The 72,089-nt window shown below is 44.0% G+C and overlaps 2 protein-coding genes across 2 annotated transcripts; one reads left to right on the forward strand and one right to left on the reverse strand.

Moving 5' to 3' along the window:
• Nucleotides 1–6,740: 6,740 nt before the first annotated feature.
• LOC134102390 (regulator of G-protein signaling protein-like) lies at nt 6,741–18,732 on the reverse strand. Its single transcript, XM_062556475.1, has 23 exons — nt 18,655–18,732; nt 18,365–18,447; nt 18,172–18,246; nt 17,926–18,055; nt 17,189–17,290; nt 16,726–16,893; nt 15,318–16,300; nt 14,876–14,938; nt 14,438–14,663; nt 13,588–13,695; nt 13,004–13,100; nt 12,695–12,897; nt 12,426–12,543; nt 11,972–12,059; nt 11,270–11,399; nt 11,010–11,169; nt 10,263–10,401; nt 9,758–9,882; nt 9,133–9,299; nt 8,842–8,919; nt 8,353–8,425; nt 7,436–7,474; nt 6,741–6,868 (listed from the first exon to the last, which is right to left on the reverse strand). Exons 1-23 carry the CDS (start codon nt 18,695–18,697, stop codon nt 6,793–6,795), a joined length of 3,474 nt encoding a protein of 1,157 aa, XP_062412459.1. The 5' UTR covers nt 18,698–18,732; the 3' UTR covers nt 6,741–6,792.
• A 916-nt stretch (nt 18,733–19,648) lies between these two features.
• Nucleotides 19,649–23,118, forward strand: LOC134101817 (glutamine synthetase). Its single transcript, XM_062555632.1, has 7 exons — nt 19,649–19,801; nt 20,546–20,730; nt 20,862–21,023; nt 21,142–21,288; nt 21,400–21,527; nt 21,765–21,964; nt 22,082–23,118. Exons 2-7 carry the CDS (start codon nt 20,565–20,567, stop codon nt 22,395–22,397), a joined length of 1,119 nt encoding a protein of 372 aa, XP_062411616.1. The 5' UTR covers nt 19,649–19,801; nt 20,546–20,564; the 3' UTR covers nt 22,398–23,118.
• Nucleotides 23,119–72,089: the final 48,971 nt, after the last annotated feature.

The following is a 72,089-nucleotide window of genomic DNA, read 5'->3' on the forward strand; positions in this document are numbered from 1 at the left end:
AGAAACTCAATAGGCCTATCACTCATCAATCTGAAAAGCCCGAGCTGATCTAGAAACAGGTGGAATGTTTTGAATGTTACCCACTTTGTACAGCGTTGTTCCACTAAAGCACATCTGCCTGGATCATTTGGCCAGATCTGAAATTCTTGCTGGTGGTAAACCATTACCCAATATGGTATTTCCATGGGAACACAATCACATCTGATTAATAGAGACAACATGCATGCAAGCAGTGCAAGCAAGTTGGCAATACAATCACTCTCTTTTGATGTAGGCCTACTGTATGTGTATTTGACTCCAATTTGAAAATAAATTTCTAGCTAATGGACAAAGACTGAAATGGCCTTTAGGAAGCGGTGAAGAGAGAAGACCTTGTGATGGGTATAATAGCAGAGGTGAATGGCTTTGTTAAGAGATATAATAATAATAATAATAATAATAATAATAATAATGATAACAATAACAATAATACATCATTTGATCTGTATCAAATCTGTTTTTGATCTTGTCTTTAAAGACATGAAGGCAGATAATGAATAAGCTGCATAGGAAACCAACAGTGATTTCTGAGAAGTCTGGACGCTGCACACAGGGACTCTGCTTCGATTCGATCGCCCTCAGATGTGTGCGTCCTGCGTCCTCTGAGAAGCCAAGAGTAGTTTGTCATGGCCCATAAGGAGGACTCTGAGTGAACGCTGCCAGTGAAGCCTCTGCTTTAAATTTCATTTACAGCTGTTCAGTGAAGATGCCATGCCTCAGGAGAGCAGGGCTGCAGCATTACACTAAGGCATTTGTCTATCAGGGCAGCCGCGTTGGCAGGATTAAGGTTTAGAGCAGGATCTTGAACACCTGCTGAAATCTATTCTGGGATGCTTTTTACTTAGTCCAGGTAACATTATACATCGTAGTAAAGCATGAATCGCAAAGCTCTCATTAAGTAGCCCACAGAAGTGGGGGGGAAATTGGGCTTCTTGCCAATTTTATAGCAGAATGATTTAGGTTATGTGTTTACATATGTTATTTCATTTACATGTGCATATTAATGATTTTTTTGTGACTCAGGTACATAAAGTCAGGAAGAGCCGCTTCTTGGAGCCTTCATCTGCCGAGCAACAACAGCAACTTTGCTGACCTGCAGCAGACACGGCCTTGTACAACAGCCCATCTGAGATTTATTTCGTCTCTCCATTTGGCTCGGGAAGACCAAATTCCTGGCCCCTTCCTCTTCACAGCTGCTCTCAGAGCGCCCCCCCCTCCACCCCCCTCCCTTCGTACACCCGTCGTGGCTCTTTTCTTGTTGAATCAAGTCAAACATCTGGAGTGAGATAAGTTATCTTCCCCTCTCTCTCTCTCCCTCTCTCTCCCCGACTCTGTCTCTCTCTCTTCCCTTTGTTCTGTGGGAAGCGCTGGCGAAGCTTTGACGATGGGGCCGACGCAAAGCCAGAGCTCTCATTTGCCTTTAATGGGGTGTCTGGACCTTAGAGGCAGACTTTTTTGTTTGGGGGGGAGGCTGGGTTGATCTGGTGATGGGTGAACTTTTTCCCTCTCCCGGGCCACACCTCCAAAAATCTCCGGGCAGCGGTGACCCTTTCCCCTGAGAGCGGTCACCTCTGTAACTGTCAAAACCACGTCATGGAGTTTCTCGTGAAGCAGACAATTTCACAATATTTGACATGGGATTAATTGCGCACAGCTCGCCAAAGCACAAGATTCAAACCAATTTGTGCACAGAGCCTTTGCCAGTGTACAATGTAAATCAGATAACCGGATCAGGAGCCTGTTACGATACTGTAAGGAAATCAGTTTAATAAAGGGCCATATACCCCGGCTGCACGATGCAGGATGTCAACCTGAGGGCCTTTCCTCAAGTGTACAAACTGAAGATATATGACAGTCTCTAACCAACAGGGACTAACAACTGCGGGAACAAAGAGGGGGGGGGGGGGGGGGGGGGGGGAATGCCGTCTTGCACAGCCATACGGGAGTTGTTTGTCTCTGAAGACGCCCTTGCATGCATCACAGCCCCCCCCCCCCCCACCAACACCCCCTCACACCCACCCCCACGCTTCTCCCTTCCCCAAAACAGGGGATGCAGTTACATCCAATGTGACAAGACTTCAGCTATTCTTAACTTGGGCTCCTGTGGCTGTGTCTTCGCTGGCCATAGGGGGGGTGGGGGGTGGGGAGGAGGCAGATTTAGGGGGGTGGGGGTGGCAGAACAGCGTGGGGGCTGTAGGCAGTTGCCTGACGGAGGTTCATCTGACACAGCCTCCGTCTCCCCGCGCTCCGCCTTTGGCTCCGTGAGAACAGAGCCGGCCATCTGCCGGGGCTCTCCAGCGTGCCCATCAAGCGCCAACTGGGCCAAGACAACAACAACAACAGGAGATCCACTGGCACGGCGAGGAGCGCTCGCACCAGCTCCAGATAACCACTCCAGCTCCAGGAGCGCTGCTCGCTCCCTCTGTGTGTGTGTGTGTGTGTGTGAAGGAGAATGTGTGTGAGTGTGGAAGTGTGTGTGTGTGTATGTGAAGGAGAATGCATGTGTGTGAGAGAGTCAGTGCGTGTCTGAATAGGAATAAGTGTGTGTGTATGTGTGTGAAGGAGAACGCACGTGTGTGAGAGTGTGTGGAAGTGTGTGTGTGTGTGTTATTATGCTATGGACGTACTGTAAGTACTGAACATGTGTGTGTTTGTTTGAGCGTGCATCTCTGCATATGTGCGTGTAAGCGTAAGTGTGTGTGTGTGTGTGTGTGTGTGTGTGTGTGTGTGTGTGTGCATGCACATGTAGTGTGTGAGCATTTGCGCAGGGCATGGGGCGGCGGTGTTGCCAGATTGGCGGGTGATGAAAGGCAAATGTAGCATGTAAAAAGAGTGTGATTGTCTCTGGGCCCCTCTGGACGACGCTGATCCAGACTGACACCCGACAGACAGCTGGGATGGCTGAGGGCCACCTGACTTCTGCAGGCCCACAGCCTGAGAAGGGCCCCTGGCACCCCCACAACCCCTGTGTGTGTGTGTGTGTGTGTGTGTGAGAGAGAGAGAGAGATAGAGAAAGAGAAAGAGGGAGCAAGAAATAGAAAGAGAGAGGAAGAGAAGGAGGGAAAGAGAGGAAGAGAGAGGCAGAAACAGTGGGCTATAGAGAAAATGAGTGAGAGAAATAGAGTGAGAGGGAAAGACAGCAGGAGATAGAGAAAGGGCTAGAGAGAGTGTGTGAGAGAGAGAGGAAGAGAGAGAAAGAGAGAGAGAGGGGAAGAGGGAGCATTATAGGACCTCACCATGGGCCTCCACCACAAACACACTCAAGCAGACAAAGCCTTAATTAAAACATGTCTTTCAGCACTGGGCAAATGAGGAGGGGGGAGTGGGAGTGTGTGTGTGTGTGTGTGTGTGTGTGTGTGTGTGTGTGTGTGTGTGTGTGTGTGTGTGTGTGTGTGTGTGTGTGTGTGTGTGTGTGTGTGTGTGTGTGTGTGTGTGTGCGTGCGTGTGTATGCATCTGAGATCGACACCACCGCTTTGGAAATGATTGCGATTCTTGTATATGCAAATACAATGCTCTACAAAGGAAATTATGTTTGAATATTTCAGTGGGTTATTACCCTGAAGAAATTAAACTGTTTGCCATAGTTGCCCACATGGGTTATGCACTGCATGAACTTGTGGGATGAGAAGGCTCTCTCTCCAGGCTATATTCCAGCGGGTTGCCTCTGAGCTGGATAAATTGTGTTAAGGATTACCCACACAAACTATTGTGGGCAGCACCATGATACTCAGAAACTGGCCCGCAAAACACAAAGCCAAGAGCATCACTGGCTGGCCATCACTGACTCAGCTCAGCTGTCACTGTCTTGCTTAAGACAATAGGGGCAAAAGAAACACTCCCTTCACAACCCACACTACCCAGGACACACAAAAAGTCTACAAAACGAAATGAGAGGTCATTTATATTTTATGAGCACTAATGTTGAACCTCCCCACATATACTGTAGATTTAAATATGCGCAGACATATTTCACTATTCTATTGTTTCTGTGAACGTTAATCAGCGAGAAATATGGTGGAACTATCATTTATTGTTACACCGGTGTATCCACCTGTAAAGAGTTTTATTGTACAGTAGTTCTGCTGTTAATGCTGATCCAAGTAGTATGCAGCGCTCTCCTCCGGGGCTCCTTTGAAGGTGGCTGGCCATGTTTCAGAAGCCTCTTTAAAAATTAACCATCTGTGCCGCTTCCATTTCAACTTTTGAGATTGCAATAGACGTCAAGTCTGAATTGTTTCATTTGATTGCCTACAACAAAAATTGATGTAATCAAAGCTAATTTTAATTTGATTGGGTGGGGGGTGGGGGGGAACAAGTGATGCTATGTGGTCCGGACTTGTGAGTACTCTGTGTGTGCTCCATATGGTCAAGTTTGGTATTTCTGAGCATGGCAGATGATTACTTCTTGTTAGTGTGCATATGAAAAGCTCAACAGTGCGCTCTGTAACCAGATCGGCCCTTGGCTCTACATAAAGCACACAGAGACAATGGACATTGTTTATGGCGCTCTATAAATAAATGCAATTCAAGTGAAACAAATACGGCTGGTATATTATTACATGCATTGGAACCACCCGTGCAGGAGCTGCCCTGTCTGCACAATACATTTCCCCTAAGGAAAGGAAATGCACTCGGTTCCTCAGTCATTTTTGTTTTCACAGTAGATGCTGGAGCAGCAAGAGGCCTGTGATGTAAACACTGTTTGGGTCTTAAGTGGGGCCAGGCGCTGCATAATACTCCACAAGGCTTAAGCTCCCTGCAGTAGGAGAGAAGGGAGCAGAGAATCGGGTCTACAAACCCGTAGGGTTTGTAAATATTAATGAACTCCTCGCCACTTGGGGATTCTGTCACTCTTTCTCTCTCTCTTTCACTCTCTCTCTCTCTCTCTTCCTTTCTCGCTCCTCATTTTTCTGCCCGTTTGTTTAATTAAAAGAGCTCATTTTAGAGAAATTAATGGTTGTCTGTTGCCTGTGGGGAGGCTCTCAGTGCTAGGGCTGTGGACTTGACATTTAGCTGATGTGTGGAGGGGGGGAGGTTGGCATGGCCAGCGCAGACGCATGCTGGAACTCTAAACGTTCGGGCGTTTGCCCCCAGAGCCACAAACCACAAGGCTGCAGTTGTGATCCACTCTGTGTCCCATACTTTAATGCTTCTATGCCATGCTTAATTAGACAGCGAGCCCTCATTAGGGCTGAAGAAAACACTTGGCAAGTCACATCAAGAGAGCTTAACATTCTCCCCTGTGCCTTGTAAGTTTATTTTAAATTCAATGCCATATTTTGCTTCCAACTAGATTTTGCTTTGATGTTGCATCGCACTCTGAGGCCTTTATAATGAAGAAAGCCAAACATGTGGAAAGATTTCACAAAATGTTGGCTAATCCCCGCTCCAAATGATGTAAGCTCAAATCATTTTCAGTTCAAAAATACTGTTTAAAAATGTCTTAATAATTGTCCGAGATATTTGCTGTCAGATTGTCTCATTTCAAGAGCACAATCTAGACCACCGTCTGTGTAACGTGATATCAGCACTGGAGTGTCCAGAGGTCAGAGAGAAGTGTTTTTTTCCCCCCCGTGCAGTTTAAATGTGAACGCTTTCCCCTGAAACTGTGTGAAATAGCAGCGGCGGCGGCGGCAGCAGCAGTGGAGTGGCACGGAGGGAAGCAGCGGCAGCCTGAAAAGACTAACGTCACAACGTATGATGAAACAAGCGAAGGCCTACGGCAGCCTACGGCGTCACACTGTGCCGAGCGTCATTTTTAATAACTCTGACAAGGTATCAGATATACTCATCTTCTCTCGAACAATAACAAGGATAAACAGGATTTCCGTCGCTGGGAATTAGCGCCACGCTCCTCGTACACTTTTTTTCCTCCCCTTTTTTTCTTTCTATCCTTTTTCTTTCCTTCGTTTTTTTCTTTCTTTTTTTTGAAAAGCGGAACACTTTCTCTTTTCCATTCACTGTGAGCCACAATTCAAATCAAACTGGGCAGTTGCTTCAATGTGCACTAGTTTTCCCCTCCTCTTGTTCCTCTTCATCCTCCTCTTCTCTCTCTCTCTCTCTCTCTCTCTCCTCCCTCCGTCTCTCCCTACATGTACAGCATTGTGAGGCCGACAAATTTCTTAGAGAATAGACGCCTTCTCAATCCCTCCCCCCGTTTTAATTGCTTTCTCGATGGTAACAAAGGCGCCATTTCACTAAGAGCCAGACCACATACAATAATGATTTCTCCACTGGCCTGTCCTACTTATTTCCGTGTTTGAAAACTTTTTAATTCAAAAATTGCAGTGTAGATTAATTGTCTGATATGTAAAAGCATTGTTCTGCATACTAATTCTACAGCCATTTCCTATTGTGCCGAGCATGTCTTTTGATGTGGGCCTAATTAACGAGGAGATGTGAGCCTTTTTATGACATGTAAGTGCATAAATGAGCTAATTACCGCGACTATTGGAGGAGCAAACTGACCAGTAATGGGAGTCGCCACTCAGTGTCATTTCTACGAGGTTAAAAGACCACAACAATGGATTGCTGCTACAAAGCACAGGAAGCATCAATGGACCCTACATTCTGTGGTATTCCATGAAAGGAAAACATGGTCCTGCTACTTTGCACCTATACAAAAGTGACCCACTCCATAATCTGTCTAAAAAAAAAAGTTAATGTCCAAAAATCAATTAACATCTACACAATTGCTGCGGATGACTTTTATTCCTTGCGTTCGTTTGAAATGATAGCGGCTGTCTCTTTGCCTAGAGCTCCTCAGCAACAGTCGACAAGCCTACTCCTGATGCAGGGGCGCCCTCTGGATGTTGGAGGTGGCCATTGCTGGATAACGGAGAAAGCAGGGCAACAAAACATAAGAGCCACAGAGAATTCAGCTGAAGAACTCGCTGCTAAGATAATTTGTATTCTCTCTTTGCTAGCGTGCCACCCGCTGCCTGCTAACGAAAAGCTGAAGCCGTGTTAAAATAACTATGCTGTGTGAGAGTGTCACTTTTCACACACACGCTGGCTCTTATCACCAGCACATCTCCACAGAGACATGGTGCAAATGTGCCGATACAAGTGTGTGTGTGTGTGTGTGTGTGTGTGTGTGTGTGTGTGTGTGTGTGTGTGTGTGTGTGTGTGTGTGTGTGTGTGTGTGTGTGTGTGTGTGTTTGTGTGTGTGTGTGTGTGTGCGTGCGTGTGCGTGTGCATGTGTGAGCGTGTGTGTGTGAGAGAGAGAGAGAAAGAGAGAAAGTGTGTGTGCCTGTGTGTGTGTGTGTGTGTGAGTGTGTTGGTGCTCATTAGGCTGCTTTAGCATGTTTGCCACCTTCACTGAGGCGCCTGACAGTGCATAGGAAGGAGTGCGGCTGCATGCCGTCCCGTGTGAATAGAGCAGGAAAAGCTCACCTGGGCTGCTTCTGAGGAGGGGGCTCTAGCCCCAGGGAACTGGTGATGAGAGAGAGAGAAAGGAGAGGAGAGAAAGAGAAAGTGAGAGGGAGTGGGGGGGGGGGGGGGGGGTTGTTGGAGCAAGAGGAAGACAGAGAGAGACAGAGGTAGGAAGAGAGAAAGATAGAGAAGGAACAAGAGAAAGAGGAAGAGACCAGAAAGAGTGAGAGAGAGAGCATGTGAGAGACAGAGAGAGAGAAGGAGAGAAAGAGGAGAGAGATTATGCATGATTATGCATGTACTTTGGCAAACTCACACATACAGACCTTGAGCACACTAAAAAAAAAACTACTCTGACTGAAACACCTGAACTTGTTTCCTGAAATGCAAAACTAACCAGGGAGTGAACGAAGGAACAAGAGGGAGAGGGAAGGAGAGAGGGAGAGCGAGAAACCATGTGAATGTGAAAATACACGCTCACACATTCATATACACAAAGCTAAGAGTTCTACAATTCCAGGGGGAAAAAATGAAATAAAGCACCATCCTATTATACTATTCAATGAGATCCTTGCAACTTTTACACATATTTTGTGTAATGCTGAAATGGTTTAATACATTTATAAAGTATAAACAATGTGTTATTGATACCAGTGTACCAGAAGTACAGAATGCAGAATGCCAAGTATGCTAGATCAAGGACATACTGTAAGGGTAGAGGATGCTACAAACATACAATATCATCAGGCTATCATCAATAACCTAAAATGAATAACCAAAAACATTTTAACGTGTACATCCTTGTCCCATTGTTTAAAATGTGCTATATAAATAGTATTGACATTTGGAATTACATTGTTTTTTGACTGTGTGTGCATGTATGTGTGTACAGTACTGTGTGTGTGTGTGTGTGTGTGTGTGTGTTCTGATGCACTCACTCTGATGCTCCAAACGCCGGCAGCCCACTGTGTCCACTGGGGATCTTGGACAGTGAGTCACTGCCCGGGCAGTCTGCCCACAAGCACAGAAAAGTTACTACTTTCACTTTACAAATATACCAATATTGAGTCATAACAAATGATTATAATCACTTTACAAATATACTAATATTGAGACATAACAAATGATTATAATCACTTTACAAATACACTAATATTGAGTCATAACAAATGATTATAATCACTTTACAAATACACTAATATTGAGACATAACAAATGGCTGTAATCACTATACAAATATACCAATATTGAGTCATAACAAATGACTATAATCACAATACAAATACACTAATATTGAGTCATAACAAATGACTATAATCACAATACAAATACACTAATAGAGTCATAACAAATGATATAATCACATGATATCTTCTGTGCTTTTTACATGGCGGTGGTCAGTGTTGGTGAGGAAGTGAACTGGTTACCTTTCATGCAAACCTTGCCCTGTGGAACGATGAGTTTGAGGCCTCGTTGAACGGTGAAGCGCACAATGGTATGTTCATCTGAAAAACACCACCATAAACACACACACACACACACACACACACACACACACACACACACACACACACACACACACAAAATAAAAGAAAACATGTCATTTGGATATCTGCATTTAGTTGTTTCTGGACTTGTACTTCACTGTCGTTCCTTCAGTCTTACAATGAGTTTCTTGCCATGGCGAACTTCCTTTCTGTGTCTAGATGCACACTCACCCGTCAGGGATATGATTCTCTTGACTTTATGGTACCAGTCGTCCTTAATGTCCTTCACGTCCACGTGGTCCGGAGCCTCGGGTGGGGGCACCTTCTGTTCCCCCTTCTTTGGCGTCTTCTCTGCTTTCCCCCCAAACAGTTGCTCCATAACCCGATGTGCACAAAACCTATGGGGGGGAGGGGAGGAGATGGGTAATGAGCTCAAAAGAATATCAGTATATCTCACTGAAAATCAACTAAAGCTAAGACATTACATTACATTTGGCTGATGCTTTTTAATCAAAGCGACTTACAACATGGTAAAAGCATGTTTAAGCTTGTAAGAGCAATTCTAACAACAAATGTTACAACAATAAACAACAACCACAATAAGTGCATCAATGAGTGTAGGAAGTACATCAATGAGTGCAATTGTCCGTAGGATAATCAAGACTAGTTGTAAGTAGTGCTATGAGAGTAGATGTTCTCTGAAGAGCTGGGTTTTCAGACGTTTTTTGAAGACACTTCAATTTTATCGTATATATTTATATAGTGCTATGCTAATAACGATTCAAATCGCCTCAAATGTGCTTTACAGAGCCTGGAGCCAAGAGCCTCCACAAGTGTGAGCTAAGAGATGCCTTACTTCTTCCAGCAGATCATCAGGATGGGGAAGACGGTCACGATGGCCAGGTAGAAGAGGGTGCGGTCCACTCGGCCAGAGTAAAAGAGCTGGAGGATGCTGTCTCTCTGGGACTCAGCGATATTTATCTGGAGAGTGCCGTCACTCAATATCTCTTATATCATAAAAGTCTTTTAACAGTCCTCACTATCGCAATATATTATTTTCTTTTGACTTTTCATCATACAAAATGTTTATCATTTTATATCATCATATGGGGTATTGTATTGTCTGCCAGTAATTATCGTAAAATAAGTCCCGACAGGGTGAACAGAACCCTGGCCTAACACACAGTGTCTATTTATTTAACTTACCACAACGGGTGTAATTTTGTGTAATAATTGAAAATATCTTAAATCTCAGTCCATCACGGAATAGCCAACATCAAGAATAACTTTATACAATGGTGACCCCCTCTGGTCATACCAAGCAGAGCACCCTACACCCTGGTAGGTGCACGGACACCTACCCTAAGTTTAGGTGAGAACTCAGACTTGAGGAAGAGTTTGATGATCATGTCAGCCTTCTGGTGAAGCATGGCGTAGTCGTTTTCCCCGTACAAGCCGGCAACCGCCATAGCTGTGCCAGAGTCTGCTAGGCTCCGGAACCTACATCAACATTTCCATGTGATCATTCAGCTGCTGCTCTTAGCCAAAGCAATTTACCAATAAGGGAAAACCATTTATGCTGCTGAATTATTATATCATTATTGTAGACTGTTTCAATTTACTTCTCTTTCAGCTAATGTATGAGCAAATTTATTTTCATGTCATGCATCCTCTTAAATACAAGGTCCATCTGATATGTCCATAATATGGTTTTGTGCAAAAGAATAACAATATTTCACATTGACATGAGGAAAGATGTACCCTTCAAGAGAAGCATATTCAAATAAATAAATATTTTGTTATTTTTAACAAAAACACAAGCGCCACAATTATTGGCATATTGGCCTATATTTTCTTCTTTGTAAAGCTCTTATGTTTTCTTCTACAGTACAACATATCATAAAGTTGGAAAATACAAGGCAGGGGATTTTAGGACATTCCTCTTTACAGAATACATCCAGATCGTCCAGATTGTCATCTTTTGTGCATATATTTATTTATATCTAAAATGGAAATACATTTCCTGGAATGAAGGATATTTGAATGTGAATGTTAAACTGCACTTCTCTAGACCTGTTCTCAGGTGATGTTACATAACATAGTCTCACCTCTCACACTCCAAGTAGAAGGAGAGATCATTGATCAGGAAGTCCACAATCAAGGGCTTGTTCTTGATGAGGCGTGTCTTGAGGGAAGCCGAATCGTCCTCTTTGGACATGTGTGTCTTTGACATGTCCATGGACGACGGACTTGGGCTCACGCTGTGCGCTGTAAGAGACACTGATCAGCTGATTGTCCACTATTTGCTATAACACCATTATGCCGACTACGGTTTACTCTGGCGCAGTCCGAGCGGCTGAGTACTTACGGTCAGAGTAGACCCGGTAGTGCTGACGCAGGAACTTCTCAAACTCGCCACGGGTCTTGGTGTTCACCATGCCCGCCTTGAACTTGCATACACCCTTGATGAAGCCACTCAGAATGGTCCAGACATTTTTCTGTGGGAAGAGGGTTGGATAGACCAAAAGGCAGGGACAGACAGAGGGAAAGAGGGAGATAGAGATAGATAGAGAGAGAGAGAGAGAGAGAGAGAGAGAGAGAGAGAGAGAGAGAGAGAGAGAAAGAGAGAGACAGGGAAAGGGTAAACTACAATCATCACCACTGGCAGGGCCGGTTCTGTAGCAACATGAGCAACCGCACCGGGCCCCAGTCTGGAGGGGGGCCTAGAAAAAATGCTTTCTTTGCTCATTCTGCATTCATTGCTAATTCTGCCACGTGTGGGCATTGTTGCTTGCATTGTAAGCTTTATCTAAATTACTTTAATTAATTGATCTGAATGGATTGTTGTTTCTTCTGGTTGCGTATGCCTAGGCTATATGGATGTTGGTGATTGTGTGCGTAAAAATAAATATTTTTAATAAATAAACACGTGGCTCAAAACTACACAAGCAATACTGTAACCTGAGCCATTCATTTCTAAAACTGACAATGACTGTAGGAAAATATAAAACACTCATTGGGAGTTATTGCTGAATTCCGAAGTTGAACAAATGAGGCCAAAGTGCTTCACCAGTTTGTTTTTGATGATGGATCCTCTGGCAGTGGTGTCAGGGACCACAATGGGACTGGGAGGGAAGACGTCCTGGTACTGCTTAAACCTGGCGCCATGGAAACAAAACATCACAGACAAATGATTTACAGGCCGAAACAGTACAGACAAATATTATTCAAACATAGCAGCATGCTGGGTAAATAGTCTGTTTTATTGCTTTTTTTAGTCCAGCGAGACCGTTCCACTTTACAGTAACTATCCCGATCATATTTTTCTGCACTGTGTGTGTAACAAATAAAACAAGGATATAAGAACATGTTACTGACCTTAAAACGTACTATACGTATTACAATGACATACATTGACACACAAGTCCATTGAACTTATCAACTGCTTAAGTACTTAGACACTTGATGTCAGGCTTGGCTTTATACAGACTCCAAACTGCTGTACTTTTGAGCTCATAGATTACCAAGTGGCCTCCAGGGACTTGTTGACCACATCTTGGATGGCGTACAGGATCTCACAGGTCACCGGTCTCATGGTTCCCACCTTGTTAATTAAGTCTGCACTGCACTGCAGAAAATCAGCTGCAAGAGATGTATAGGAACATATTCACTCTAGGCATCACTACAATAAAATATAGACTATGGGTCTACTATGGATAGAATAAGCTGTCATCATTGAACATTGCTCCATAAAAAAAAGAAGAAGAAGAAGAAGAAGGCATAAAATCAGTACCGGCATCATCCCGTCGGAAATACTTTTCCACGATGGCATGGATTTTTCTTCTCTGGATTTTGGCACCCTTTGGGGTCTGTTCGATGGAACGCAGGCGCTCCACTTCCTGGATGAAGAGCAGAGGGCCGTGAGCGTTATTGCAACGCAGGTAACGCTTGAAGTAGTCCAGGTGAGTGGAGTTCCTGAACAGGTCTCCATAGGTTCTGTTAGAAGGAGCACAATGTAACTACTGTAGCGCTAACATCACCATATGGTGCAGACACACGTGACATTTGGAAGTGTACTAGTGGAGATGAATGAGGGTCAAACCTTGGCCTCATGGATGGTGTGTGGTAAAAACTGTTGGCCTTCTTCAGATCCTTTCTGTTTGTAGTGGCTGACGACAGATTTCTGGAGGTGGGTCTATCTAAGTTGTAAACATGAAATGATGAAAAAACTTTAATAACATGTTAATTAAATCACTGTTGTGGATTATTTTGCAATATAACATCAGTGGCAATCCTGTGTTTCAAGTAGTCAAGTAGTCAAGAAGCTTTGTGGTATAGCATCCGAATTCTGGTCAAGCTGAGATGTTGAGGAAACGTTAAAGCAATGCATTTGTTTAGTGCAGTTTTGCTGAATATATGGACATGTCTATAGCTAGACTAATGTTCTAAGTAAAATTTGCCTGGGTGACAGCCTTCTGTGAATTTTTGTTAAAGTGACAGTAAAACATTGGGGAACATAAGGCCTCAGGGATTCCCTTTATATTCTAACAACTCTCCCACAGCACAAGTAAGCCTAATGAACAGCTTATCATTATCTGTTTGTTATCAAACTGGTGTGTAGAACAGAATGTGAATGGATTTGTTCTTTGATTGCAAAGTACTAAGCCACTGAGAGCATGTTAGTACCTGATGGGGGTCTCTCCTTACAGTAGAGACGGTAGCTGGCACTTATCCTCTCTGCTGCCACTTTAGGAAACTTCAAGGCCAGCTGCTCAAATGGCATATCAAACATGTCTGCGCAAAAGATCAGTGTCTGTCATTTTCTTTTTTCATGTGGGCCACTAATGGACAGTGGAATCGTTTTCCCTTTGACATTACTAGTGCTGGCTGTCAATTTATAATTGACAATTTATGGAGGGACATAAACAAACGAGATTTAAACCAGTGGTCTAAAACCCATTCCATTGCGGCGCCTTGGTTGATTTATATTTGCGATGAGATTAGGCTTGCCGATAAAAAAAAATTAAAAAAAAGACTAAAACAGCATAACTTCGGAGACATGTCTTTAGTGGAACCAAAAGCCAAAAAAGACAATGATGCAGCCTTGAGGGCAGTAAGAAGTGAAGCAAAACTCAACGTAATTTAATAGGGAGCTGTTTCTGAATGATTGAAAGTTGGCTGTTATGCTGTAGTTTATGAATATTGTCTGCCAAGAAAAGTTATTTAGAAAGTAAATGTCAGTCTCAACTACAAAAGTTATACACAGGTGTGCCCTAAGGCAAGAGTTGTTCATATTCATTATCTCCAATATTCAATTGGAGAATGATACAGAGGAAATCTTTATGTACTGTCTGGCCCCCCAAAAATGCAAAGTGGCCTGCAAGTAATCTGAGTTTGAGACTCCTGGTTTAAACTGTGCTGATGTGCTATACATGGCATACATCTTCAGAGTGGGTGTCATGCGCTGTCATTTGAATAGAATGTACAGAAATGGCTCTGAGCTGAGGGGCGTCCAATCGCATTGCATTCTTATTACCGGTGTTTTTGTAGTGCAGGTGAATAGACCCTCCTCCAGCCACATCCTCCAGAGTCAGGAGCACCCAGGTCTCATCAGAGAGGAGCTCTGCATCCGCATACCCACAGCAGCCGTGGCACAGAGCCAGAGCCTCTGTCATGCGCCTGAGCTGCTGCTCTGCCGTGTTCGATCCACTAGAGGGCACTGTCGGCATTCTGGTGAGACACACTGACTGCATTCTGCCAAACTGGACCAAACCAGATGGACATGATCAGCATAAATTGGATTACACAAGTGCACACATTACACCTACATGCACGCATGAACACATGGAAACAGAACGCCTCCATACATCATTAACCAAGCAACCATGAGTGAACATACAGTAGATGCACATTGGTAATTAAAATAGTACACGGTTACTCTGAAAACATGAGACATCAAATCCATAACACTCACTAGATGAATATTGAGTGTTTTATCCTCTTCATCCAAAAATGAATCATAGGAGGTGCTGAGAAACTGTAAACGTTAACACATTAACCACATAACATTTGAGTCACATTCCATTTCATCTGAGGTTACCATCATGAAATACACTTACAGCTGCAACATAGCAACACTGCTTACATAAGCTGAGCATACTGTAAGTGCATTATCATTGAATTACTAAAATAATTATCAAAACATTTTCTGTCAGCTCTCATATTTTTGGGGGACTCTTCTGGCCTCTGTGATCAGCATCTAACTCTATTACCCAACTGTGAAACGTTCAATGATGAGGACGTTGCAGCCTTTCAAAAGCGTTGTGTGTGCACTGCATATTGATAGGACAGGATGGACTCCCGTGGAGACCAAGTCTAAGAACATCAACTACAGCCAAAGCGTGGCTTTCCAGTACCTTACAAATGTCACGCTTCGCTGCATAAATCCATGGAATGGCTTTCCCAGAGGGCAGGAGTTCACGTAGCTGGGCGCAGGTGGCATTCTCTACCCCCAGCGCCCTCTCCGCCTCTCCGCTCAAAAACGCGTCGGCTATTCTCCTGGCCACGGCCTGCTTCTGCGCGTAGAGCGAATCCTCGCCCTGGGTCCTCAGCAGGAGGCTGAGAAGCACGTCCAGTTCCCGCCACAGGGCCAGGTGCAGCAGCGGCTCAACCAGGGCGCGGGTCTCCAGGAACGCCCTGTAGGGCCCCCCAGCCATCTCGTCAGCAGACAGGGCCGGACCCATGTGGGCATAATGGCGGGCGGCGGGGGGTGATGTGGGCACGTCGACAGGCACATGGAGGGCAGGGGTGCCCATGCAGACGTGGGGGACGTCCACGTCAGGCAGCGGCCGGTCTTTGCCAGTCTGAGCCACCTGGATGGACGGCCGGAAGCCTCCTGCCGACACGTCCGCATCACCAGGCTGGGCACTGGGCAGAATCAGGTCATTGTCTTTGTTGTGGGCAATGCTGGTGCACCCATCCAGGCATGCTTTGCCGTCCATAGAAAGCCACTGACACACACTCGGAGTAGGCTTTTGTGCTCCGCCTTCAGTGTTAGTTCCATGAGGTTTCTTGGAGCCAGACTTGGACCTCCAGAGGAGCTTCTTGCTGTGTTTGGAATTGTACGAGGAAGGGCCCACGGCTGACCGCTCCAGCTGACTCCTCTCCACGCCGGGCAGTGCAGGGCACTCCCGAGGGTCGTCACAGGAAGCCAAGCATGCGTACTCCTCAACCAGCGGCCGACACTCAGCCACGCGGGCCAGGGAGGCCTTGCAGTGGCTCAGGAAGTGAGGCAGCCAGTAGTGCTGGAGTCGGCGCACGGCCTGAGTCCTCATCCTCCACAGCAGCTGCAGCTTGCCAGTCTCCGGGTGATCACCAGCCAGAACCTCCAGTGCCTCGGCTAAGGACAAAACACACAGGAGGACAAGCGATCATCAATTTAGTAGTTACTGTGAAATGTAACTATTACATTGTTGTTATTTGTTTGTCACTTTGGACAAAATACCTGAACCATAACCATATTAGGGTATACTACTACACTATTCTACACTATACTACCCCTGCTTTCTATTTATTTAGCTGCTAATATTCAAAGTAATTTACAGTTAAGTTGAGATGCAGTATACAGTATATCAGTGTGTTCCATGGGTACTGAACCCATAATCTAGGCGTTGCTACCAACTTTCTCTACCCATTGCTTTGTGTTCAGAACTAGAATATGTTGTCTTTCTTCTCTACTGATTGTGCAGTACTGCATAGTTACTGTCATTTCTCATATCAGGTTATGATATGAAGTGGTGACAAGACGTAGTGTCTTGTCCTGACCTGGGGAGATGCGGCAGACGGCTATGATGCCGGATCCTTCCCTGAGGTGATTCAGCTGGAGGACTGAGAGCAAGGCCCGGTAGTGGACACTCGGAGGAGTCTCCTGCTCCTGCTTCGACAGACTCAGCAACCTGTTGACTCGCACACTGAACAGGACCAGCTCCTCTCCTGTGCTCCCCGATAGGCACAGAGACAACACAAATCAGTGCCCTCACAATGCAGTCATATTCAGGGGGGGGGGGGAAGCTTGTAGGATTGCTCTTGTAGCATTTGTCATCAGTGACTTTGTTATATCATTTTGTTAAGCGTTTTAGATTCTCTTCTCTTTATTATGATGACTATAAGGGTTAGGTAATAAGCAAAGAGAGAAAGTGAGTGAAAGCAGTTGGAGCAGTGTGTGTGTGTGTGTGTGTGTGTGTGTGTGTGTGTGTGTGTCCTGACTCCTGACAGGGCTCCACCTCACCTCGCGTGCTTGCCATGAAGGAGGTGAAGCGGTGCAGGCCCCTCACACTGCCCACACACCTCCTCAGGAGCCACTGGTCCGCTCTGGTCCATGGCTGCCCCTCTGCTCACAACAATTCACACATTTATCTGTCACATCCACAGACCATGCACAGAACACACATACTGTACTAGCAGTGAATGACAAGCTGCTCAACTCCATGGCTAAGAAATTAAGAAATTATAATAATAAAAAAATAATAATAATGAAAACTCCAGCTCCAGATCACAAGACCCAGAGGAAACTCACACCGCTAATCAGCATTATAATTTACATTGACTAAACGTAGATTAGATTAGATAGGCCTAGATAGATTATAGATTTTACTCTCCTCATAATCCCATAATATACTGTATCAAATCTTCTGGGAGTATTTAGCGCACAAGTATTCAGAAAACATGACATTTTCTAATCTGTTGTCAGGAACTCGGATTATACAAAAGTTCATTTACTTATCAACTACTTGTCAGTCTTTTCCAGATCTACACACCTTGTAGCCTATAGATTTTAGAAGACGAAATCAGCTATTTTCATTAATTTAGCCCTTCTACATTTCTCTTCAGCTGATGTAAATAACTTCAATAGACTTTGATCTACTCTTAACAATTCAAGAGATGTAGGTAGAGAGAAGGTATCAATCAATGTAGCCTTTCCCCAAAACAGATATCGCTGCATGTAAAACTCATTTAACCATTCACCTTCGGTTTGAAATGACGGAAGCTGCAGGATCTCTGCGCATAGCAGGTAGTGATGAAAAAGTTCAGTTTGTTTAAACAAGGTTAATCGTTGTGATGTCAACCACTGCAGAAACCCTGCTCCATTCACCGGCTGCACATATAAATAATTTCTCTTGTTATGGTAGACACAGGCGACTGACAGAAGTTAAACAAGCCTTTTTGATTTACCAGTGAATGAATGAATATACAGTATGAATGAATGAATACTTGGGAGTGCAGAACTTCAGGACACAGAATCCACTTGTTGTCACGCAGAAGGTACAAAGGGGTCTGCCCAAAAACCTTCATTAACATAAAAAAAAACATGTTAAATAACAACAGTGACAGATAAGGAGTTTAATTGAACAGATGTCACTGGTAATGTCAAAACATATATATATATATATAAAAAAACACTAACAGGTAGATTGAGGAAGGTGTTGAAGAAATCCACAAATACTTCATCTTTCAAAAGTTCAGGTAAAGTTCTTTCATCTTCCTCTCCTGAACGATAATTCATACTCAATTAGTAAAAGTAGACCACAAAGAGGCGTGCAGGGTATTGTTTAAGACCATGGTACATTCTCATCTGTTTACAAGTTAAGCCTACTCCAGAATACTACCATCTGTAGCCTACTGAAAACATCCGTTTGATGGCAGTACACCTTTATAATACAACCAATTGACTCAACTCTCCTAGACATGACCTACTGAAACAGCTCATGGAACCCTCGGTCAAAGTATTCCCTCTCATGGCTCAATATTCAAATGAGGCCTAGTCAATTTACATGGTCATAACCGCATAGTTCACCACAAAACTGACTGTTTGCTATATCGAAGAGTTCTAAACAAACGCACAAAGTTATCTGTGACGCAGTAGTGTATTTCTTTGTGATTGCACATGTTTTGCGACACTGATCTATAAAGAACTTTATAGATCAGTGTTTTGCACAAGTATAAAGTTCGTTTGAACTATGAAGCAAATACCTTGACGAGGTGAGTCGGAAATCTTCCATTGGCTACATTACGTTCGTATTTTTCCACTGTGTAAGAGTAGGCTATTTTGTGAGTATTTTGCAGCTTGCAGCTTGCAGCTTACAGTAACAGCAACGGCAGCCTAAGTCAAGAGCCAAGAGAAAGATATTTATGCATGTTATCTTCCTATTTCTCTAACCTATGTAGTGTCATTTCCATAGGCTTGTTAAAATTCCTAAAGCCTATGATTATTTATATGAGAGCATGTGAAAATGTGGCGTGCCTACAAAGTTGTTCAGTACTGCATCAACTCCAAGAATGAGAGGCGCATATCCCTCTCTAAACAAGAACTTAATCCGCACGCAAGGGAAGAAACCTTGTCGTCTTTGTCTGCACTTCTTAATGCCACCGCGGGGTGGCGTACAGTGATCTTAGTCTGTAGGCAACAACCAAATGTATTGTAAATAAATGGGGAAATTACATCAGTAGTTTACGTTTATCCTGGTGACGCTTTATAATATATTCCCAGACGAACGACGATCTTAAAAGGAGAAATATAGTTAAAATGTAGTTAAATCTGTTGTTATACCCATTGTTAATCCTTACTTGTAGCTTTTTTGGAGACTAACTGCACTGGTGGAACGACCTCTTATTTTTTGGGTGTATCCAATGATTTCAGCCCATGCGCTTTCCATCTCCAGACCATGAAGAGATCACGTTTCTGAGTAGCCAATCAGAGGCGGAGAGATCCTACAATGCACTTTAAAAGTTCGACTGCATGAGGCAAGCGGAGAAAGAATGAGAGACAAACAAGCAGGGTCTACCCAATTTACCCACTGGAGACAGTACCAGTTTTATTGTCCTATTTTCCTCATTTTTGAAGGTAATGTATGGCAGAATTTATATGCTTTATTTTGTGTCATGATGTTGCAGCTGTTAACAGGTGATGTCATGGCTGTTTCAAGTCTAGCAGTCGGTTTGTTTGATGTTTTTATCAGGATGCATATTTTTTTGTTATCTATTTCTAAGTAGCTACGACTATTTTTAAAATATTTAGCATTTAACCTAATTGTTTGAGAAAGGGATATTGGTTCTGGTGACATGGTTTATTTTAGTTTACCAGCTGGCAATCGCTACATAGTAACCATGACCACGCGCTCAATTCGGAAGTGCTCTGTGGTCAGCATGTAGCCATAATAAAGGCTACTGAAGTGGTTGTTTTTTTAAGAGAAAAATCACGAGATGGACAATCTGTGGTTATGAAGTGATGTTAGTCCAGCATTGTTATTTGCTCTTAGTTGTCATGAGTGCATTCGCATCATTTCGATGTGCGCCTTGAAGAGATGGCAACGCTGGCTAACTATTGTTCTTGCCTCGGTATTGCATAACGTGATTCTTCGCCACCCTCCCCCACTGCCCCCTCTCAACACTTTTTTTAACACTCGAAAATGTGATCCCTACTCGTGTGTGATTTTTAAAAATGTATATGTTATTATTATATTATTAATCGTTTCGTTAGAATCGGTCAGTAATGAACTCGAATGCGCATCTTTATGGTGTTTTTTTTTCTTGCGCTCAAGACTAACGCGTTAACGTATTGGGGTATTTTTGTTTGTTTTCTTTTTAGGTACACTATAGCAAGCAAGATGGCCACTTCTTCGAGTGCCAAGTTGAGTAAAGCTGTTAAACAGCAATATTTGGAGCTTCCTCAGGGAGACAAGGTTCAAGCTATGTACATCTGGATTGATGGAACTGGAGAGGGCTTGCGTTGCAAAACCAGAACCCTGGATTCTGAACCTAAAAGCATTGAAGGTTGGTGTCCACCTGTGTAAATACATAGCTATAAGTCAGATGTTTGTTCTTGGCAAGATCATCCTACTGCAGCAGCATGGTGGATTATGAAGGCAGTGTCTAAGCAACGACAATTCTCTTGTTTTCTTTAGATCTCCCTGAATGGAATTTTGATGGCTCTAGCACTTATCAGTCTGAAGGCTCCAATAGCGACATGTACCTGATCCCATCAGCCATGTTTAGAGATCCTTTCAGGAAGGACCCCAACAAACTGGTCCTTTGTGAAGTTATGAAGTACAACCGCAAGCCTGCCGGTGAGAATTCTGGACTGGTCTATTTATTTTATTTATCTTAATGAGTTGACTGTAGTATGAAAAGCTGTTGACTACCACTGTAACAATTTGTTAATTTATTTATTTTTGTCCCCAACAGAAACAAACCTGCGGCTCTCTTGTAACAAGGTCATGGAGATGGTACGCAACCAGGTCCCGTGGTTCGGCATGGAACAAGAGTATACTATCTTGGGGACGGATGGGCATCCCTTTGGCTGGCCATCCAATGGTTTTCCTGGTCCCCAAGGTGAGCGGTGCAAATGAGCTGGCTCTGTGTAGCCCGGGCTGCAACCAGAGACGAGTGGTTCACTGTGCTCTCTGCTGGCCCTGTAGTTCTAAGTCTGAGTTTTTCCATCAGGCCCGTACTACTGTGGTGTCGGAGCTGACAAGGCATACGGTCGGGACATTGTGGAGGCCCACTACAGGGCCTGCCTCTATGCTGGCGTAGAGATCTGTGGCACCAATGCGGAAGTGATGCCTGCTCAGGTATGTCCTCATTTATGCTACAGCTTGACTACATTAACAAAGGAAACCACTTTTAACTGTGTAATGGAAATTATTTGATTTATACAATGAGTTATTTCTATATATATAATTGTTTTTAAATGTATTTTTTTGTTCAATTGGAGGGTATTAGCTATGTGATCTAAATGGCAGTTTGCTCAAGAATACAAATGGCTGTTTGCACATTGCATTAATGGTGGTTTCTCTCTTGGTCCACAGTGGGAGTTCCAGGTGGGGCCTTGCGAGGGCATTAACATGGGTGACCACTTATGGGCCGCTCGCTTCATCCTGCACAGGGTGTGTGAAGACTTCGGGGTGGTGGCCTCGTTCGACCCCAAGCCCATCCCTGGAAACTGGAATGGTGCTGGCTGTCACACCAACTTCAGCACCAAGGAGATGCGTGAAGATGGTGGATTAAGGTAAATTACTGTTCAGCATAGCTTCCCCCGGAATTGTGCAATACGGTTTGATGTGAATGCCATGTTGGTTCATTTTCTCCATTTTTAATTTGGGATTGCTTCTCTCTCTGCCTGCAGATTTATCGAGGAGTCTATCGAGAAGCTCGGCAGAAGGCACAACTACCACATCCGCGCCTACGACCCCAAGGGGGGCCTGGACAACGCCAGGCGCCTGACCGGCTACCACGAGACCTCCAACATCCACGAGTTCTCCGCCGGCGTGGCCAACCGCGGCGCCAGCATCCGCATCCCGCGCACAGTCGGCCAGGAGAAGAAGGGCTACTTTGAAGACCGCCGCCCTTCGGCCAACTGCGACCCCTACGCCGTCACCGAGGCACTGATCCGCACATGTTTACTCAGTGAAGAGGGAGATGAGCCGACCGAGTACAAGTGAACTGTTGGGTCCGACCTGCTAATCCACCCTCACCCTCCTGTTTCTCTTGGCAGCTCCGAGCAGCTGTAGTGGTCTGGAGGTGTTTTTAGTACTGTACTGTCTGTGGTCTTATTGAGAAAAAAACCTTGTATTCATGTTGACTGGTCAATCCAATACAAGGTATAACCTAGATGGATTTTTGTTTTTGTCAGAAGAGGTGTGCGAATTTCATTCAAATGTGCACATTGGGTCATATTCACCCATATTTTTTTAGCCTGTTCACTGCCATTACTGTCCTGTTTTAAAATTGTTGCTATGGACCTAACTTCTCTACACTTGGTTGGATTCCCCTTGTGTAGATCATGAAATGTAAAAGTGTCTGACATTTCTAAACTTCTGTGAATTAGCATGTAATGTCTTTCTAACATAGTTTTAACTAAACCAGATCTGTTGATCTGTTCCTTTTTAAAACGCGTGCTGATATCTTGTGGTTCATCTTGGATCAAAAAGTCTTGATTCTTGACGTGCGGTACTATTCTATGTGGGGTCCAACATGCATTGAGTGTTGTTTTTGTACGCATGGACAGGTCCCTGTGTCTGCCTTTCCTCTTGTTCTCTTAGATGAAGGGTTTTTATTTGTATTGTTAAAGGCCAGTTGTGGCTACAGTTTTAACTTCTCCAAATGGATGAACTTGTTTCTTATCGTGATATTAAAAATGAACACACACTAATTTTACCTTAATACCGTCTCTGGATTGTTCTTTGGGAATATGCCCTTAAATTACTTGGAACAACCCCCTACATCATCTAAATTCTCCTTGCCCGACTGACCATTGTGCACAAGGTCCGTGAACAGATTTCTTTGAGCTCCTCACATAGGCTATTCAGTAGAAAATATAAGTTGCAATCGGCTACTAGTAGCTGATTAAATGTCTCCAGCTTCGATTCAGCCAGCCAAAACTGACCACTGCTGTGGCTGGTTCATTGTTAGGTGAATGTCACGAGACTGAATTAGATTAGGGTAATTGTTGGCTGAGAACAGCGAGTTCAAACACTGGCAACATTTTCACGTGCTCAAACCTCAGAATCGGGAGAACACAGAATACTTTGTCTTTAAATGGCACACATTAGGCCGGTCACTTTAACAAACTAGTAGTACAAATATGTGATCGGAGAGGTGCACCAAAAGAAAAATCGGTTGGTGATTTGAGGATTGGTGTTTTTTTGTAGGCTGAGAATTGGGAATATTTATTTGTGACTGGGCCTACAGATATTTTCCTTAACAGACACAGATGCAGTATATAAAAGAGTTTATCTATGGCCTGTGGTTATGTGTTACGTTCTGCTATCTTAATGAGGCTACTCGGAGGCATAAAAAGGCAAGATTATCGCATTTTAGAATCTCGCATTATCGCGAGATTATGCAGAATTATCGCATTTAGAATCTCTATATATCTCATGGTCATGGTTCATAAACTGGCATTCAACTTGGTGACCTTTTCATCTTCATCAAGAACATACTTGTAGCATTTTGTATATCTAAATAATATGCAAAGTACTAATCATTCATGAAAACTCTTGGACTACCTTTGACAAATAGTTAGCAGCTGTAAATAGTGTCTGGAACATCTGCATACACTGCATTAAATGCTCACTCTAATGTAGGTCATCTTGCTGAAGTATCATTGATCTGTTACTAATCTAGTTCCCGGCTTTACATTATCAGACTAAGGACAGTCAGTGTACAACTAAGCAGACAGATGGGGTGTTAAGACTATCCTCTCAGAGAACATTGTGTTCTTTTATTCACAGGAGAAATACAGTACACTAGTGGGGAGCACTTGGTTGCCTGCTGAGAGTAAGTACACATGTATCATTAACCATGTCTGCATTTTATCCCCCCCAAAACAAAACCCAATGGATATGTCTGTAAATGCATCTTTGGTGGTTTGAGAGGCTAAACTATTATATATTATAGAAGACCTTATAGCATACACCGATGCATTTTACAGTACAGAGAAAAGCTCAGCATAAACATGGTCTGATTTCTTCAAACTGTTATTTTAAGGCTTGCGTAATGTTCTTGGAATGGACAGCCCTAAATATCGCATTTGCTGTCTGTTCGTTTAATACTAACGTCACATCATGCTAAAGACGTAAGCTTTCATTTGTCTTCAAATCCTCTTTGAAGAGTTAGTTGCAAATATTAAATACTTTTCTCTCTCTTTCTCTTTCTCTTTCTCTCTCTCTCTCTCTCTCTCTCTCTCTCTGTGTCTACACTCACACAAAGCTATAACAATTTGTTATGTTCCATGACCTGCTCAGTTAGTTCCTTGGGGAGGGGAGAAAAGTTGCCGGCTGGTTTTGTTTTTGTACCTTTCACCCATATTTCCCAAGTCTGAAGTGGGAAGGAACATCTCCGCCTTGCGTCGGTCAGTGCTATGCCACAGGCTGTGCTATACACAGGATATCCTTGCCGTGAACTAGCAGGATTTTTGCCAGTCATCAGAAAAACAAATGTAACCTCTGTACCCAGCTTTTGGGACAGGGTTGTCCTACCTGTCATCGGGTTCAAGTGCCAGTTTGTACTCGATCACGGAAAAGAGGCTGACCACTCAGTCAAATATTTGAGGACTCTGTTTACTTTAACCATTGAAAAAAACAGTGTCTTGCAGAATAGCCACATGAAAGTCCTGTTGGATTTGCAATGACAGATTATTCTAGGATTACGTAGATTATTTCAAGGCATAAATGAAAATGAGTTTACACAATTCTGTTGTTCAGATACTTGTTGCGCATTGATGTTTTACATCAAAGACATGGTGTATAGTTTTCACAAAAGATGCCCGGTTGTTTCACTAATGTGCTACTGTACAGTACGTACAGTATATGCATCTCTGCTCCTACATTCAATACATCATATTGTCATTCACAGATAGCACAAACTAAATGACATCCATGGAATCTGCTGAACAATATCAGGGTCAGAGGTAGTTGCCGAGCTCCTCTCTTGATGCTGTATATAGCATACCTTCACGTGCAGCGTAGGTGGAGGGGGGGGTCACCAGCGGAATGTGTGGACAGGGGAACGACCTGGCAAGACTGATACTCTGGGCAAACAGTGCTGGTGTTGCGTGAGCAGCTGCCCCCTTAGCCAACCTGTACCAGCAGCTAAAATTAGCCTTCCACCCTAACTCAGCACATATGGCCCCCTGCCTGAAACCAGAAAGGCCCTGGTGTTTTGAGTTTGGGTAAACAGGTCTTTGTTTACACTTGTTGAGGGTTGAGGTTGTGTAGCTGGGTTGGAAGAACAGTGATAACAGTGCGTGCAACTCACAGGCTGTCCAAATAAACAGCTTCCAAGAGAAGAGAGAGAGATACATCCATTCCAAAGCAAAGCCCTCAGAACAGACACATGGTGTCCCGCAAACAGGACCACATGGAATAACTGCCTTTGACACAACAAAAGCACCAGACAGCTGTAGGCCACTTAAGACTCGGTGGCCACGCACACTTGTAAAAAACAATAAAGGCCAGGGATTTGTAGTTGCAGAGAAAGGCAAGCCCCAGCAATGCACCACTAACCAAAAAAAAAACAAACAAAACAAAACCAATTGCTGCTTACAGTATAGCAGCCATGTTGATTGCGGGGAAACACAGGCCCTGGAAGATGACTGGAAAATTCCCTGTAAATGTTTGTGTAGAAGTGAGGGCAGCGGGTACGTACGGCACGTGAGGCACAAGGCTGAGAGAGAGAGAGAGAGGGGAGGAAAGCACCCTGATGAGATCAAATTGGACAGAGACAGAGAGGCTTGTCTGTGGGAGAACTCGTGAAAATGTCGAGTGCCCACACTTAGGAGTCGCATCATGCAGCAAAACAGCGCATCATTTGGAGAAGAGAAAAGAAGACTTTTAAAAAAGATGGGGGGGGGGGGTGGATCGAGGGAGCGAGGAAAAGAGAGCAAAAGAGAGAAAAAGAGAAGAAGAGGAGGGGGGAGATGCAGGCTTAAGGATGTGAATTCACACGCCAGTGGCACCACTGATCATTTCATTCATGAGAACTCCCTCAAACCGGATCCGGCTTGTTTCACCTTATATAACCTCCCCATCTCCCTCCTCCCTCCTCCCTCCTCCCTCTGTGGGTCCGCGCCCCACCTCCCCGCTCCCCATCCGCGTCTCTCCATCCCTTCTTCACGCAAGCACAAACGCCGCGTGCAGCCGGGGTCAATGCATGGGCTCTTCTCCTTGCGCTCGCTGCCCGTTACGTAACGGCCCCTGTTAGTGCTGTGATTTACACACGGCCAAGGCATATGCCCAATGGTGTGTGAACAGCCAGAGGCCCTACATCACCACCACCACCACCACCACTGTCGGCCCCTCCATCACCGCCACCACCACCGTCGGCCCCCTCACATCACCACCACCACCAACATCGTCCAGTACCTGTTCACGCACAGCAAAAAGCCTTTCCTCATGAAGGGCTTCCCCTTCCCTTGTAACCACCATACGGTGAAGTAGAGGTGAGTTTTATGGTCGTGCATTCCCCTCATTAAGATTCAAATCTCAGCCACTGACCCACTTCTGTTCCCTCATCCGCCCTCCCTCCCTCCTTCCCTCTCTCTCTCTCTCTCTCCCTCTATCTCTCTCTCTCTCTCCCTGCCTGCCCTCTGGACTCTGCTTTGGAATATCCGTGGACGGGTGCAGGAGGCAGACTGCCTGAGCCGGGGAGCAAAGAGCTGTGCCATATGTTGCTGGAAAGAAGCAGCAACACAGCTCAGCCTGGACAGACACCCACCCCGTCCTCCTACTACCCCCCCTCCTCCTCCACCCCTCCTCTCCGTCGTTGTAATGGGCACACGGTGGCTGTGCATTACGGAGCCGGTGATTAGCAGAGCGGCTGCCATGTGACAGACATTAGGAGCCATGTTCCCTCCTCGCCACCGTCGTCGTTCTCTCCTCGCGTCTGAGAAGCGGGAGCCAGAGCCAGAGATCTCCTCTTGGCACGTTAGTCACGGCGGAGGAGCCTGCTCTGGCCAAGTCATGTGCACATCACACGCATCGCCAGCGCTGCGAGGAACGTGCCCCCGCACCCAAGCGCATTCCCCTTTCTCTCTACAGCAAGTGCGACGGTCTGTGGCTGCTGCAGATTCTCAGCCTGCACGCACGTAAACAATAGCATGGAAGCATGCAGACACCAAACTCGCTCCCCGTAGAATCTGCCCCAATCTTTGTGAAGGTGGAGCACCAGGCGGAAGGGTGTGAAAAACGGGAGAGGGGAGAGACTTGAGGATCAAAGAGAGAGGGGAGGTGGGCGTGAGGAAATACTACTAAGCTGAAGAGGGGAGGGGGGGTGGGGGGAGATGGTGTGTTAGGCGGAGACAGGGGTGCCGCGTTTCCATGGCAGCCAGGGTAAGCCCAGACAATGTGTGTGTTGTGCCGAAGAAGGGGGAAGGGGTGTGTGTGGTTATGTAACCAATCGAGGTCATGCCTGCATTCCCCTACACATAAAGCCGAAGGGCCCTGATCATCAGCTCTCGGCTTTATTCTGAGAATAAAGTGAAAAGAGGGGAAAAAAATACGCAGAAGAGGACAGTGATTGCTGAAAACAGATTGAGCCAGATCAAGCATTTGAGCGCAATCAATTCGGAGGAGAAAATAAAGAGGAAACAGCTACAAAATGCCTGCTGGCGACCCATGTCTTAGGGTTCCCACGACTGCGCTAGAAATTCAATTACACTCTGCAGACACGCAAAGAGCAGAAAGAAAAAAAATAGAGAGAGAGGGAAAGAGAGAGAGAGCAAGAGACATTGAAATAAGATCTGTTTAATCTACATTGGATCCTTATGGCTTCTCTATACAAATGAAGGGCCTTCGCCTGCCTATGGTGTCCTGTTATCCAATCAAGTACAGAGAGCATGCTGATTGGTTAAGGGAACAGGGAGGCTTTGTGAGTGTTTAGATCCTCTCTTCCTTCTCGGCCCACATGCAGGAGCCATGGCGGGGATCCTGTGAAGGCCACGTGCGTGCGCAACCCAAGCGGGACTTGGTTTCCGTGAAAACATCCATGACTGGCCTGGGACAGCAGCTGAGAAAGCACAGGGGCTGCTGGGGGAAAGAGAAAGAGCGAGAGAGAGAGACCTAGAGAGAGAGAGAGAGAGAGAGCAGTCCAGGCGTGGGGATGGATAAGGAGAGCAGGTTATGACACAGCACAGCACAGCGCAGCGCAATACAACACAACAAAACACGCCTTTGCACCGGCATCCTAGAGGCCTGCACTTGGCTACAATGGATTGGGCCCCAAGCCACGTCCCTAAAAGGAACGGCCTGTTCCAGCCCTTGTAAACAGACAGATTGTGTGCGTGTTTGTGTGTGAGCGTGAGTCTTGGTGTCTCAGATTACGTCTGGAGCGTTAGGGCATGGCCTGCCAGTACTACAACAAAGAACACAGGCTTATAGTAAGAAAGGAACTCCACTTGCTGCACTTTTTGATGTCTTTGAAATTTATTGGGAATGATAGCGTCATGCATTGCTCCTCTTAGTGCCACAATATCTTTTATATGGCACTATAAAGCAACTGGATTACTAGGTGGAATTGTTTAAAGATATGGGGAGGAAGACAGGGATCAGGAGGTCAGCTGGTTTGGAGCACTGGGTTGCTGACGACAAGCAATAATAGAATACATGAAAAGAAACGGAAGAAATAGAAAGACCTTGGAACTAGTTTTGTCACTGAGCATACTGTACATACAGTATGCACACACAGGGAGAAGTTTGCATGCACACACACACACACACACACACACACACACACACACACAAACACACACAAACACACAAACACACAAACACACAAACACACAAACAAACCAACATATTTTTTAGGTGAAAGTTGAAAGTAAGCTGTTTTTGTCTGCATGACCAAACTTGTATAGTACACCAGCATAACTTGTTATTGTTAAGCTCTGAGCCCTCATCAGGTCTACCAGTTACAGATTGTTTTTGCTTTGGTAAAACGTATCTGGAGCGCTTGGCAACATAGACTGTTGTGAGTGGTAACTGATGATACCTTTATTTGTTGTCCCCTTTTCAGTGGCATGGCATGCCAGCACTACCACCATAACATCAGCATTTGGCAACAATTGGCAGTCTTCAACTTAACAGAGTACAAGGACTGTTACATACTGTAGCTGCTGTGTTTCAAGTGATGATTAAGCATCTTTGATACCCACACAAGACATACTAAGGCTACTGATGAAAATGCATGTTGCAACTTGGAGGAAAGTGTCTGTTGTTGAAGAAATACATTTGATGCAATGTAAATGTCACTGTATACCCTTTATAATGTAGTGCAGTACAATGTAGTGACTAACTTTGTGGGAAATATGTATACTAAAGAAAAGGGCGGGCATGGTGTAAAATGTGTACTCATAATGATAATATTTTTTATTGCACCTCAGTATGTCCTAAATGTGCTGATTAACTGGAGAATGTATTGTATGCAACTAAATTCTATCTAAGTGATCTATTCTATCTAATGAACATTTTCCTGAAGGACTCAAACTCATTTTGTTCCAAATTTGCACATTAGATAAAATATTTTATCTTGTCATGACAAGGATAGACCAATGGTAAGATTTTTTTTTTCTAAACGTGTTTCACCATGGTGACAAAGAACTGAAGTATGGTTTGAAATGTGTAAAATTTGCCGACAAAATTCACGAGAAACTATGTTTTATTTATCCCTCATTTTCATTCATCTTGACCAGGAGGGACAAATGAAACATTATGCATGTCCTACTTTTGCTTAAATCATTTCTGAACACCTAAGCTCAGGGCTTAAAATGCAACTGTATTTGACAGAGGACAGATGTACTGTAGGTTGCTAGTGACAAAGTATTAGCTTACAGTGTGGTACGATATCTTTGGAAATTATAGTTTCATCCGTCCCGGCTCTCCCTGTTTGGATCGTTATGAACACTCAATGAACAACATCTGAACACTAAATGAATGATCTGTAATTGAAGCCTATCGTTGGATAGCTTAGTAATATGAGTAGGCATTCAGTGTGTATGAAATAATGAATTCAATAACATTTCCGATATTTGCAGAGGGAAAGATTTGTGTGAAAGGAATTAAAGCCTGGTGCAGTTCAGCGATTTTGGAAAATAAAAGCAGGTATTATTGGAAAAACTTTTTCAGTTTATTTTAAGAGTGCATGAGATCAAATTTGAATTGAATTTGAATTGAATTTGAAATATACTTTCATTACTTTTCCCACTAAAGCCACATACTGTATCTTCCTTCTTCAAAAGCATGTTTGACAGTGGATTTGCCTAGGAGCTTTCCTCAGAAAGAAAACATAGTCTAAAAAAGGAATACTTCTCCTGATTCCTGATTTTGTTATTAGCAGGTTAAAAGTCTGACATACTTGACATGTCACAAACAGTAGTTGCTTAAATGATTGACACAGAACTCCTGAACCTGTTGATCCCAATTGTACCTTTCCAGACTGTTGGACTAACAACATCAACAACTTCTGATTGACACATTTGGGATCCATGCCAGTATTTCCTGAGACCTGGGAAAAGGTTGTTGCAGGGGGACAAAGCTGACCAAGTGAGTGTTAGTGTGTGTGTGTGTGTGTGTGTGTGTGTGTGTGTGTGTGTGTGTGTGTGTGTGTGTGTGTGTGTGTGTGTGTGTGTGTGTGTGTGTGCGCGCGCGCACGTGTGTGTCTATGTTTGCTGGTGGGTGGAGTTAATGACGTAAGGTCCCAGTGTGTGTGAAATGTTCAATAAACACATGTTATCAGCATCGTATCAACTTTACATTTGATGACCTCGTCCAGCGGCTGCCCTTGTGAGTTGGCCAGGCGTGTCCTTGAGAGGCCTCAGCTCTGCTAAGAAGCTTTCACGCTCTCTGCACGGGGTCGCCTCTTTAGGTGCACACACACACTGCGCAGGGAGAAGTGCTTACATCACGGGTCAAAGGTCAGGCTCGGAAGGGTTAAAAGAGCCGGTTCAGATGTTCACCAGAAAACACACCACCACCATCGTTTTGTTTGCATACCTACAGTCCTTATTTTTCAGTGATTTTACCCAAAATGTTTCACTGTCGATACGTAATTTCCCAACTATTAGCCATGGCTTATATATTGATTTAGCTACATTTCTTCAGCTATGTGGTTAATACACGGGAGCACATTATATGGAATTGATACGGTTTTGTTTCTTTTATCTTGTCCTGCGGCTTATACACAATGCGGCTAATAAACAGGAAATTACTGTAAGAGATGGAGGGAGGAAGACATCAAACTGTGGTGTAGGTTGGTATTGTACAGTAGGTATGCAGACAAACAAAATGCACACAGAACCATGTGGAAAAGTCATCACTGAACTCTGTGACCCTCACCTCAGCCTGACTGTAAAAACCTCAGGTGAGGGAGGCTCTCACCTGCCGCCCTGTATGTTTATCACAGTCCTTACCTGATGTAAGATTACAGCAGCAAGGTCAAGGAGACCTACTACCCCCGCAGAAGCTATATGATGTGATTGTGAAGTGTGTATGCTATCGTATAAGTGAAAATGGGGCAGCCGTGGCCTACTGATTAAGGCTTTGGGCTGGTAACCGAAGAGTTCCCAGTTCGTTCCCCACCAGTAGGAACCAGTAGGAAATTCACTGCTCTGGGTTAGTGTGTGCTTCACCTCACTGTGTGCTGTGTGTGTTTCACTAATTCATGGATGGGATAAATGCAGGGATCAAAAGAGTATATACTATATAAGAAAAATGGGTAACGCTTTATTTGAAGGGGTCTAGATATAGGGTGACATCATGTAACCGTCATAAGAATGACATGACACATGTCAAGCACATTAATGACACATCATAATGTGTCGTTCGGTTTTTGGAATGTCAAAAACCTGCCAATGTCAAAAACTCCTGTCAAAATAATTCCAAGAACCGAATGACACATTATGACAACAGTCATTAACATCGATAATGTTTCATTAATGTGCGTGACATGTGTCATGTCATTCTTACGACGGTTACATGTCACCCTTATGTAGACCCCTTCAAATATGTCCCCCACCAAAAATGTCCTCTTGTCATGTTTTGCTACACTGCAAACTGCTATTGTGAAGAGCCTACAGCTCCGGACTGACAGACACAGATGCAGATGGCCTGTGCTCCACAAGGGTTAATGAATAATATACAGCCCTGACTCTAACCACCTGACCTGAGAGACGTTTGCTGTCTGTAGATTGGCAGATGTCAAACTGTAAGAAGTGAGTCACGCTGAAAAGAGAGAGTTGTGGGGAAGACCTTTGCAGCGATCCCTTTTGAAGTCTCTCACACTGACAGAGTTATGATTGTAAACAGCTGGACAGATCCCACCTGAATCCCCTATAGAGAGCATCCAGGTTTTTTGGGGGGTGGTGGGGGGGGTCTATCAGTCTATCCTACCCTTTCTGTTTTGCAATGGGCTGAGTGAGAACCCTGCGTGGAAGGGTGGGGGGGGGGGGGACGGGGGGGTCTTTGCTCTTTTCCTGTTTTTAAGATCTCCAACATGGTGTCACGTTCCACAGTAAATCAGGGCAAAGGTTTCTAACTGCACATACTGTATGCTGAGCACAGTGTGTGTGTGTGTGTGTTTGTGTGTGTGTAAACTCTGTGTTCTGGAGGAACTGGGCCAAACTGGGGAAATAACACTGCAGTTCCATAAGCAGAGAATCCTGCAAAATCCTGTTTCATTTCTGCAGTCCTAATTTATTTGCTTCCAGTATAATCAATAGTCTGCATTTACCTATAAACAGTGGTTGCTGTGGTGCCATAGTCAAAAAACATTTTACAATGTTTACATTAGTAATGTATTTAACTGGGTTAATTTTATTCTATGCTTTTTTTAATCTAATGTGTGGTCTCTTCACTATTTAATTGTGCATATTTTGCTTTCTTTACTGTGATTTTTGCTTGAATTTAAGTAAAGCAAGTTGAATTGTCTCTGTGTATTAACTGTGTTCGGTCTTCATAAATAAACTTAAAACAAAAGAGAATGTCTGCATGAAATGTTGCTTTTTGTTGATCTAAAAATCTAATTGAAAGAAAAAGCAACATTTCAAGCAGACAGGGTTTTCTTCAGGCAAAAATAAAGGAAAAGGAAAGAAGACCCTGTCATGCTCAAACGTTACTTTATCTTTTTCTTTTAATTATATTTTGGGAGCTACTCGGGTGTGCCAACATTCTCTATTGTTTAACCGTACAGCATACTTTGTCCTGCACCTAGTCTAAAGATAGGTGGGACATACACACAAGCACCAGATATAAATAAACTTGCCATACGGTGCCTCATTGTGGTAGCATAGATAACATGCATTTGCATTTGCATTTCTTTTTGTGTTACATATTTTTCAAACTAATCTCTTCAGTGGTTTCTGAACCTTCTCCTAGAGGTAGCCTACTAAAATGCATACAAAAAATGTAGGTTATAGTGTACAATCCACTAATCAGTGTCTGCACGTGCTTAACTGTAAATGCACAACATACTGTTGCTACCCCTAGCCATGTGATGACCTCATTTCATAGCCATGAATGCCATTTCTATACAGTGAACAACCTTGCGTTCCAGCTGACTGGCTGATAGATGTGTTTGCTAAATGCGGTGCTTGTGAAAGTGCTCTCCCAATGCCACTGTATTGGAATATTGACCTCAAACCAGAAAACCTTTCATTGGGGGGAACCTTTCGTGCTTCAAACAGTCACTAGCCTGAATGAAATCACCACAGAAGACCATGTTTAGTATATTACATGTCATGCCTTTTGTGCACATGGTTTTGTAACCACTGTTATGTAACAATGTTATGGATGAATGAATGAATAAGAATGAATGAAATCATATGTGTGAGTGAGTAAATACTGCATGTTCTGTAATGTATGGTCAAGGGGCGCTGTGTAAATCAGTCTGTGAATTTTTTAAAATTTGTACTTTTTTTCATATTTGCTACTTCATCAATTGTTTGGCTTTACTGGTGTGTGACTTTTGTATGGCTGTAATCCCCACAAAACATGTTAACATGGTTAGTTCCCCATGTTTTGCCTTTACACAGATGGACAACACTCAAGTCCGGTAGTTTTCCATTTTGTGTCCAACATTGTCATGTCCGGTGGCTAACCCCCAACCCCCATTTAAACACCCCTAAACACCTTCACCCTCCCCCGCATCTCCAATCCCTGCACTTTGGAATTTTCCACAGCAGTCTTGAAGTCTTTAGAAGATGGCCAGGGCACCCTAAAACAACATGAGCCAATCGGTGCCCTCTGTGCACAAAGGCATTCCTTCATCCACTTCCCCAGAACTGGAGAGGAATAGCAATGCCAAACGCTATTTCCATGTCATCTGCCAATTGAGTTATTTAAATTGAACACATACAGTGATCGCAATCTAAAACAGACCAAGCTGGTTTTCCGCAGCGCAAATCCTTTTAAGACTGTATTCTAGGACCTGTGTGTGACGTCATGCAAAGATATACAGAACACTAACCAGATGCAAATGTATTCCCAGAGGCAAATCATATTAGGCTACTCCAAAGTCCAAGACAAATAATATATACTGTACATTGGGCCAGATAATGCTCATGGAAATATTTGTCGTCAGATTTAGATTATGATCAGTTGCAAAACGTGAGTTGTTGCTGTTGTTGTTGTTGTTGCTGTTGCTGTATTAAATTTGTGTGTGTATGTCTGTGTATGTGTGACTGTGTGTATGGATATGTTTATAAATGTGTGTGTGTGTGTGTGTGTGTGTGTGTGTGTGTGTGTGTGTGTGTGTGTGTGTGTGTGTGTGTGTGTGTGTGTGGACAGGAGGCCCGGGCTGTTAGTGGCCTCTCTGAGGTCATGTCATTGTTCTGCCTTCTCTGTAGCCTCTCAGTAGCCAAAAGTGGACAATGTCTCTTTGTGAGGCCTCTTTGTGCCAGCCCAAGACTGGGAACTAATTGTGAGACACTGACAGCTCTTGACCAGGCAAATATTTATTAACTTTATCACCCTTCTGAGGATACTTGTCTCGGCCATATGTTAAGCAGTCTTCAGACAAACAGTTAAGTTTATTGTCAGGAAATTAGGAGTGACTTTGCTGGAAATGGAAATGGTTGTTTTTTGTTTTGTCTTGTTTTGTTTTTTTCTTTTTTTTGGTTCAACGAAGTTCAGGCGAGCACTGATCTTGTTAGAGGTGACCTGTCTTCTGAAAATCCCTTTGTGTCCCTCCACCTGCATTTGAAACACACCCTCCCTTCTTCTTTAAGCTCCTTGTCTCTGGGACGGAGTGGCACCAGACAGGGATTTACTGGTAGGGCCCAGAGCCAAGGGAACACCTGGGCCGAAGCTCCACCGGGACTGGATCGGGTAATTTCCAGAGCCTGCAGGCTTGTTGGGAAGGCCTATTCAAACAGCAAAGCACGCTGAGTCAGCTCACCTGAAAAGTGACTCTCCTGACAACCTTCACCCAATCAACAGCTGCCTACATGGCACGCAGAGACACGTCAGTTCACACCAATGAGCAAAGAGGGTTTTGGCATGGACAGCTCAACAAAACACTGTCACTTGAGACTCCTGACGCTCTCTTTTCTGAAGAGAAGGTTCTGGAGGTTAAAATGTGTTTTGCAGGTCAGCAACCTGACCTGTGGAATGTAGAGGTACCCCTGGTCAGTTCACCAGTCAGCCTGTGGGTTGGCTAGTGGGAATAAAGACCACAAGAAATTGAAGTTTACATTTTCCCAATCATACTTCCTATAGAATTACTGTTAACTTTAACTTAGCCAAATGTTCCCCTCGAGCAAAACAATTGATATTTACTGTACCTTTTTCCCATCCATCCAGCCATTCTATGAGTCTGGCGGTACAACTTTTAGCTTCAGCCTAGCATAGATCATTGAAACGGATTAGACCAGTAGCATCTCGCCTGCTAGCATCATGTTTAAAAGTGACTAAGATTTCTGGTAATTTTCCCATTTAATACGTGTCTCTTCTCAAGTTAGAAAGTGCAATAAGACCAACTGAAAATGAAACCTGGCGTTTTTCTAGGCTGATTTGGTATGGAACTACACTCTCATCTGGCGTAAAAATCAAGGCAACTTGCAAACTACTGGCACTACTACTGCTTGTTGTCTATGGGGACTATGTTCAGATGCTGCGTGATATCACTGCGCCGATGGTACGTTTGCAAGTTGCCTTGACTATTACGCCAGATGAGAGTGTAGTAGTTCCATGTCAAATCAGCCTAGAAAAACGCCAGGTTTCATATTCAGTTGGTCTTATTGCACTTTCTAACTTGAGAAAAGACACGTTTTAAAAGGGAAAATTACCGGAAAGTCACTTTTAAACATGATGCTAGCAGGTGAGATGCTACTGGTCTAATCCGTTTCAATGATCCATGCTAGGCTGAAGCTAAAAGTTGTACCGCCAGACTCACAGAATGGCTGGATGGACGGGAAAAAAAATATCAATTATTTTGCTCGAGGGGAGGCGGAATATCCCTTTAAGTCTTGCACACAAGTTACAGTAATCTTCCGACAGTTGGCAACCTGTTTAAGTAATAGTGCGTCATTATTAGTAACAGTGCGTCATTGTAATAATAATTGATTGTGTTGTGTAATACAATACTTCACACATAGCCTAAGTGTTGTAACCCAAGTAAAGCCCAGAGCAGTGTGACATGTTCCCAGAATGAATCTAAGATCTAAGATCTAAGATAAGATCTAAGATTAAATATTATGTCTCAGGCGAATTTCTATGAAATTGTATTTTGTTTTATGTGAGGTTATTCTGTACAGTATATGATATGTCATATAGTTAGATAGTATATGTTAAGGCAACATGAATGTCAAGAAAACAAGGGGTAAACTACACCTACTCTCATACAATCCAAAAACCATCAACATCAGCATAAACTGTGGTAACAAGATGTGGCACATAATTTAGCATTTCAGAGACTGTAACTACTGTATATAAGGCACTGTTGTGAACCTTTAAATAGACACACACCCAAGTACACCCATGTTGACTTTAAGATTCATCTGCATGCGGACATGCCCACAAAGTAAAGCCCTAAAGAGAACAGGATGTCTGTATCACATCATGACTTTCTATTGTTTGCTTTTAGATATCTCTCTCTCTCTCTCTCTCTCTCTCTCTCTCTCTCTCTCTCTCTCTCTGTCTCTCTCTCTTACTGGAGCTAAGGCAGAACCAGGTGACGCCAGCAATTATGGGATACATGGCAGAGGTGGCTTACGCACACCAGGTGTGCCAGGAGATATATGGATCCTAGTGGAGAAAGCCTCTCTGTCATCAGCGTAGATAAGAGCCCCATGCACGCACCTCATGTTAGCCTGATGCATTAGAGCCTTTGGACACTAATATCAAGCCTGTAATTAGGTAGACTAGGCAAGTGTCCAAAGAATAGTGGGTCAAATGTGGTTGTAATTATAGCAGTAAAAGTGGCAATAGCTCTACTACATCTATTACAAACACTCTTTCACAATTCAAATCATGCATCATTCAAATCATGCAATACTTAGATAACACTAATGGAATTAGATACATAGATAGATAGAGAGATAGATAGATAGATAGATACTTTATTGATCCCCAAGGGGATATCAGGGCACCATAGCCAGGAGACATAGCTCCTTTCAGTTGTTTCCTTGTCTGGGCCGTGTATGTGGCAGTTAGACAGTGGTATGTTTTCAAGTAACGGTGCCTGACTTGAATTTGAGCTGTCAGGTGCCTCCTCAGGTTGGATCTCTCAGACCCAAACATTGGCAATCATACAGGGAGTTAGATGGAGAGCAGTCTTCTGCTCTCAGGTTCACAGGAATGGCAGACCAGCTGGTTTCTACAGTACTCCCACATAGCAGCTGATGTGAAATGATGTGTTTGTGTGTGTGTGTGTGTGTGTGTGTGTGTGTCATACAGAGGAAGGAAGCACACGCTATGATGTGTGTGTTTTTGTGCATATACTGTATGTGATGTGTGCCTGCATACGTATGAGTGTGTGTGTCAGAGAGAGAGAGAAAGAGAGAGGGAGGGAGAAAGAAGGGAGTATATGTGTGTGTGTGTGTGTGTGTGTGTGAGAGAGAGAGAGAGAGAGAGAGAGAGAGAGAGAGAGAGAGAGAATATGCTTGTGCACATGTAGGCATGTGGTCATGTTTCCATGGCGCACAAAAGCTCTCCTCCCTGTTTCATCATAGTGCTTCCTCCGCGTCCCTCCCCTGCTGTTACTACTTCCTTGTTCCTAGAATCCATATCCACCTCTGGCCTCATTTGCCCACAGTCAGTGAGGCAGCATATCTAATCATCAATCATGCATTGCTGATCTTGACATCATGATCATGATGATGTTATCGAAACATCAACATCAAAGCATTTTTTTTAAGGAGTGAGCACCATAAAAAATGCTTCCAAGAATTTGTTCTTGTGTGGTGGAATAAGTGTTATAAAAGTCAGGCAGGAATGTTGAGATCCATTCTAATCCTATTATTTCTGGAATACGCCTATTGATGAGGAGTGTGGAATGCATGGTGTTTTTATGGTTATGCTGGTGAGTCACTCTGGTGTGACCCATGCAGCGCTACTGTAATCATAATCTTAGTTCAGTGATTGGTTTAGATCCTCTGATGAGCAAAGACAGATATAAACTCTTACAGTAAAGACACTGTCATTGCCCTTGTGGTCACAATCGGAACACTTCAGTCACACGTCCGGTGTAGCCTCCCTTGGTAATGTTCCAAAAAAGGACTCAATGTGCAGCCACTCCCTGATAAAAGTGATATGATTGTGTAGACCACTATCATAATTGCACCATTGTGTTCTTTTTTTTAATTGCGCTGTATAAAATATTTGGCTGTTCATGTCTGGCAAGAAATTGTTATACAATATTCATAAAGTCAACATGGATTGCTTCAAAACTGCTGAGAGAGCAATGCCTTTCCTCTCCGTGCAGCTACCCAGTGGTTCACGGCATGATGGATCCGTACAGGATTTATGATGTCTGACGACAATAAAGGCTGGTCCCTGACCTGGCCTATATCCAGACTTGCCCAGCCCCCCTCCAATACAGTAACCTCACGCCACACATTTTGTTTAACCAGTTAGTGAAAAGGAGGCCAGTTAAGCACATTTGGAGAAACATGGTTAAGCAATCATGTTACATTTTCAGATAATGAGCTTAAGCACCAGCTGGTGAGATGAGGCAAGGCATGCGAAGGACTAATATATCAGAGGATTGAAAGTCTATATTGTTTGTCAACAAATAACAATGTCTGCCATGAATTGTGGCATCTGTTTCACTAGACGATTAAAATAGAAAATCCTCCATAAAAGACAAATATTTTTGTTTTATAAGAAAAATAAAAACAAAAAATGACACACCACTTATGTAACCGTGGATTAAAAACTGATAGAGGGTTCACTGAGTGGAAGACATTGACATTATCTTTCTTTTCTGATAAAGAACTTGAGCCTTGCTGTCTTTTGAAAAGTGATGAAGCACATCATGCATGCAATTTCACCATCCATTGTACAAATCTTGTTTAGAGACACATGATTACACGTATTAACACATATTGTGGGCAAATCTGTTGCAACTATTCAAAAACCTTGATGTGGCTATATTATATTGTGATCTTGTAAACTAATGCATTCAGAGCAGGCTGAAGAGAGAGAGGGGGGGGGGGGCATTTGAACAGGGATAGAAGGTGGCTTGGGGGTGAGAAAAGGACCAAAATCTAATTTATCTACTGAAAAAGTATCACAGCTTAGTTGAGGGTGCAGTTGTTTTGGTTTGAATATTATTTACATGATCACATAAGATCATGTATGGCCTCCCCCATATCAGACAGTAGTTAAGAAACACGTTCTGGTAGTAGTTAAGCTCTACGATAGTTCAACTTAAAAAGAGCACTGAGCAAATGCTACAGGAGATGAAAGCTGGAGTCAATGTGTAATTTCTCAGAAATACTGTAATTACTAATAGTTTGCTTTTGATTAAACACTCAATCAACAACTCTCACATACAGTACAGTAAACAGTGGCTCATTGTTTGGTCAATGGCAATTATCTGTAATTGAATTAATTGTACACCTGTTCATATATTAATAAATAAAATGGAATTGAATTAAAGTGCCCATATTCTATAGAAAATGGGCACTTTAATTCAATTCCATTTTATTTATGTATTGTGCCTCACAGACCCCAAATCCTGAGCAGTGGAAAGTAAGCAGTGGAAAATATTGGAAAGCCATCTTGTAAGCGGAAGAAACCCTGAGCAGAACCAGGCTCACAAAGGGGGGACCCATCTGCCTTAGGCTGGCTGAGGAGACATTTGTCCTCCATTCTTTCAGCCACCACCATCTAGCAGCCTGGATCTAAAAACAGATCATGTCATTTGTTCATAATGTCATCCACTAATTTGTCATGATCATATCAACATAGATTCTGATTGATGCTGTTGGAAAGAGGGTAGGACAAAGTTCAAACATCTGACGCCTTGCAGGGTGTCACCTCTTGAGATCTCTCCACCTTGCCATGCCTCTTTTGCGTCAGTCCAAGCTGTGGGATTTCTTTGGAGCTCAGTATTCCAACACAAACTTGCTTTGTGTACTTGCACCAAATAAAAATCTTTTATCTTCAAGCTCAATGAACCATAGTGCGTTATGTAAGTCATCCTCCCACCCTCTCCCTCTCCCCCTCTCTCTCTCCCTCTCTCTCTCTCCCTCCCTCTCTCCCTCTCTCTCTCTCTCTACACACACACACCACAGCATGGCCAGATAAGATGTCGAGGCGAGCCTTCTGTGCCGAGCCTTCATGAAAGCTGGGCCGCGCTTTTCCCATGCGTTGCTGCCACTTACCAGCCAGATTAAGAGGGACCCACACGGGACTCACAATGACCGCTGTTGTGACAGTACCAGAAAGGCAGAGCGCCGGGCCAACAGTGAGGCCCTCCGATGCCCACAGTGCAGCCACACAGCGCGGAGCTTACAGGGCGCTTCATGGTAATCAGACCCAACAGCCATTATGGTGGGCACTGAGGAGTGGTTCTCTTCCTCCCTTCCCCATTCCAGCCCCCCCCCCCCCCCCCCCCTTTTAATTGTCAGTTCATTTGTGCGGTGCGGAACACAGCTTCTGAAAACCTCAGCAAAAGGGAAACACAAAGAGCTTGGTTCAGGTCTAAGCATGCAAAACTGGCACTCACTCACACTCACACACATGCATACGCACACACACACACACACACACTCACTCTCTCTCTCTCTCTCTCTCTCACTCACACACACACACACACACACACACACACACACACATACATACACACACTGGCTGGTCATGCTTCTCAAGTACTTCCTCCTAATCTTGACCTTGGCCCAATAACTGAGCTTATTCAGTGGTTTAGTTCAACGGTGACTACAAAGTTGTTGGAGTCTGACACATTGCTATGCAACACAGGGTTCTAGCCTCAGCGTCCGTAAAGGTCAAGTTCTCACTGTCCGTCTCTAGCTCTGATAAAAAAAAAGGATCACATGCTTGTTTGCTGTAGCCATAGAGTATGGATAACAACAGGCCAGAGTAAACGATCACGATAAGAATCTACTTTCGTCAGTTGTTAATCTAACAGCAACCTCAGTGTTTCAGACTTGTTTCTCCTGACAAATTTTTTTTTATAACACTTGACCTCCTCCTGACACACTCCTCTGTCAACGTTGAAATTGAAGTTTGTGATTAAATTCCGAACATTATGATGCTCTGCATTGTTCATTTTGAGCTTTCCGTCCCTGCAGTCCTGTCTAAATTACAGAAAAACCCAAAATGTTTTATTTGAAACGGGTCTCAAATGACCCAGTTTTGGTTGCTAGAGGGACAGGGGTGGGGAGCAGGCAAGGGGGACATGTTGTACAGAACCCTGCCTGTGGCCAAACTCCCCCTATAGCCTACTCTATATTGCAGAGTTCTGTGGTGGAAATTTCCAGGAGGCTGTATGTTCTCAATTAAGTCTCAGTCTCCTTGACTGCAAAATTGAAAAACCAGCCCCAGAATGACTCTGCAGTTTTTCGCTCACCGCACTACACTGCCATGCCCGCTTCAGTTACGGTGCAGGGCCAGGTTACACGCGTTGAGGAGGGATACTTATGTAAAAGCTTCAGTCTGTGTGGTTTCGTGAGGCCCCGCCTGCAATGGAACTGGTCTGTATTGACCAAATTCGACTGTAGTTTGGTGCAGATTCATTGTCAGGTCTAGTCCGTGATTCAGTTTCAGTGACTACCTGTGGCGCAATGTGTACTGACAAACATTCAGTTCACTTTCAGGAGTGTCTCATGGAGTTAAGCAACAGGGTGAGTCACAGTGGTGGTGCATATTTTGAAATGGAAGCAGACGTTTTTGAAGTTGAAAATAGCTTTGGCAGGCCTAAAGTTAATCACTAAAGCGTACTCTCCTTCAAAAGCATGTGTGCCCTGTTTTTTCAAGACTCCATAGCAAACACTTGATTATGGTTAAGTAACAACATCCATCTCCAGCCTGAGAGACACACAGGGCAATACGTGCACTGAAGCGGTTCATTTGCATCAGCTTACAGCGGCCGATACACAAAATCCCACACCTGTTTGGTCATCCTATTTCAGTCTCGGAAAGTCTCATGCAGCTACACAAAGCTTGACCTGAGGATTTATTGTTAATGGATTGAGTTTCTTCTGCCGACCAATTAGCAACTTTCCAAACTGATTATGACAGTCACATTTGATCTTTTCTGAGAAAAAGCAGCACAGTTAGACTTGTTTTTAAAACCGCTCCCTAAAATATCCAGTCAGCACAGCTGCATGCCTCCCCTGCGAGTACAGTATACGATGGTGTCTTTATCTGTTCAAGATAGCGAACATCCTAGAAATGCTTCAGTCACACAATGTAGGTATGTACATTGGCAATGTTGTCACATATCTAGCAAAAAGCATAGTTTCCACTCCATGAAGCACAAAGGTGGTTAGATATACAGTATAACAGATATGCAACACAAACAGCAATCATTACAGTGTAGTGTATTTCAGTCCGCACAGGGACAAACTGTCACTTCAATTCATATCAATTACCACTTTTCATTTGTTCACTGTACAACAGCAGAATTCATAGTACTTTGTCATCTTTATTGGAAATGTCTGTTTTGTAAATTAAAGTCGTGCACAAGAACGCTCTCATGACAATTGGTAGGACATTTACAGTATTTGTGCAAAGTAGCCTACATCATGGAGCATAATAATAGCAGAATGTGATTTGTGTGGTGTTCCTTGCTGTTTGCTTTTTAATCCAGTTCACTGTTGATCTTAGTGCATCAAATAAGCATCTTTATTATGTTGGCCTCCTGCAGTGCAGGCCACACATACAGTGTTTGTTAGCAAAACAATGTGTTGTATAAGCTTTAAGCACACAAACAAAAGTGTTTAGATCAGTCCTCTTCTGCCTTTATGTCATTTTATTCATAACACCTGATTTTTATTACCAGATGCAATGCCACTTTCTCTCATTCCCATATCTTAGAATGGTGCACGTATTACATTGTGAATGTTGATAGATTTTAGCCGAGGAAAACATCTCCAATGGTACTAGGCCCAGTATTGGTCAGCGAGTCCCCAGATTTTTGAACCGTTTTGCGACAAGCAGGCCCCCTGTTGTGCCTGTCATCAATAGACAATCACATGCTCGTGAAAGGTCAGTGTCCTTCAGAGTTGAAAGTAACCAGCATCCAGCTGCAAAATGAACCGTGTGTCCACTTCCCAAGCCCCCACTTGCGCACAGCTGGGTCTGCAGAGCTAGAGTTAGTCTGGACAATGAGGATATCAGTACGAGAACTGTAACGAAAGAGAGGCACGTAAATGGCCACGTCTGGAGTCAGCAAAATAGCGACCTCCTCAACAGGAGCTCAAAGAATCTCCCCCGCATACAAAAACACACATGCACGCGCACACACACACATAATGTTGGTTCAGCTTGGATAGTCTGGCCTCTGTGGTCTGGGAGAATGGTCTGCTTACAGGACAGAGGTTGAGGGTCGGGTCATGCTCCATTTTTGCGCAGGTTAACATTGACCAACAGGGCCGTCACTGCATTGGCTTAAGCTGTACATTTGGTCTGACATGACAGTAATGGAGCCCTTGACTGTGTAAGAGAACGCAGACAGGATGAGGAGAAGTGAAACAAAGACACTCTGCAAATAGATGTGGCGTCATATGAGGTCCTGTTGATGAAGCTTGGCGCAGCATTTTCCAGTGTCTTTCCAGTCTGATCCAGTCTGTCTTTCTTACCGGGGTGGTCATTTCCCACAACAGCCACAATGCATTTGATTTGCTTTTTGCAGGGCAGAATTCAAAGGTTGATGATTTCAATTAGAACAAGCTTATATAACCTGTCTCTCTCCATCAGTCCAACATGGTCCAGTCCTGTGCCCGTTTAAGTGTGTGTGTGTGTGTGTGTGTGTGTGTGTGTGTGTGTGTGTGTGTGTGTGTGTGTGTGTGTGTGTGTGTGTGTGTGTCAGTGTGTCTGTGTTTGTGCATTGTTTCTTTTCTCATTCTCTTTTTCAACTTTCACCGGGTACTGTTGAAGGCACCGTCTTCATAGAACTGCACTACTTGCATGTAATTTCATCGTGTTACGTAACTTCCAAAAAGGGGGCCTGTTCTCACTGTAAACCCCCATAGACTTGGAGGCAGAGGGAGAACCCTGGCACAATTTCCTCACCCTCATCCACCTCTAGTCCCCCCGAGACTCCGAGTCTGAGACGATGCCCGCTCAGGTTCATTGTGTCAGTTCTCGTCCATTACCAAACAGCCTGTAGGCGAGGGGATGGGCCAGACATAGGAGGCCTCTCCAGTTACCAGATCAGATGTCAGGCTTTAGTCAATGTTCTGTACCTCCTCAAAAAGGGCCGCTATTCATTAAGAACTACCCTGGGAAAGGGGCATAGAAATTAAACAAGCTCGGGACAGGTCAAACTGGAAAATTAAATCCATTGCTGTTGCACTGATGGCAGTGATTCTTTTAGCACTTACTTGATGAGCGTCTCAATGGTCCCCCCTCCTGCACAAAAGCAGGTAACCTTAAGTTCAGGCCGTTCCCATGTAGATCATTGCACCCAAACACAGTGCAGCGGCAGTGGCACAACAGTGCGTATATGAGAGGCCTCAACGCCAAACAATGTGCAACTCTTTAATTTTCTGGGACAGCCAGCGCTTTGTGTGACTTAATGAGCGGTCAGTGCAGGCTCAGCCGAGCTTGAAGTGCCCCGCGGAGAGAGAACAAGACTGGCAGCCGGGAGGTGTGGGGGCAGGGTAGGTCTGGGTCAATGACTGACCAAGAGGAAGGAAGAAGAAACATCATAATCAACTGAAGGTCCTCTTACTCTCACACAAAGTGTGCATGTTTGTGTGTACTGTTCAGTATGTGCATGCAAGTCCATGTCCATGCTATACATGTGAGTGAATGTATGCGCATGTGTACAAAAGAGAAAGAGAGAGAACAAGCAAGCAAACACGCAAGTGAGAGTGTTTGTGTGTGAGCCTATGTGTGTGTGTGTGTCTCTCTCTCTCTCTCTCTCTCTCTCTCTCTCTCTCTCACACTACCTGTGTCTGGATATGTGAGTGTGTTAATGGCCATTCAAACAAGAACGATGAGCATAACTATAACGACAAAAAATATACATTTCTAGCTATTATGAATGACAACATCCATACATAAACTATAACAACTAGAAAAGCATGCACTCCAAGAGCGCAGACCTCTGTTAAGCAGCTCCTGGATCCAGACGGTGATCCAGATCACTCCCAAAATCGAATTGTTTCTTCCTTTGGTCATTACAGACCCTTCCCGAAAAGGTCCATCTATAACTTTTTGAGTTATCTTGCTAACAGACAAACAAACAGACAATCAGACAAACAAACAAACAAAGCTCGATGAAAACATAAGCTTCTTGGTGGAGGTGATAATAATGATACAAATGGGGATCACTTTCAGAGCAACTTTGAGAACAATAAAAAGCTAAACTAATCAGAATTCATCCAATTTTAGACATCATATCAACAACACAAGGAGAGACCTTCCTTAACAACTCTTTATAGCCTAGTGAATGGGGGAGAGTGTGTGTGTGTGTCTTGTATTTTAGTACTTTCATAACATTAGCCTCACAACTGGACCTGTTGATCTCTACTATCCTGTTGCTATACCCCATCCTTCCCTGTCAAAGTGTAAAAGCATTTGATTTGCTTGCTTCAAGATGCATAGGCCACTGTCAAGAAGTATACTGTCATTTCAAAGGCATCTTCTGATCTCTCTCAAAACTACACCGATAAATGTCATGTTGCTCCCCCTGACGAAAGTGTATGCTTGTTGTCAGCCCTAAAAAGATAGGTTTCTATTTGACTGGAGCTGCCCTTCCAGATAACTGCATGATTGTTGTGACTTGTGAGGATGCGTTGTGATGGCAATCATTGAGCAAAGTCATGTTAGACCTGGCGCCACACCTCACTTAAAGTAATTACCGCAGCAGGTTTTATAGTCTGTGAATTGTTGCTGTGAGCAGAGGGATAGCAACTTATTGTACAACAGGTATTGTGTGTGTGTGTGTGTGTGTGTGTGTTCATATAGCGTGCGAAAGATTATATAAGAGTTTAAGCACACTGGTTGCCTTCCTGGTCATATCATAGCACAGCTTAGCTTTTCCCCTTTCACTAATAATCATGTAATCTTATTGTTCTTCTACTGTTATGCGGATGCGTTCATAGATCTTACAAATGACGTGAGCGAGTACGTTTTCCCTGGAAGAAAGCTGGATTAAGACATCAGTACCTTGTGCGCTGTGGGGCAACAATCAGTGGGTTGGTGAAACAGGCCTGGGCACGGCTAAGCTGCTCAGCGCTCGTGAGCTTACGCCAGAATGCCTTGCTGAACCAAACACTGACGCCTGACCCCGGGATTGGAGTGCGCAGAGAAATCTGTGATAAAACCAGATCACAACAGCATGAAAGAAATCAATTTTCTTTAAGATTACTCTGACGTAAAAAAAAAAAGAAATAAACACACTCACGCACACATATACAGAGACACAAAAACTCAATTACGCTCAATCCTTGACCGACGTCGTTTGACATCACAAGGTGGAATCCAATAAATTAAAAAAAACTAAAATCTCGCTCAAAGTCTGTGGCTTCAGACTGTCTATGACGCAATTACTTAGGCAAGACTGTAATCAGCCGCGTAAGTCAATCCTCCCCCCCACAAACAGCCTTGTGGAATGGCTTTGGTCATCATATCTCCAAGCTCTCCACGCACGTCAGTCCATCTATTTACTCATCAGTGGTGTTAAGCAGTGTTAATGACTGACACAAAGCATCGCTTGAGGGTTAGGGCCAATGATGTAATCAGTAACCTATGGGGGTGCACGATCAGCTGATGGCCGAGGAGAGGAGAGCTGCAGTCATCTGGAAATTAGAGCACAGCAAAATGAGAAGTTTAAGTCCGCGCATAATTGTGCTGATTGGGTTTCTGCACGGGTTATGGGTTTTTTAGGGTTTTCTCTTGTTGGGGGGGGGGGGGGGGGGGGGGGTTCTTATGTAAGAGACGACCCAGTTGATCAGAAAATGTGGTTATGTATGATGGAGGGCTGTGTTTATGGAAAAAAATGTATATGTCGGAGACCTATGCATTTAATGCAAGAATCTGAATAAAACCTGATATTAGGAGCATGCACACATTGCACAATGAGGTGTGCAGGAAGGGAATACATGTGAAGATGTGTGGGGATGCAGACAGCAGTGCGCATCCTGCACAGAGAGAGCGGAGACAAGGACCCCAGCCCTGGCAATCCTGCGCCAACCAGCGAAATCTTGTCTCAAACTGGATCCTGACTCAACGCCCTGCAGCCCGGGTTGTATAACAAGTGGGGCGCTTGAATATGTCCTCGACCGCTCTCTCTCTCTCTTTCTCTCCTGCGCTCTTTCTTTCTCTTTCTCTCTCTCTCTCTTCGTTTTACATGCTTTCATCTCTACATCCTTACAGTCTAGAAAAAATAGCTGAGTAACAACAGTGCAATTCTGCAATAGCATCTTTATGGGCCATTGTCATTATAACAGCAGCCTATGATTGGGACAGGACTGGTTAGATAACAAGTGGGACAAGTGGAGAAGATTACACCCTCAGCTGATCCCCCCCACACATGCTGAGTCTGCTAAGACATGACACACCAGTGCATGACATGCACATCCACCCAGTGTTGGAGTGATGCATTGTCATACCAAAAAGGCTGTGGGATTGGCCGAGGGAATGGCCACGAGAGTCTCAAGAGAGACGGTGTGCCGTTCTTTATTTTAACAGATGAAAGTGCACAGGCGTGACATCCACATGACCGGCCGCGCCAGCCATGTAACGAGTTTATCGCCGCGAGGGCTCCGTGAGGCACTCTGAACGTCACTCCCCAAATCCCGGCGACCAAGGGCAGGACGTTTGTCCAAGGACTCTCCAGACAGCAGGACCCGTGAACGTAACAGAACACCCAGGAATGAAACCTGAAGGTGTTCTCGCCGGGCCGGGCCAAGCTGAGCCAGCTGACTGACAGAAGAATTCCGGTGCGCCGCATGCTTGTGTGTGAGGTCCACTGTGCTCTGTGCTCTCTCCCTTGTCCCGTCCCGCTCTGCTCAACCCCTCTCGGCCTCTCACCCGCTTCCGGCCCGGTAATTGAGGCCTCCTTACACATCTATCCCTCAATTACTTGGGCATGGCAGCAGCAGTGGTGCCCGCTCCCCCTGGCAGCCGGTGCCTGGCATCTTACGTAAGTGCTGGCTCTGGACAAATTCCCACAAAGGGGCCCCCTTTCTCTCTCTCTCTCCCTCTCTCTCTGTCCGCTTTAGCCATAGGAGCTGCCCAGAGGGGGAATGCTTCTTTTGTGGGCCTCCAGCATAGGAGGGGATGAGAGGAAGAGAGGGGAGGGTAGGAGAGGAGAGGAGAGGAGAGGACAGGAGAGGGGAGAGACTGGTACATGGGAACATTGGTACAGGCAGCACCACATTAGCACGTGGTAATTTCCATTGATTGTGGCATGCCGTCTGAGTCACACCAGTGGGAATGGGATGTGGCCCAGGCTTCAGATGTCTCAATCAAAGAAGGCACACCTTGTGACTGATGCCAATACCACCGTGCCATGACAGCTATGAAATTAGGTTTTCATTTCTTTATATCCGCTTTATGAGGTGCACAGCTTATAAGCCTGCCATGTCCCTGGTGTGTCTGGCAGACAGGGGTGTCCAAAACCACGTTCATCCATTTCTACATGCATTCATGTGACAAACAGGCTATTTTTCTCTCCTGCATCTCCTACACTCTGAGAAAACTGGACTCCATTTTTGCTTTTAAAAGCATGACACCAATACCAGAAATTCCCAGAAGCACTGCAGCCTTTCATCCTATACTGTGCAAGTAAAACCCAGTTAGCCCAGTGAAAAGTGCTGCCTTATGCAACTGTGCAGGTTTGAATGATAACAGGTGAGACGGGGCCCTCTGTAGACCGAAACTGGTACTGCACCTTGTTTACCAGCCCCTGTCTGGGGCTACAGGCTCAAACCCCCCCTTATGGTGGCGGGAGAAACAGAACGTTCTGTCCCACCAGTGCATGTATTTACACGCCCCAAAACTGGGTGAACTGGGGTGCTTTAAAGAGAGAATAACATACATAATCCAAAACAGACCGGGGAGATGCCTGATTCACTGGCGATGTAGGCGAGGGCTGTCCTTAAGGGTGGTGGAGCCTTGGCTTTGTGAATGAACCCCAACCACAACAGAACATGACTAAAGTGTAAACATGCAGGTAGACGTGGGGTGAAATGTGGGTGGTACATCCAGGAACCAGGAAAAACATCCCATTTCAACTAACTGAACTCAGATGTTCTTTTTGCTTCTTGATTTAAATGAGAAGGCCAGTGGAACAAGCAAAGGAAACATCACTGATCATTATGTGGAATGTGATTATATGTATATGTATTTCCCAGGACGGTGCTTTTGAAGTTACATAACTTCTCTGCTTTGTAATTAAACAGCATGAAAACTGGACCGTGCACACTGAGCTCTTTGTGTCTCCTTGTTTTGTATTTATGGCTTTAGTTCTCTCTCTCTCTCTCCCTCTCTCTCTGGGGAGGGATTACTCAAGGCTGAAGTCTAAAGATGAAAATATTACAAAGAAATGTCAACTCAGATTAAAATATCCTACAAATGTATCTCAAATTGATATCAAATGCTTGTGCACACAGACCCGCTGAGATTCCTGCCGTGTTTGTAACCTGTCGTAGTTTTGATGCTCGTAAAGGCTCACCACGTGGGATACACTGTAGAATCTCAAGTGCTGCAATTTGCCCCACACAATGTCTGGTGATTCGGCTCGTTTGTGGTGATCTTTCCTGACATACCACATCTTCAGCACAGTTTCCATAGAAACAGCATCAGTGTGACAGTGTTCATGGTGATGGGCGAACACTCCGGTCATGTACTTGAAATACTAGCTAAGGCTGCCATCTAACGGCCAATATGTAGAATGCATATTTGCTGAATGTTGGCAGCATGAATCCATCCAAAGTCCTTCTGATAATTTATGATTATCAGAGTAGCAAACAATCAAATATATGTGATGATAAAAATATATAACAAATACAGCTCTTTGTGCAGAAAGGCCATTACTGGTTAAAGAATGAATAGGTTGGATTGGTTGCTGCAACTATCAGGTAGGTTATTCACCAACCTCCATGTACTATGCGGATTTGGATAAAAGTGTCTAAAAGAAAAAGCAAATGTGTCATGCCCCCCCCCCCCCCCAAAAAAATGCTATAGAAATGTAAGTCTGTAATAATCGATGTCTCCATAGCTCTTGTAGTTTGGCAGAACCCCAAGTGTAAATATCCATACATATCTGTCCATATCATTAAGTCACTTAACACATTATTGCATTGCTCTCTTTTCACCCTTCATCTTATATGTGTACCATTAAATCTTAACAAGGAGTTTAATTATTTCTACCCGAGAGCCAAGAGTATTCCTTGCAATACATGAGGAGAAGTCCCTGCATCCAGTAGGGGGCAGTATTGTAAGTGAACCTTTAACAAAAAAGACACCAATTCTGTAGTGTTCAAGAGTCTGATTGCTTAAGAAGGTGTTTTTTTTTTTTTTTTTAAGCATGTGCTTTTAGTTTGTTAGTTTGCACCTGTACCTTCTGCACCTCTGCAGCTTCCAGAGGGTAGAAGCTGAAACAATTTGGTTTGGATAAGAGGGGTCATAGATTATTTTGGTTGCACGGTTTAAGGTATACTCAGAGTTGGCCACAGAGCTGACTGGAGATGTCTCTGGTGACAACCCTCTCTAATTTCCTCTTGGAAGTGGAGGAAGTGAGTATGCTCTCATAATGGCTTTATGGAAAGGCACCAACAGGTGTTTGCTCACATGGAATTTTTTCAATTCCCTCAGGAGTCTTCTTGATGTCATGAGAAGTTTGCTATGTGCTGTGTGCATTTGTGTGTGTCTGTTAGCCTGCATATGTGTGTGTGTTTCATGTGTCTGTGTGTATGTTCGCTTGTAAGTGTGTGTGTGTTTGTGTGTGGGAGGGTAATGGGGTGTTTGTGTGTGTGTGTGTGTGTTTGTGCATACCTGTGTGTGTGTGTGTGTGTGTGTGTGTGTGTGCGTGTGCTAGTATGTGTGTGTGCGTGTGCCTGCATATTTTTATGTGTGTGTTTGCGTGTGTTCATTAGTGTGAACGTGTGTGCAATGCATCCTGTCAGCCAAAGACCTGTTATTGCAATGCCTCATTTTTTTTCTCTCATTTTTAACCAGCACTACATAAAATGAGCAATGAGTTAAACTAGCAAAAATAAATAGCAGACACATCAGATATGATATGTATATACACATTCTGTATTTAAATATTCAAAACAAGTACTGGTCCATCTCAAGTAACCTGGTGCAAAGGACCGTAGGGTGCAATTACTCCAAACCATCCCTTTAAAGCACTAAAGAGTTGTTTATACCTTAAAGGCACTAAAGAGTTGTTTATACCTTAAAATAATATCATCCAAAATCATTTAAGTGGTTCATCAACTCGTAACAGGGTGAGTGTCACTTCTGCGTTCGCTTCGTAGCCATAATGGCTGTAACCACACTACGGCAGTTTACCAGATTGGGTAGCGGATCTGTAGTTCAATGGAATGAGACATAACTACAAATTTGACTTGCTTTGACGTCACAATACATCATACTTTCCTAAAATCATGCAACATATTCTACCTTGTCTGTGGACATCATTATTTGTTGGATAAACAAATAGCATGTGTGCGACAGAAGGAAAGGACTTTGTTCCTTTAAGGATTGTGCATTTGTCATGATCTGCAGTATTTGGTGTGTCGGCTAAACATAACATCTAGTCTGATGGTCAAAAAGCTCAATTTTGGTCTCATCAGATCAAAGAATCTTTTTCCATTTGACCTTGAAGTCTCCAGTGTCTTTGGGAAAACTATAGTCCAACCTTGACTGCTGAAGAATCAGGCAAGACATGGTATACACAGTTTCTACCATCTCAGTTGCTGAAGCTTTTAACTCCTTCAGAGTTGTCATAGGCCTCCACCACCATTCTTCTTCAACAGTCACTCAGATTGCAGGGACAGCCTGCTGATGTACACATCTGCCATATTCCTTACATTTCTTGATAGATTTCACTGAGCTCCAGGAGATGTATGGGTGAACGGCACTTCGCCTGCATTCACTTCGCTGTGATTGAGTTGAAGTCGATGACTGGCGTCCAACGGGGGCTGAACTCTTTGTACCTCCCTGAGGCAGGCCCAGATGTGTCGTCACATTACACTTATCTTAAGTAGACATTTTGGTTATCTATACTTTACTGGAGTGATTATTTTTCAGCTGACGTTTTACTTCTCTTACATTTTCAGGAAATTATGTGTACTTTCTATTTTAAAAATAGTCTCATCACTCCTGTTTCATTTCAGCTTGTTTTCATTCCTGGCTTGCCATTGTTTAAAAAAAAAAAGAAAGAAGAAGCCTCTCCAGACAAATCGCGCCATCCGGATAGAGTGAATTTGATTGTGGTTGGATGAGAAGAATAAACATGTACTATTCCGACACCCTATTGGTTTGTACGCGATGCATGGCACCTGCACATTTATAAATGATGCCACACTCCAGCAAAGAGACATAGCAGAGGTAGTGTGAAGATGTCAGTTACTGAAGAGTTACCATTACTCAACATCTTGTCTCAGCCAAGTACCAGCAGCGAGGATTCTGGTAGCAAGGAAGAGCATCCTTGGCTGTACCTTGAAGAGTTTTTCGAAATGATCAGAATTAAAAACAACTTCTTGCGAATGCGATGCAAGCTCTGCGCACCCAAAGAGTTCAGAAACTCACCGTCAAATTTGAAAAAGCATATTGAGGTAAGCTGAATGTTTCTATCCGTTAATTATTGATAAAATATTGTAGTAACATAGCGTTCTAATGGTAAGTTTGCAATTTTTGCTAGATAGCTTCTACATGCTGTGGTTTACTTGCTAGCAGTAGGCTAAGATTCAATGTTGCAAGTTCGTTTGGTAGGGTCTGTGAGATTTGAAATTTGACCTAACTCAAGTGTTATCTTTCTCTTTTGCTATATGCAACATTTGTGGGTTAATTGCGCAAAACTATAGTTTCTGTTATCAGTTGATATTATAGTGACCAAGTCATGCATTAATGGTATGGTACATTTGTGATGTTTGCTATGGCTAGGTATATGCTAGGACATGCCAAGGGGTTGTTTGCTAGCAGTAGGCTATGGTTAAATTGCAAGTATGTTTGGTCGGCTCTGTGTGCGATTTGAAATTTTACTTTAGCCAAATGTTATGTGATTTTATATTATTGAAGTGAAGTGTGAGACAGGTAGCAAGTGCTGACTCTAGAGACACCAGAGGCTTTTTCGAAGCCACGAGAGCGGTATATGGCCCTAGCAAACGTTGCCTGACCCCCCTTCGCTCTAAGGATGGACTCTCTCTGATGAAGGACAAGGATTCAATAACACACAGATGGAAAGAGCACTATGAAGAGCTTCTAAATAGGGATACAACCCCTGAGTTTGAGGCCCTGGACCAACTCCCTTAATTGCCGATCATTGAGAGTATGGAAGAACCACCCAGTTTGGAGGAGGTACAGGATGCTATCAGAACAATGAAAAACAACACGGCCCCTGGGCGTAATGGCATCCCAGCTGAGGTCCTGAAAGAAGGTGGCCCTGTGCTCCTTGAACATATCCATAACCTGCTTCTCAAAATATGGGATAAAGGGGAAATACCTGCACAGATGAGGGATGCCTTAGTCATCTCCCTCTATAAGAAGGGTGATAAGGCAGACTGTGGAAACTATCGTGGTATTTCCCTCCTTTCCACCATAGGGAAGGCATTAGCTAGGGTGCTGGCCAACAGACTCATCTCCCTGTCAAAGCACTCTTCCTGAGTCTCAGAGCGGAATCCGTCCAAACAGAGGCACTACGGATATGATCTTTGCTGCCCGTCAGTTACAAGAAAAGTGCCGGGAACAAAATCAACCTCTATACATGGCCTTCATAGACCTTACCAAAGCCTTTGACTCAGTCAACCGTCGGGCCCTCTGGCTGGTCCTGGCAAAAATTGGCTGCCCTGGAAAATACATCAGAGTGTTGCGGCTGCTGCATGACAATATGTCTGCAACTGTATTGTCAGGCTCTGGGGACGAAACGGAACCCTTTCGGGTTGACACAGGAGTTAAGCAGGGATGTGTTTTCACGAAAGCATACAAACAGCTTGGTCTGGCCATAAACATCAAAAAGACTCAAATCCTCCATCAGCCATCACCAAACAGCAATACTCCCCCAAACATCTCCATTGAAAATATCAGGTTGGAAAATGTGGACCACTTCCCATACCTAGGTAGCCTTCTGTCATCTAAAGCCACCATTGATGAAGAGGTACACCATGGCATTAGCCGTGCCAGCGGGGAATACACGAGACTGAAGAAAAGGGTCTTTGAGAACCGCAATCTCCAGTCAAAGACCAAAATCTAAAGCAGTATTGCTCCCCACTCTCCTGTATGGGTCAGAAGCCTGGACCACATACAGTAGGCACCTGAAAGCACTTGAGGCCTTCCACCAGAGGTACCTCAGGAGAATCCTCAGGATAACCTGGGAGGATCGACGGACAAACACCAGTGTCCTGAATGAGGCTGGCGTCTCTACCATCACCGCTATCATTGTCCAACTCCAGCTCAAATGGACTGGACATGTGATCCGGGTACCGCCTCCCCAAACAAGTCCTCTACTCACAGCTTGTCCAAGGAAAACGCGCCCCAGGAGGCCAAAAGAGAAGGTACAAATATAACATCAAAGACAACCTCAAGAAGTGCCACATACAGTGAGTCCAATATGTATTTGATCCCTTGCTGATTTTGCCGGTTTGCCCACTAATAAAGACATGATCAGTCTATACATTCATGATAATATGTATTAAAACATGGAGAGACAGAATATTAAAAAAAAAATCCAGAAAATGAACCTAAGGAATATATATTAATTTATTTGTATTTCATTGAGGGAAATAAGTATTTGATCCCTTAGTATTCATTAGGAGTTCTGGCTTTTACAGACCAGGTAGACACTCCCAATCGACTTGTTACCTGAACTGAAGCCACCTGTTCTCACTAATCACTCGTGTGAAAAACACCTGTTCACAGAATCAGACAATCAGACAGATTCCAAACTGTTCACCATGGGGAAGACCAAAGAGCTGTCTCAGGACCTCAGAGTCAGGATTGTTGATCTCCACAAAGCTGGAATGGGGTACAAAAAGATTAGCAAGGTGTTGGATTTGAAGGTAACAACAATTGGTGCAATTGTAAGAAAATTTAAAAAGCATAACATGATCATCAACAGACCTCGGTCCGGCGCTCCTAAGAAGATTCCACCTCGTGGGGTAGCAATGATTCTGAGAACGGTCAAAAATCATCCTACAACCACTCGGCAGGAGTTGGCAAATGACCTGAAGGCAGCTGGGACCACAGTTTGCAAGGAAACAATAGGCAACACTTTGCGCAGCAATGGGTTAACATCCCGCAGTGCCCGAAAGGTGCCCCTTCTCAAGAAGGCACATGTGGACGCGCGCCTTAAGTACGCCAATGATCACCTGAAAGATGAACCAAGTTATTGGGAGAAAGTTATGTGGTCGGACGAGACCAAAATTGAGCTTTTTGGCCTCAATTCTACCCGTCATGTGTGGAGGAAAAAAAATGCTGCTTATGACCCCAGGAACACTGTGCCCACCGTCAAGCATGGAGGTGGAAGCATAATGTTTTGGGGGTGTTTCTCCGCCAAGGGTACAGGTCTACTTCACCGCATCACTGGGAAGATGGATGGAGCCATGTACCGTACAATCCTGAAGGACAACCTCCTCCCCTCTGCCAGGAAGCTGAAAATTGGCCGTGGTTGGGTCTTCCAACATGATAATGACCCGAAGCACACAGCAAAGGCAACAAAAGATTGGCTCAAGAAACATCACATCAAGGTCATGGAATGGCCCAGCCAGTCACCGGACCTCAATCCGATCGAAAATCTATGGAGGGAGCTGAAGGTCAGAGTGGCCAGGCGACAGCCCACCAACCTTCATGACTTAGAGAGGATCTGCAAAGAAGAGTGGGCCAAAATTCCAGCTGGTGTGTGTGCTAAACTTGTGGTTAACTACAAAAAACGTCTCACTGCTGTGCTTGCAAACAAAGGCTTTGCCACTAAGTATTGAGTGTGTTTGGCCAGAGGGATCAAATACTTATTTCCCTCAATGATATACAAATTAATTAAAATATATTCTTTAAAGTTATTTTCTGGAATTTCTTTTTGATATTTTGTCTCTCCATGTTTTAATACATATTATCATAAATTTATAGACTGATCATGTCTTTATTAGTGGGCAAACCAGCAAAATCAGCAAGGGATCAAATACATATTGGACTCACTGTATGCCTTAAGACCTGGGAGGCTACAGCAAGAAACAGGGCTGCCTGGAGGAAAGCTGTCCAAGATGGGGCTGCACAGTATAACAACGATCTCCATAGTGCTGCAGAGCAGAAGCGCAGACGAAAAAAGAGACCACCTCCACTAAGAAGGCTCCACCAAAACCCACAATCAAAACCAAAGTATGTGGGTCCAGGATTGGCCTCTTTGCCCATCTGAAGACCCATAAGGACAAAGAAGGAGGAGAGGCATACTCGACCCCGAGTGTCCGCCGATGATGATGATGATGGGAGAGAGAAATGGGGTGGGATCGGGAAATGACCACAGGCCGGACTCGAACCCGTATGTGGTATGAGTGCTGTCTGCTGCACCACAGCACCCCCTGGTTTCATTAATCTTGTACAACAACTTCAGCCAAATACAAATGTCATGACGCACAATACTGTTGTAAACATAGTGACAAAGGCCGCTGATGAAATGAAAACGAAAGTGAAAGCTGCCCTTATTGAAACTGAGTTCATAGTAACATTTACAGACTGCTGGACGGCACTGTCGCAGTTTCATTGGTGTCACTGCACACTGGTTTAACCCCCTGACCACGCAGAGATCCTGTGCTGCCCAGGCATTCTCTGCCCTGGCTGGTGCCCTAAATGATATTCACACAGAATTCAAAATCGGAGAAGGTTGTTCGCACTACCACTGACAACGGATCAAACTTCCTGAAAGCCTTCAGTGGGCAATGTGACTGAGTGCATCGCGTCTGTCACGTGAGCTGGCACATTCCCGCCAGTTGAGAACAATGGGACCGGAATTTGGTGTTAAATACGGGACGTTACATACATACAGGATGTAAAATAATATGTTGCTAAAATGCATATATTGTGCCCTTTTGAGGTGTAGGATAAAGCGAAGGAAAATTTAGTAGGCCGTGCACGGACATGTGTCATCGGGTGACTGGCTGTAGGCAGAAAAATATAGTAGCCTAGCATGCCACTGTGTTCCACCCAGACCCCTTAAGGGGCGGACTTCTACAGCTGCCGATTGTTTATTAATTGATAATCACGAGCTACAGGTGTTCGCAAATCAAGAGTAGCTTTGCGATTGGAGAATGGGGCAATTGGGGAATGTTTTTAATGTGTTTGACTCAAAGTCTCAGGCAGAGAGGGCACGGGCACGAGTCACTGGAAGCACCGAAGACGTCGACGCTGGGCCGCACCGAAGAATACTCACACTGGAATACATCGAAGGCAGCGAGGAGCCTTACCCGAGGTCCGGTTCGGTATGAGGAGCCGACGTGGGAAGCTAAGTAACTCCTTTCCTCACTGTATGCGTGATTGTGTACCTGGATTTAAGCTAACGCTATCTCTCTGGAAGCGTTGGCCTGTCCACTCCCTCATTGGTGTGTGCTCTAGCCAGCTAGCTGTTGTATGACTTATCTGCGTGTCCCATTGAATTGTTCCAACCTGGATTTAAGCCAACGCTGTCCCCCCTTGGAAGCGCTAGCCTGCTGAGTTGGGGATTGTGGCCAGGGGTCCACAGGACGGGGACCCGAGCTGTTGTCCGAAAAAGGGCTCCACTCTTATTATTCCCTTTTTATAAAAAGTAAAGCTGATTTTTTTTTTTTTGTATTTTATTAATGCTGCCTCTCATTGGGTTTTCTTGGCGGGTGTGGTTGCTCCTCGGTGTAGATGCTAATTGGGCCAAACAGCGCCCCCTACCGGTCACACATGGCTTTATCAAATGATCGGGATGCAAGGCATAATGCTTGAGTGCTTTATTCTAGGTTCACCTCTGTCGATAGAGGATTCATGTGTCGTTGTTGGAAATGTGAAGGGCCTAGTTATAGTGGTTACATGCTGCCACTCAGACATGCCACCACTACGACATGCTTCCATTTAGACATGCCTCTATTTCGACATGCTGCTATTTAGACATGCTGCCAATCCGACACATTTTAGTACCCCCATTCCGACAGTTTACAAATCCTATTTTTTTCCAAGTCAATTTAACGAACCCTATGAGACCGACGGACGCAAAGTGCGTCAAAAAACACACCCATTCTTCTCTGTTACATTGCTCCGCGATTATTAGTCACAACGAGATGAGACCTATATTGCATGAAAGAGCAGAACCGGGGATTTCCAACGACACTAGACACATGTCTGTACGATCAAGTATGAAAATAGAATAAAATCATGAATTTAAATCAAAGTATATCATATTTACAGTCTATATTGCTCTGCGTTCACCCACGCAGCCACGGCTCTCGCTTGAATTACTCCGGGACCAGGCATCGCACAGACATGACACGCATATCAAATGAAAGAGGAGAAACAGAGCTTTCCATTGATACCAAACACATCGATCCTTTTGTGTTATAAAAACAGACGAAGTGACAAACAAATAAGAATGTCATATACAGTAGCTTCAGCTACCGCTACTTTCGTTTGCTTTACTCGTGAAACTGTGGTCAAAAAGATATGGCTTGCATGTCAGATAAAAGAGGAGAGCTAGAGCTATCCACAGATACCAAATACAACCTTCTAGGCCATAAAACAGACGAAGTGACAGCAAAATAATGACTTAATTTAGCTCCACTTAGTCCGCGAATAATGAGAACTTGCCATGTACAGAACTCCTTTCACCTCCCCGAGTCGCGCACGCAACAGACACATAACCATATCAAGAAGTCTTCACAATGCCTTTTAAATGTGAATCTTTATTATTTTACACAATTGGATATAGTTATGACATTAATAGCCTATTAATGACCTCATGTCGGAATGGCACGTTGTTTGAAAAAAAAGTTAAATACCGCCACTGCGACCATGAAAAAAAAAAATTTCGGAGTGGTGGGACTTTTTCCCATTAAGAGACATGCCTCCACTACGACAATTGGACGTCCATGTCGGAGTGCTGGTATGTCGGAATGAACGGCGGATACCCGTTATAGTGGCAATTGCCCCATGTTTGTTATTCATTTTGATCGGTGTTTTTCTTTGCTTATTATTTTGTATTTTGTTTTATTGAAAACCACTGCAAACTGCAACTCGTGAAGCCTGTTGCTACAAGGTGGAATTCACTTTTCCTGCAGAACATGCGAAGACAATGAGCCCAGTTGCAAGGGCACTTGGTATCCGTCAGGGTGAAACCAGTGTCCAGGTTATCATCCCGGTTGGTCCCCACCATAACTCTACAAAAGACCAAGCTCCAGTAACTTACCGTTGTCTCCAAGTTCTGTGAGCCTTTGATTGCTGCACTACTTTCAAGCCTTGAAAAACGACTCAAAGAAATGCTATTGCTAGCATCATTAACTTGCGTTTCCTGGCCAGAGTCTCTCCATTTGCTCGGACACTCTACTACAGGCAGACTACCGAGAACAACAATCCTGAACCTGTAGGGGAGGGTGATGAAGAGGATGATGGTGGCCAATATGATGATTTTGATGAAGAGGAAAGCGCTGAGGGTGTTGAATTTGCTGATGTCGGAACCCTGTTGGATGAAGATGACTGTGGAATACCAGCTACCCAAGCACCATTGCTGCACCTAAAGCAGAAGTCAACCCATGTACAGTACAAGTGTGGACTTTTCCGAAACGTGCCCGCCCTACACACACAAAATTTGAGTCAAGTGAAGTGTCTAGGGAGAGGGGCTACCACGCCTCAAGGAGCGAGTCTGCAGCTCGTGTTATCTCCCTGCCAGTTGTTTTTTGATCCGTATGACAGCATTTACAGGCAAAAGCGTGATTTACGGTGCATAAATAGGAAGAATGGTCATTTTCCAATGACCATAGTTTTGGTCAAATTTGGTGTGCAATACCAACCTTAAAGCAACACACCACAGTTTGTGGGAAAAATGCTCATTTTCTACCTAAACAATTGAGTTTCTCCTGTTCATCCAGCCATTCTCTCTGCTAATGGTATAATCCGATTAATGGTCCTTGATAGTTTGGAGCTACAAGTGATATCTCCAGTCACAGAGAACGGCTGGGTGAACATGAGAAACGTCAAACTCGATTATTTAACTTGAGGGTAGGTAAAAAATGAGCATATTTCCACAAATGGTGGTGTGCTGCTTTAATTGGTCATGGAGCAGTAAACCAGTATTATTTAGTACCAGACAAATTCAACTTTCTCAACTGTTCACATTTGTGCATTTAGCAGACACTTTTGTATACTATGTATTACTAGACGGCAAGAGACTTACAAAAAGAGGATTAACATTCAAGCTAAAACACAATTAGAAACCTTGTTAAAGGAACACTTCACCTTCAACTATATTGTGTGGCGGAATAACACTTGGGAGCACTTAGATATTACTGCGCCAAGTCCAAGTGCTCCCAAGATGTTTGGTTGTTTCTAAATTCATCTCTGTTGGATCCTAATGAATGAACTGGGCTAGCTAAGTGCTATCAAAGTAGCGCCGCGCCCCAGAGCCAGTGATACTGCGTTCATGCAGCCCGGAACCTCGGAGGACCCCGCCTTTAAAAAGTCTCGTCCTCCGAAAAAAGTGTGTTCATGAGATCAGTTCGGAAAATAAATACAGGAAACACATAAATACGTTATTACAACTGCTTAGTATGGTTGAGCAAGAAGGAAAATGTCTTGGGCGAGTGTTTCTATCTGTGTTGTTAATTTAGTGACAAATTACCTTGCCTATTCGTAATGACAGTGAAATTCACCTCTTGTGTTGTTGCACTCAGTGCACGCATTGAAACGTGAGGGGTATGTATCAACTCGTCTTTGTTAAGGGAATAACGTAGTTTAATATTAAAAAAAAAAAACGGTTAAGTGTTCCTTAAGAGTGCAACTTGTGTAACAGAGTTAAAAATGTATTATAATGTTGATAGTGATTTTCACCGTTATATGAGCAGCCCAACACGGTATGTTGGATTTGGAGCCTCCTTTGGAGCTAAGGTGTACTGCAGGTCTGCTGGGTTGTACCTCTGCGCTTGCCTTACCCGATCAGAGAAATATGTGCATTTCACACGGATGCTGCTCAATGAATGTACACCGGAGCCTGATGGCTTGTTTTTGTTTATATTTCTGAAGGAAATAAACGTGTGTGAACATCAGTCCACCTTGTATCTGTGAAGTTAAGAGAAACACTCAAGTCTGTTCCGTTTACTCTTTACTTCGTTAACTGGTTTGCATGTACATAACACCAACACATAGCTCAGTCGCGGACTAATACACACAACGTCCACTAGGGCACATAACATATCATGTTGTATCTATTTGTGCTATTGCGCACAATCAAATAGATCCCTACAACACATCACCCTTCCTTTTGAGCTAACTCAATGCAATAAACTCTAAATAAAGTATTTCTTGAAAGTAATCTTTTACTGTGACATTTCTGTTTCTTTAACATCTCATGAACATTCAACTTTGTCAAACAAGACTAATGTTTAAACTCTTTGCCTCTAATAAACCTTAGCCTGCTCAAAGGCTATCGAATCCTGTAGAGAAATGTTATTAAGCTTTCACAAAGTCTTTATATCTCTCAGGATGCTTGACTACTCGGCCGCTGTGTGTTTTCACCGGTGAAGCCTCAACTGAAAGCTGCTGGTCACTGGAACTCAGGTCGGGTGGAATGTCTCTGTCAGCCTGCACATCCTGCACAGGTGTTGGTTGTTCAGGTGCAGAGGTGTCTTCCTCTACTGCTGCAGATGTTCCTTCCACGTCGATCATAGGCATTAGGTGATGTCGGTTGCGACGGAGTACCGGACTTCCGCCATCCCTTTTCGCCATCAAGCTTCAAGGCGACTGGGGTGCCAGGACTAAGCTCTGGTAAGTCCTTGACATTGTGTCTTCTGTTGAAGTTTCGCCTGTAGCTCTGTTTTGCTTTGTTGTCTGCCTGCCTCACCTGCTCGAGGTTGGGCCATGATGGCTGCAGGTGTGACTCCAGTGTGGGGATTGTTGTTCTTATCTGCCGACCCATCATCAGCTGGGCTGGACTCACCCCAGTGGCCTGAAGAGGGGTGGCACGGTAGCTCATCAGGGCAGCAAAAGGGTCAGCCTGTTTCAACAGCTTCTTTGCTGTCTGCACAGCTCTTTCTGCTTCGCCATTAGATTGGGGATAGTGGGGACTGGTTGTAACGTGTTGGAAGTCATAGTCTTTTGCGAACTGCTGAAAGGCTCTGCCAGAAAACTGTGGGCCATTATCAGTGATGAGAATATTAGGACAGCCCCATCGGACAGCCCCATGTTCTTCAGTCTGGAGCGTGTTGTCTCACCTGACAGGTCTGGAAGGTGTGCAATCTCTATATATCTAGAGAAGTAATCGACTGCTACAAGATAATGCTGTTTGTGTAGTTCGCATATATCCGCCCCTACTCTTTCCCATGGGCGACCAGGTAGCGGGGTTGTAATCAGGGGTTCTCTTCTCTGGGTTGGTCTTGATTCTAGACAGTCTTTGCAGCTACTGACTAACTGTTGAATGTCTTTGCCTATGGCAGGCCACCAAACACTCATTTGGGCCCTCTCTCTGCATTTCACAATGCCCTGATGACCACTGTGAATCTTTTGCAGTATGTCAGTACGTAAACTGCTAGGGATAACAATCCTGTCGCCATATAAGACTAACCCCTGGGAGATGGATAAGTGCTGTCTTTCGTTGTGATATGCTTTTACAGCATGGGGCACATCGGAGGCATACTTGGGCCAACCAGTGCGTACATAATGTGTCACCTTTTCCAGGTCTTTGTCCCTCTCGGTCTCCGCTTTCACCCTTTCCAGTTTCGTGTGTGACATGGGCCACGCGCTGCTCACTGCATCTTCATAGGCCTCTACCTCCTGAATCAACTCACAGACCTCTGCAGTGACGACTGGCAGGGGGTGTCTCGAGAGTGCGTCAGCTACAACTAAGTCTTTACCTGGCACATAAACTGCTGTTGGGTTGTAGCGCATCATTCGCATAAGCAGTCTTTGGCATCTGAGTGGAACTGAGTCAAGGTCTTTGGCGTTGATCAATGGGACCAGTGGTTTATGATCGGTTTGGAGAGTGAAGCTCTCAAGACCATACAGGAATCTAGAGAATTTCTCGCATGCCCACACAGCGGCGAGGCACTCTTTCTCGATTTGGGCGTAACGTTTCTCTGCATCCGTTAAGACCCTAGAGCAGTAGGCTATCGGCTTTAGCACACCGTTGTGGTTCTGTAAGATAACTCCACCAACACCATAGCTGCTGGCATCCGCACTTACTATGGTGGCTTTTGTTACATCATAAAATGCCAGCACAGGTGCCTCTGTAATTAGGCATTTCACCTTGCTGAAAGCTTCGGCCTGCATAGGACCCCAGGTCCATTCAGTGTCTCTCCTCAACAGTTCATTGAGAGGCCTTGTGACCTCGGACAAGTGTGAAACGTACCTGCCCAAGTAATGAACCATGCCAAGCACTCTTCTGAGGTCAGCAACGTTCTCTGGTGGTTCTAGGAGTGTTATGGCTTCAATCTTGGCTTTGTCTGGCCGTATGCCCTCTCTATCAATGACATGTCCTAAGTAACGAAGCTGGCTCTGTCTCAGTAGACATTTTTCACTGTTCAGCTTCAAACCTGCCTCCTCAACTGTTTTCAATGTGCTCTGAAGTCTTTGCTCATGTTCCTCTTGGGTGTTTCCGTAGACGAGGATGTCATCCATGAAGACTGCCACTCCATCTAGGTCCTTCAGGAGCTCCGACATTTCCCTTTGAAAAATGTCGGGAGCGCTAGATATCCCAAATGGGAGTCTACGGAAAAAGTATCTACCAAAAGGCGTTATAAAGGTTGTCAGCTTAGCACTGTCTTCAGCTAAAGGTAGCTGCCAAAAGCCGCTTGCAGCATCAAGGAGTGAAAAACTTTGGCCTGTGCTAATCTGGGGAGGATGTCGTCGATGGTCGGCAGTACATATTTCTCCCTCTTGACAGCCTTGTTCAGCTGTTTAAGGTCTACACAGATCCTTATCTGATCATTCTTCTTAGGGACTGCAACCATGGGCGCACACCACTCTGTAGGCTCTTTTATTTCTTCAATGACGCCACACTGAATCATTCTCTCTAACTCTGTCTTGACTTATGATAGCATGGGCACAGAAACACGCCTGGCTGTTGCTACGCTGTATGGAACAGCATTCTCTTTTAAGCTAATTTTTATTGGCTTGATCTTCAACAGGCCTACCTCTGTGGGGGGCGACGACTTCAGTTCTTCCAATCTTTTCACTAAGCCCATTGCCACCGATGCTTCCCGTCCAAGGAGATTGTTCACTGTAGAACCAGTCACCACAAACAACTTGACTTTGAACTGCCTGTTCTTTACTGTCGTTGTGGTTGTGAACTGTCCTCTGCAGTGTAGCTTTCCTCCTGGACTCTCAAGATTTGCATTGACAAGTTTCAGCTGAGGTGTGTTTTTTAGGTTTGAAAAAGTCTTTTCTGAAATTATGCTTATGTTATTATACAGCACCTGTATCTATTTTGAACTCCACCTCTGTTCCTTGTAGTGGGAGTGAAATAGTCCATGCATTGTCAGTTTCGTTGTTTTGCCTTGTTTCTCCCAGGAAATGTGTGGCAAAAGCGCCATCTTGTGGTGCACTGACGTAATTTACTTCACGAGTGCGACATACTACCGCGAAATGTCCCCTTTTGTTGCATTTCCTACATTCTGCATTTTTAGCCGGACAGTCATCTCTTGCATGGTTTCTGCCACATCTCTTACATTTCCACTCTCTGGTATATTCATTTTGCTGTTGCCTAAAGCCAGTTTGTCCATCTCTGCCACGTTTGGGTTTCTCAGCTGTCTGGTGCTGTTGACGTCTTTGAGCTACTTCATTTAACTGTGCAATGTCGCTAGCCGCCTGCTCACTGACATGCTCTTTCACTTGCTCAGATTGCCTCACAAGCTCGACTGCTTTGTAAAGTGTTAAATCTGGCATCAACTGCAGCTTCTCAGACAGTTTCTTATCCACAATGCCAATCACTAATCTGTCACGTATATTCCCATCTTTTGCAACTCCAAAGTCACATGTATCAGCTAGTTCATGGAGGCTACGGATGTATTCCTCTGCCGACTCACCATGTTTCTGTGTGCGTAGATGGAATCGTGCGCGCTCATGGATTACATTTACTTTTGGTACAAAGTAGTTGTCCAACTTTACTAGCATCGTGTCATACGTCTCATTCTTTCCAATATCGAAAGTGAACGTTCTATATATTTGTTCTGCTTCTTTTCCAAGTGCATATAGCAAAGTACAGACCTGTACATCTTCTTCCTCTTTGTTAAGTTTAACCGCAATCCTGTAGCGGGAGAAGCGTTGTTTCCATTCCGGCCAGCGCTCTGGATGGCTAAAATCAAAATTTTCTGGAGGATAGAACTTCGCCATTGTTCTGACTTAACTTCTGACACCATGTGAAGTTAAGAGAAACACTCATGTCTGTTCCGTTTACTCTTTACTTCGTTAACTGGTTTGCATGTACATAACACCAACACATAGCTCAGTCGCAGACTAATACACACAACGTCCACTAGGGCACATAACATATCATGTTGTATCTATTTGTGCTATTGCGCACAATCAAATAGATCCCTACAACACAGTATCCACCCTAACTGCCTGACGTCCGTTACACTTGCTAACAGGAAATGAGCAGAAATATCAATTTAACTGTATGTAAAATCTCTCTAACAGTACACTTGATAACACATAACTATATTTCTGTCAAATCTGTTCAGGTCTCCCGCCTGGCACTCGTGGGTGGGGGCTCCTCTTCGGAAATGATAAGGAGAATGCTGTCTGCAGCTTTGACAAACAACTTGGCCTGCATATTTAATTGGATGGGCAAGAGAGCCAAAAGAGCCTTTAAAGACACCAAGATGTGTGAATGCATGATGAGTAAGTCTGCATCCTAATCTTTAACCTGTCTTGCACTCAGCTTTATTTGTCAGTGTTGAAGGAAAAATCAAGAGCTAGTCATCCCATATCCCTGTTTTTTGAGGCTGCTGTGCTGTATATAGCCTAGAAATCTAAACCCACCCTAGTGACAGCAAATAGTTTGCCTTTAGGTACATCTAGCGATATGTCTGAAGATTCTCATTCATCCAGGTCATAGTAGTCAGTGTTCAGTTAGTTAAGGTTTCCAAACCAGAACTGACGAAGCCTTTTGGATGAAAGGTGAAACGTCTTCAACTCCTGGAGGAAAGGGGCAGGAATGTGAGTGGGACCATTTTCAAAATCTGACAGTTGAGAATTTGTTAGAGAATCCCATACCCCACCTTAAACAAACTGAACACTTGACTACATCTAGCGATGCAAAAGAATCTCTGTCTATGGGTTAACTTAATTCACTCCAAATAATCCCCATTAGTCTGGCAACCAATGGCTTACAGTACCAGCATTACATACATAATCTACTCTGCATTTTTTAAATCATTTAAGGTGTAAGCTTATTTATTTTCTCTTCAATGTGTTTTTATCTCCATACAGTGGCAGCTCGTCGATTCGACAAAAGTACTACTGAATACAGTTTTGGTGACGTTACCAAAAAGTGGCTGCGTTATGCACTCGAGCGTCAGGGTGGAGTGAAGAGAGGAGCAGAACATTGAGTTGATTTTTTTGTTTGTTGCGCTCTCTCTCTAATACTAATGTAATATGTAATATAGTCTTCTCTCTCTCCTCTCAAATTCAAATTCAAAAAGCTTTATTGCCATGAATATAAATACAATATTGCCAAAGCATCGATCAAGTTATAATGGTCAAAGAATAATACATACTGTAATATGTAATATAGTCTTTTCTCTCTCTCTTCTTTCTCTCACTCACACACAGTATCTATCTCAAACTCGCACACTCAAACTCGCCTAATTCAAGAAGTGGCTGCGTTTGTGTTCTCTCACACACACACACACACACATTCACTGTCTCGCACTCACCATCTCTCTCACACTCGCACACACTCTATCTCTCATTCACACACACTCATTCATTTGTCTTGATTTCTGCATGCTTTGGCTGTTTTTCATTTAAACGCATAGTTTTGTGCATGCTAGCACTAATAAATATGTTGTCCAGTGAAACATTTGTCGCCCAGTTGAATGTGTTGTCCAGCGAAGCATATATACATATATGTATTTTTTTTTTAATACAGAATAAAAGTTTAATTGTGATTGCATTGAATACAGTGTCCTAATAATATGCCCCTACATACACTCCTCCTCCCCCCTCTCACACACAGTGTCTGTTAGTCGCCCTGTTGTTAATTTCAGTTTAAAATGAACAACGCAGAATCCACACAACACCTTTCAATATCAAAACTTCAAAGAAAAAGTCCACCGGGACGGGACCGTTCGCTTCTATGTGTATGGAACGGTGTAGTGACACATTTCATATGGATGCACTTTTTGACATGTCGGTTAACCTACTCGTTTACATCACTAACTAGATGTAAAACTGCATTTCGTTACTGGTATTTCACTTGTGCAATGACAGTTAAAGTTGAATATACTCAAATCTAAAAACCCAGAAAAAAGAAAAAAAAAGAAATCCATGGCATGACCTCTTCCTGACTGATCAGTGACCCTCATTGAAAAGTCAAACTGGAACTGACATGTCATGCTGATACCTTTTGCTCTTCTCAACTTCTCGATTTTAGAAGTTTTATACCGATGCTAAAGATTTTGTGGCTGGTGCTACAAATCTTAGAAGTTACCTCTGGCCCTTTGAAGGCAACCATTGTGCTGATGTGGCCCTCGGAAAAAATGAATTTGACACCCTTGATATAAGCCATCATACCCCATTCTGCAACACGTTCTTGACTCAACATTAGTGGTCAGAAAACCATTTTAAGTTGACATGCAGTTAAGTGATTATGTTTACATTTATTACATATTTTGAATGCTTTAAGTAGTTTTCAAGTTTTTATTTATTTCAACTTAATTTTGTTGACCGTAGCAGAAAAGATTATTTATGTCTGGCATTGCCACTGTAGCCGCATTTTTCCCATTGAAAATAATGTTGGAATGAAATCAATGCATTTCTTTTTTAATAGTCTGCATCAGTCTATGCTAGCAGCAAGTAGAATGGAGAAAAACATTAAATATTTAAATATCGCAAGTTATATCGTTATCGCAGTACTCAATAATGTTATTGCATATCGCATGTAACAGTTGTTGAGGATAGCAGGCTCCATCCTGGAAGACAGCTCACCCGCTACACACAGAATTTCAGCTCCTCCCATCCGGCCTTACCCTGCGATCCATTTGTATCGTAAGTCGCCCGCCCGAGTTGAAAAGTGTAAATTACCCAGCTTTCTTGCGGCATTTTACGGAGGAGCTCCCCCTTTACCTCGGAGTACTAGCGAGTACCCCGAGTTGGGCTTACGATCTGTCAACAAACATGGCTGCGTCCATAGTCAAGATGAGATGACATGTGTTTTCTTTGTATTTGTACCGTGTTGGTCGTTTTAATGACAATGGAATGCTTCAACACACTAGACTACATTGCTGCTTCAATCCGGTCACCAATTCATACATTTAACGGTCTTGCTGTGTGTGCAATACAATGTAATGATTAGTTTTCCAGATGGTTTGCTAAAGAGGCTAGCGCAAAACAATAACAATGACTACCTAGCCTGGGGAGCGTACCTATGTTCCCCGGGTCCTATGTTCCCCACTTTGTATGGGACCGGGGAACATAGGACCCTTTTTTTTTTAAAAAAAAAAGGGTCCTATGTTCCCCTCTTAGTATGGGACTGGGGAACATACTTGTAGAACCCTTTTTCCAAAAAAGGGTCCTATGTTCCCCAGGAGACCGGGGGAACATATGACCCTTTTTTTTAAAAAAAAAAGGTCCTATGTTCCCCGGTCCCATACAAAGAGGGGAACATAGGACCCTTTTTTTGAAAAAAGGTCCTATGTTCCCCAGTCTATTATTATGACCGCCACACAGCGAAGCGGTGGGTAGGTCAGGTTTAGTCAGATTTGGGGGGGGGGGGGGGGGGGGGGCACCGAAAGATCGGGCCCGGGCCACCGAAAGATCGGGGTGCATGAAACTTGGTGCGCATGTAGACCCACAAGCATAGCGAGTGTAACCGGCAGAGTCACGGTCTGGGTGAAGTTTGTCCCACTGCAGCTACGGTAGCCCGCTGACGTCACTGCACCAGCTAGCCGCTGAGTGGTTCACAACTCATTGGCGGCTAAGTCAGTTTTCATAAAAAGTGTCTACCGTCAGGCTTTGTTATTTCCCTGTTCAGAGTTCTATAGCCTCGTATGGGTACGTGGTTCCCGTGTGCAACCAAGGTATGTGCAAATGTCTATGTGTATTGTAACGAGCTGGTATGTGCAAATGTTATGTGTTGTAGCAAACTGTGTTCAAGAATGTTCATCTAACATGAAGCTCTTGGAACATAGGTTCAGACTGTTTGCCAGACGCTTCCGGGTAGACGTGTGTTCTACCGAAGGTCTTGGGCCAGGCTCCGGTTGGGTATTTGCACAGCAATAACACGCTCCGTCAGAGGTAAATGTTTATTATGTTACCAGGAGAATGTTAGCGTACGTAGCCTAATGCATAACAAACGAGGCTAATGGTGTAGTTCTGATGAATGCATGTCCGTGTTAATTGTCAACTTTTAATGGAAATGTATCTAATGAATATGCTGTGTGTAACAACTCTTATATAGGATTGCGAAGACTGGTCTAAGGCCATTTTCCCACTGTGATTTCTTGTGGTTTCCGAGTCCATTGAGGTAAAAAAGAATATTTGTTATACTCTGTGTTGTGCCTTGTCATGCTATAAAAGTATCTGTGTATGAGTATGTCAAGCACCCATTGTAATGATTTTGTGTTTGCAGGCAGATTGCTCCTGCTGCTTTGCTTTGCCTAATTTTAATATTGATCGTTTTGCCTTTCATTAAGTTCTTTACTTTCTTTTGTTTAATTACTTTGCCTTGTCCTCCGTCTAGTGCTCCCTCTCCCGACCAACGCGGTATTGGCTGTTCCAATAGAATACCGAACTATATCTTGTTCCAATTGTGTATTACTGTTCTGGTGGTAACAACCTCCTCCTCCTTGTCCTCCTCCAGAGCATTAGAGCAGCGGCTCATAAGGGAAGTTCCTGGATCCGTCTTTGTGTACTGCACCTCGTATTGTAGTGGTAACCTGCACCTCACAATATTGATTGAATCACTTGCTTGTAGTGGTCGTGCCTATGTGTGTGCTTGTGTGTGTGTATGCCATTGACTGTAGGCACCAGAGTCCAGCGCACTGGTGGTGATCTTCACGCTTATTCCGGACAGGTAACCTACCTTGATAGCCTAGCATTATTGTTCTGTTGCCTTGCAATTACATTGTCCCTGGTAGCAGCCAATACCGTGTCTTCCCCTTTAAGCCAATCTGTTTCCTGGCACAAATTGTGCCTCCAGTATGACGGAGTGACTTTTTAAACTGTTATTTATTAATAAAGTACTGTTATTTTTCCACTAAAAGCACGTCTCTGTCCAGTTCATATACTGTGTATTTGTATGAACCTGTTTGCCTAGATTGGGTATTCAACAGTTAACGTTTGTATAATATATCTTGGTGTGTGAGGCACCAGGTGGCGTAGTCAGGTCAAAGTTCACAAGGTCACACATGGAACCATTGTTTTTCGTTTTGATCCGTCGCCAACTCAACTGGACCCCCGTAAGGA

This window comes from Sardina pilchardus, chromosome 15, assembly GCF_963854185.1.
Source record: "Sardina pilchardus chromosome 15, fSarPil1.1, whole genome shotgun sequence".
NCBI lineage: Eukaryota > Metazoa > Chordata > Actinopteri > Clupeiformes > Clupeidae > Sardina > Sardina pilchardus.

What these genes read in the sequence shown, in the direction of transcription:
- LOC134102390 (XM_062556475.1), bottom strand. Translation starts at nt 18,697, where the DNA reads ATGAGAGGGAATACTTTGACCGAGGGTTCCATGAGCTGTTTCA. An exon ending in TAAGGAGAGACCCCCATCAG is followed by an intron (nt 13,101 to 13,587) that starts GTACTAACATGC and finishes TTTACAACTTAG; the next exon opens with ATAGACCCACCTCCAGAAAT. An exon ending in CTGATGATCTGCTGGAAGAA is followed by an intron (nt 9,300 to 9,757) that starts GTAAGGCATCTC and finishes TCCCCCCCATAG; the next exon opens with GTTTTGTGCACATCGGGTTA.
- LOC134101817 (XM_062555632.1), top strand. Translation starts at nt 20,565, where the DNA reads ATGGCCACTTCTTCGAGTGCCAAGTTGAGTAAAGCTGTTAAACAGCAA. An exon ending in TGGTTTTCCTGGTCCCCAAG is followed by an intron (nt 21,289 to 21,399) that starts GTGAGCGGTGCA and finishes TTTTTCCATCAG; the next exon opens with GCCCGTACTACTGTGGTGTC. An exon ending in CGTGAAGATGGTGGATTAAG is followed by an intron (nt 21,965 to 22,081) that starts GTAAATTACTGT and finishes CTCTGCCTGCAG; the next exon opens with ATTTATCGAGGAGTCTATCG.